Here is a 72,089-nt window from a genome sequence, read left to right as displayed (position 1 = left end):
CAAGTTCACACTTGTGGAGTAACGGTTAGCGCGTCTGGCCGCGAAACTAGGTGGCCCGGGTTCGATTTCCGGTTGGGGCAAGTTACCTGGTTGATGTTTTCCCTCAACCCAATATGAGCAAATGCTGGGTAAATTTCGGTGCTGGACCCCGGACTCATTTCACGGCATTATCACCTTCATCCCATTCAGATGCTAAATAACCTAACATGTTGATAAAGCGTTGTAAAATAACCTTCTAAAATAAAAATATAATGCCAAGCTTTCATTTAATTTCTATGGTTACGCATGTATTGTATATGTTTCTGCGTCGCGTATATGTGAAAGCACAACTCCATAAATTTATTCTTTAAAATATATTGCAACCGTCCATAAATTTTAATAAATTCTTACAAGTAGGTTACGTACCGGTATAATTATACTTGTAGCCTATATGCAAACTCCCTTTGTACAGTAATTGACATTCATATTGTTGAGTTTATAGCATATCACGTAAACGTTTCCAAGGCGACCAAAAACAAATGACGTCGATGTAAGAAATAGCTTTCATTTTTTTTTTTACATAGTGTAAGTTAAATACGGACGTTACACGTGAAAAAAAAAAAAAAAAAAAAAAAAAAACAACTTAAAAAGTGTTGTGAATTGAACACAGACGTACACAGTTTGTCCAGATTTATAAAATTTTATTATTATAGCTAAATTAAGTTTCACTTTGTCCAACTTCCTGTTTGGAGAACCAAACTGTCGAACACAATTTGGGCGAAAGTGAGAAAATTTAACAAAAGGCCTGTCTATCAAATTATTCATTATTAACGCTGAAAGTCACCCATTCAGTAGTAGCTTTTTTACACGAGATAGAAAGGGCGAATGCTTCTGCAAATTATATGAGCCTTCGGAGTATAAACACTAAATTACAGGGAATTAGATGCTAGACTTTCTTCTATGTTTCTGGAAGATTAACCTCTTTTCTTTTCCTGGTTCCATTGCAATTTGATGTGCAGTTAAGTTCCTTGACCATGTGTATCAGAAGACTAAAAATTCATAATCCTTTTCCCGTTAAATATTTCTCGAGATAGCTATGAGAAAGGTGCATGTAACCCTCGGGCTACGTTCTGTAGGGTCACACAGAGAGATCGTGATCGACTGTACACGATCGACACATGTGGACAGTCCCTCATAATTGGATGGGAACATGTCTTGTAGCCCCGCTACGATTATGATGGACAATTGGATGGCCCCGGTCAAATACGAGGTAAATTTGTTATGCTCGGTGGGAAATTCTTATAACGGGAGGTGTTTGTTAGGCGCTTTAATAGGGTTGCTTTTAAAATATGTTACGGACAGTAGTGATTATTGTATCTTAGATCAGCCTCCACGGCGTTTATGGTTGTATCATGAAACAACTCGTGTTCACGCATACTTTCTGGGGTAATCTTTAAAAAACAGTATCTTTTGTTTATAAGACGTAGTTATTAGCTTTCAGAAAGATCGACATCCTAATTTCCCACAACAAAGCCGCCTCACTCTATAAGGAAAAGCTTACTCTAAGTCAGTCATTCCCAACCTTTTGAGTGTCACGAACCTCTTGAAGCTTATACTTATGTATTATTTCATTTTGGTGGACCTCCCAAATGTTTTGCATGATTTAGGCTGGTAAAATACAAATGTAATGAATTATACAGCCTTAATAAATTGACAGAGATATTGAATTTCGGTTTTAGCTTTTGAATATAATCTGAAAATATACAGAGTGAACCGTAAATAATGTAATTAATTTCAGGGGGATATTCTGTGAGATATTTCAAACGAAAAAGTTTCATACAATTTTGCTAGTTTTTGCTTCCTTTCGAGATAAAAACTGTTTTCAATGAAACATTTCTTAGGGTGTTTTGGGAAAACCATTGATTTACTTCCCAATATGCTCAGTCAGCTTAAGATAGCATGTATTATGATAATAATTTATTGAAATAATTTTAATTTTGCCCTTAAATGAACAGATAAAATTTCTAAACAAATGTAACTTTTCCTTCTGAAAAGAAATTTCAAAATATTACATAAACTAACAATACCTACCCATATATTAATACTTTATACTGAAAGACAATTAGAACTTATTTCAAAATCTTCTGGAATAAAAGTACCGGTATGTTTTAAAGTTATGAAGATTATAGGCCTACTCTAAAAAAAATTAACACTAAAAGCAGTTTAAATGAATTCTTTACAATAGCAAAATAGGCTACACACGTCTGAATCAGAAAATAAATTAGGAAATTACAGAAAGCTATAAAAATAAATGTTAATATACATCGTGTACACACTAAGAATATACTGAAATAATAGCTTATAAATTCACAACCGTAAAGATTATAACTCCTTAAGATAAAGCTCAATAATAGAAAAACTCTCCAAGATTTTGTTTCATACCTTTCCCATAGTCATTGCTGTGTGCTTATTGAAGCTTATTGTTGCATGGCCATTGTTGTGTGAAATGTTTCGTTTCAAGCTTATTGTTGCATGAATGAAAATGTGCATTTATCAGTCTAGTTTCTTGTCAATAGAGATGTGGACGGTACAGGAAAAGGTTAAATGCGTGCTCTCGTTTATAGAATTGAATTCAGTTACGCGTGTTCAGCGGCGCATACGGAGGGACTGGAATGTGATCCTACTACATGCAAATCCATTTACGAGTGGGAGAGAACTCTACGAAATAATGGAAGCTTGATCTCAAAGACTGGGAAACATTCTGAAAAGGATGTGGCCGAAATCACTGTTGATCAGATGCATGAATCATTTGCTGGAAGCCCACGTAAATCATGTACCTTCATTTGCTGGAGAACTTTGCTATTCCGCAATTTCCGCCAGGAATCCCGTTTACAAACGCATGGCTGCCAGAATTCGGCACTAAAGAGACTTTGTCAAAGACTTGGACGAACTGGGAAAAGATCCTTAAGGAAAAGTACTGAAAATACTTTCAGATAGGCAATACAAATGCCATCAATACAGAAAAATTTGAATTCTTCTTCATAGGAGACAATATTTCTGAACATGCGGTAAGAATGAATCCTTCTAGGACAAGCATGCACAGATAAGCCGAGCATGAAGTCAAGATCCACTAAAAGACGATTTTAACAATAATTTTATTCATCATCACTACACTTTAAATATGAATCATCTCTACACCGTTTACTAAGTATTGTTACCAAAAGGTAAGATAAATCTTGTAATAATTATCCTATGTACAGGAATATTTGCAAAGTAAATAAAAAAACAATAAACGCAAATACAAGGCGGTTTCCTCATATAAAACTAGAAAGTACGACGGATTACGAGAAATGATAGAGGAAACCCACTGTGTTCTTCCCCTGTTTTCCACTGTACCGTTAATTTCAAAATTGCGTACACTCAAGTCAAAACTTTCCGATAATATATACTGTATGACTGTGGATAATTGCCGAAGAGATTAAAGAGAGATAGCAGAATCAATTTCTCTATTTAGTACTAGAAAAACTATCAGAAAACATTTTCACATTGAAATTTCCACGTTTTTTTTTTTTTTTTTTTTTTTTTTTTATTCGCACCACAGCTCTTCGCTAATTATATTCAGGATATATAAATACTCCATTAGGCATACTATAACGGTTTTATTAACAAAACTATTATGTAGACGTTTAAATGTTATATACTTATACAGTGAATAGCTCGTTTGTGAGTCATGCGTAAATTCCGGACTAATAATCACTATATACGTTAATACGTAGTGTATAACAATATAATGGTTATACAGCTAAGTCATAGTTTCATTATTTCATTAAGAAAGGTAACAAAATAACTGAGAATATTTATTGCATCCGATAGTGTGCGCTAGAATACCGCGCTAAGTATAGATAGTACAACTGGGTCTGATCGATTACCACGCTATATTTTGATCAAAGAGTACAGCCAGAGGAATATTATTATAATTATTCTGTGCTCTTTGATTTGTTATTCTGTTGTTACAAGGACCATCATCATAAAATGACAATCGATATGAACAGCTGTTAGAGAGGCGGCCATTTTTTCTCTGTATACAAAGCTTGAACAGGGAGTTTCGTGTGTATAACTACTGCAAAGCAACTCCCATGTATAGTTACACACTGCTCATACATTCATCGCTTATGCATGGTTTATTAGTAACGTTTTCTATCCCAATTCTGTATAGTTTTGTATAATAATTATACACTGTTATTAGTAATATCGTAAAACTATAGCAATACCCACAGTAATTTGTGGAAGCGAAACTTAAGTCATTTTCACCAAATATAATTAAAAAATACAAGCACGTGGAGTAAGTACTTAAGATCCATAAAAGCTTGCAATTCACTAAATTATGTAGGTTAATTAGAAGTTAGTCCTTTACTACAGAAAGTAGACGATTACAAAACAAATTGTTTGAGACCACGTCAAGAGAATGGAAGGTAACGGACTAATTAAACAACTTTATATTATAATTCTAAAGGAAAATTCTAAAGGAAAATGATGTCAAGATCGACCTTGGAAAAGATGCAACGACAAACTAATGGGGCTGGAACAGTTTTTATTCCCTAATCCAGAAAGTGAAAACGAAGAAAAATAATATAGAAAATATGGTTCATAACTCACACTAACTTCAAAACTGCATTAAGGTCCATCCATACCTGTAAGCAAAAGAATACATCATTAGTATAAAAACTAAAATCCCCAACTTTCAAAACATTATTTCATATCTTTTTCGAAATGTCCATTCTACAAAGAAAGCAACCATGGATCTCGTAATAAAACAAAATATATGTACCATATTAGGCCATTAAGAAGTGCACGGAGTAAATTGGTTTGAGTTCATAGTTACAATTTGTTTCAGTAAAAGATCTCAAGTTCGCATAGCTATTTATGTACTGAGGGAGATGAGTAGTTTTTACTAATCGAGAACAAGTTTTCCCATCTTTTCACTTACTTCCGCAGGAAATAAAATATGACTTACGTCCCGTCGTCAACAGCAACCAACAGTATCACCACAGTCTAGATATACAGTCACGAAGCTTGAGTTATTGAGGTTACTAGGAACAATAGACTTTGCCGGTACTATTTCGCATTGTCTGTGATGAGGCGATAGTAGCGATCCTAGTGGTTAGCAGTTATCTATGGATGCATATTGCCTACGTATTGAGCTTCGTGACTGTAGTATGTAGGCCTACTAGACTGTGGTATCACAGTAAAATGCATTTACTTCTCTAAAAACGAGCTAATAACAAGTGTTAACGGGAATTTGGGAAGGCAAGAAATTGACAGGGGAACCACGGTTTAAGTTAACGTTAAATAAAGTTTACATATTAAAACTAAGTAAAATATGTTTGCTGAAATGCCATATAAGCCTACATTTGCAATAAATGGTTAATTTATTACTACATTACATGAATATACCCTTACAGTGCTTTTATTCATGAACTTCACTGAATTTAGGACAGGTCGGGTGGCAATTTCAATCGACATGATGCACGTGGCCATGAATATTACGACAATATGAGTTAAATTGTTCAATCCAGTTTCTGAATATCCTCTACTGGCCCTACCAGTTTTCACCAAACATATTTAACTTTAATTGTTACTTAAAGTCTTTTTAATTGACACTTAAAGGAAAAATGCATTTCATCAACATAAATTGGGCTTTAAGCTCTTATTAAACTGCATTTAAGTTAATTGGTCATTTAAATAATTAATCCTGCATTAACGACGATAATTTACATCATGGCGAGGAGAGTGATGGCCTTGATATTTGAAGATGATTATTTCTGACCAAGACAGGCGAGGTTAATTTCTGAAAGAGAAGATTATTTTCATACAATGGAAGAGAAAGATTTCCAAATGCGGTTTAGGCTAAGTAAGAGGTCGGCGTGGAATATTTTCAATAGTAAACAGGTGATTTATCCTCCTGGTCCTGGAGTATAGTAGGCCTACACTATGCTTCATACAAGCATTTAGTTTAAAATTTGCCACTAGGTGGAATCGTTATCGATCACTTCCTTTCTGTGCTTGTCAAGCACTTGACATCTCGAGACTTACAGAAAGCACAAGAAGATCGATTTAATCATTGTAATGCGTGTATCAACTATTTATAAATGACCAGCAACTCAACGCCAAGGCACCGCAAGACATGCTTTCGAAGTAAGTACACAGTAAATGTTATATGCTTTCGAAGTAAGTACACAGTAAACGTTATATTTTAAGGGTTAAAAAATTGTGATGTAAGATCTATGTGCAGTGATCCAAAATATAGTATAATATACCTGAATTTGTATCCTAACTGTAACCTGCAGATTTTTTAAGCATTTTTCCTCATTTCAGTGACTTTTTAGAAGTGTAGAATTATATTGAACTTTAAAAATAAAACAAAAAACACAGGATTCAGAAGGATATAATTTCCAACTGAACGTTAAGTACCATATTTTATATTTAATTATGTAAATGGTACATGTATTTATTAAAGAAACCATCAAATCAATTTTCGGTTGCCTAAAATACACCGTGTTCCTCTTAGAGGGATCGAGAAATAAGTGCTAATTTAAAGTATAAATAATGGTTTTATAACATAACTTTTTGTACAACTTGATGTAAAAACTCTCCGATGGTCAGTGCAACTCGATGTGTGCGCCTCGAGCTACCCTGAAGACATCCAAAGGATACTCAACCTTCTGCCAAGTGCTGCATAACATTTGTGGAGTGATTAGCGCAGCTGCATTTATAATGTGTTGTCTCAGTTTTTCCAAAGTGTCAAACTGTACCACGTTGGTACACAACATTCGTCATAAAGCCCCAGAAAGAGGTCAATGGGCGTCAAGTCGGGTGAGCTAGGTGGCCAGGCAAGGGTTCTCATTGTTGCTGAAAAACCGTTCCTGGTGGAGTTGATCAACAACAAAAGTTTTGCACATGTTCAGATACACATTCACTTTCATTGTCGCCTCAATGAAGGAGAATGGTCCAATAACGGGATGTTCTGCTAAATGGTGCCAGACTTGTTTACACGGTAAACGTTAGTGCGCATGCGCATGAACATGCAACTGTTTTTAAACCATTGGTGCATAAACTTGGACAGTTTCTGCATCTTGTCAGGTGTAAATCAAAACAATGTTTTCATCAGATTTTAAATGGTGAGCATTCATTTCTCGATTCCTCTAAGCGGGACATGGTGTAGAGCAACTAATGTAGTGTGAGTAAAAAATTCATTATGCAGCATTATATTTGAAGGCATTGAAATAGCGCAAATCCATCGTCTTTCCATTTTGTTTGTTGTATTATATTTCCTTGCATCTGCTTTCATATTGCTTCCGATGATTTTTATATACAGTTTCGAGATTACCTCCAATAATAAATGTTTTTGAGTTTCTGGAAAATTATTACTCTTTACCTCCGTTTCTGGTGGTATTTTATTGTTGTGATGTAACAAATGAACTCACTATATAGGCCAGTGTCTACATTGACAGGGCATATGACTTTCAAAATTACGATTTTACTATGATTCAGAAGGCCGTGATAACTTAATTTGGAATTCAATACCTCTGAAGTTAAGTATTTAGGCATAATTTTCGGTAATCATTTAAAATGGAACCAACACATTAATTACCTTTGTAATAAATTACGTAAAATAGTATATTATTTTGTTTTATTGAGGAATTACCTGTCAATAAGTTTATTACGTTCAATATATTTAACTTTATTTCAATTGGTAATTATGTATGAAATTATAGGATGGGGTAGCTCATTTAAATCCAATTTTAATCCACTTTATTTATTACAGAAGAAAATAATTAAAATATGTCTTCATAAACCTATTCATTTTCTATCTCAAAATTTGTTTCTAGACTTTAATGTACATAACGTAAGACAAATTTATTATATTGTATTAATAAAATTCATACATAAAAATCGAAATAATTTTGAATTGTATTCTCATAGTTATGAAACAAAAGGTATGAATTCTTTAAGATGTTTGAACCAAAATGCAACACTGTTACAGTATTTAATCATAGTAGTAATTTAAGCCCAAGAACATATAACAAATTTATATTTAAATATCTTAATCTTGTCAATTCTAATAGTTCTATGGCCGGTTTCACCAAGCTTCTTTAAATCAGCACAAACGACTTGTCAGCAAGTCGACTACAAGGTCGACAGCTTAAAAATTGATGCCACAATTAATTCTATACAAAGCATTCTAAGCAGTTATATTAGGCCTAAATTTAGGACGGGAAATCGCCTCTTCCATAAATTGCATACTACTTTTCCACTGTAGGCCTATTTCATGCAGATTTATTAGTACCCTGTAACAATTTTGCCATGCTTGTGTGGCAGGATTCAGGAGAGGTGTCATTAAATTGGATTTTAAGGGGTATCCATTGTCTCCTAAAAGAAAATCTCTTTGCACCCTTTTCATTTAAAAGGCATCCTCCTTTGGAATGTTGTGCTATCCGTGTAGACCGTAACTTTATCTTAAACCGAGAAGAATCTGTTGGAGAGGCGTTAAGTGGGTGATTCCTATCTGTCGTATTCTAACCTATTACAATTTCAATAAACTAGCGCTGAGGTAGTTCTGAGGTAGAAGTGAAAATCGTTGAACTTATAAGGGATTTTTTTTGTGGTAATGCAGTTGATCGTATATGCAAGGCATAACAAAAACCTAAACTAATCAAACGTAACCTGTCACAGATTCGTATGTCCAAGGTGTATAAGCAGAGTACGAAGGAAACTACCTCAGCGCTAGTTTAGCCACAATTTTTCTACGCGGAGCGTTACATAGGCCTATGAAATTGTTTGAATATTGAAGGTAAAATGGGATCTTCTATTGCAGAATCTTTTGGCTATATTACTAACAGGATATACGATTGGAACATGTACACAATCTATGTTGTCTATGACAACATAAAATTTAGCTATAAGCTTATTAGGCCTATAGAAATAATGACTATTTTAATGTTGATAGTACGTATGATAATTTATTCACATATCTAGACAATACAGCTTTTGATAACCCGTTCATATCATCAATTACTATTTCAAAACTTCCCGCAACGTTATTTTAAAACGAGAAGAATCTGTTGAAGAGGCGTTAAGTGGGTGATTTCTATCTGTCGTATTCTAACCTATACAGTATACCGGTATTCAGTTGTTCTAGAATCATTCTTACTACTTATTTCCTTAATGTGTAGCTTTCGTGGAATTCTTTATCACTTAAATCTTCAAAATGATTATTCCGAGTGTTATTACAACATATAAGTTCGTCGTTATGTTGAAGTTCTAAATAATGAACTTCATCATCGAATAATTACGTCCTCCATGTTGTTGACTTCTTAACGCATCGTTACTGCTTTAACGCGACGAATAGGTCCTAATAAATTAACGATGAATTTAAAGATGCGTTAGCAATAATGATACTTGGTGAAACACAAAAACTGACTAACGTGTCATTAAATTATTTAACGAGACGTTATAATGATAACGAAGGTTGGTGAAACCGGCCACTAGTATTCAATTTAAAAAGTTATGTATGGATTTTATAAAAATTGAAAACTTTTAAATTTAAATTTATATACTATAATTGCACAGTAGACATAAGACAAATTGTATTGTATAATTATTAATTTCAATTCAGGAATCCGCCCCTGAGCACGAGTTCTACTCTTTCAGGGGCGAGCTAAAGTTTTTCTGTATATATTGCACTTTATGTTACAATTATTAGCAAAATAATAAATAAATAAATAAATAAATAAATAAATATTAATTGACTTTATTTTAAATGCATACCGATATTAGTTTGGTGAAATGCAAACAGTAATCTAACTTAACATGTTGCTGAAATCGGCACTTATTTACTGTATTTTCATTTCTCCTGTTAGAAAAGAACATTTTTAAGCAGTATTTAGCCATATGGGCTATATCCAAGCTTGTGTTTGACAGTTGCGCTTCTCTTCGGATTGTTTCCATTTCAGTAACTGAACTTCCAGCGTCGGATGCAGATCGTCGCAAAGGCCCTCGCGGAGCTCACGCGGTGGCCCAGGTCGGCTCGCGGTAGTGGCCAGGCGGGCACTGAGGACAATGCTCGCGGAGTCGGGGTCAAAGACATTGAACTCGCGCTGTGCGTGCGTGCGTGCGTGCGTGTGGGGGCGAAAACTGCGATGATGCGGTAGCAGCAACTTCCATTTTCCACTTTGTTTCTCATTTTTGCTTGCAAGGAGGAGAAGACTTTGATTTTCTTGTCGCTAGGATTTTTGCTTCATCATTCGTGAACTCTACTCTTCCATTTCTCTCTGTTGTCGAAAGTGAACAAAATCAAACCGTCAAGGATTTTTTGTCCCACTCCTGGCAGTGAATTACGACTGATGTACTGGGACCTGATGGCTCAGTTAGCGAGGGCTAGGCACGACCTCCCAAAGAGCTCTGAAGTGTGTCTGCTGACTACTGTCGCTTACCCACGAGAAGGCCCGTCCTTGTTACTGTCCACTGGAGTTTGACAGCGCACAGTACACTGTACACATGGACCTACTATTAGGTTCGTTCCAACAAGCGGTTCATGGATCAGTTCATATACGGTTCCTGTACCATCTTATGCGTATGCGCTAGTTGAGCATCTGCTATGGGATTGAAACTGAACTGGATGCCGTTGGAACGCTTTCGCGGATCGTTATGTACTAAATCCAGAGATGCTATAACTGTGATCATCTTTGCTAAGAACGGAATGCTTATTATTATCATTTCGCAGCTAATTCTAATTGCAGAAAATAGAATTTCTATCATTTTCTATTAAAAGATGACAAAAAGTATGGAAGGCAAGAATTTTGCTAATTCAATGACGTGTACTGGGGGACTCTCATCTAAAAAATAGTTCTTTTTTTTAATTATTAATTTTTTACGTTATTTATTATACTTTTAATCAATTTTTAGTAGGTTATTTTACGATGCTTTATCAACATCTTAGGTTATTTAGCGTCTGAATGAGATGGTGATAATGCCGGTGAAATGAGTCCGGGGTCCAGCACCGAAAGTTACCCAGCATTTGCTCATATTGAGTTGAGGGAAAACCCCGGAAAAAACCTCAACCAGGTAACTTGCCTCGACCGGGAATCGAACCCGGGCCACCTGGTTTCGCGCCCAGACGCGCTGACCGTTACTCCACAGATGTGGACACTTTTAATCAAAGCTGCATGTTGAAATTGTAATTAACTATTTCAATACCCAAATAATTTCCATTCCCTTTCTTTTTGGCGAAAATTAAATTAAATCTCTAGTTTTATTATTCGTCTGTACTGTCACTTTTCATCTTAACCTCATTGATGTGAACAGTCGAGCATGCCTTTCTTCAGTATCCAGGAGACGTTGGTGAGCTTATGCGCATGCGCGTCTCGCGTACTCTTCCGTACATGCCTCAATCCGCGGACTATTTCTGACCGTTCCGAACCCGTGTCAAAAGCTTGTTGGAACGCCCGACTGCAGTACATGTTTCCGGTTCAGGACTGGTTCGGATTGTGTTGGAACGCTTTTTCTGTACTGCGCATGCTCACAATGATTACGGACGGTTCCTGACTGTTGTTGGAACGAACCTATTACAACTCCAAATCTGCTACCTCTTTCCTACCTAGTTCGCCAGTGGTTGCGTCCTTGAAATCGAGACAGGATTCTTTCCAGACCGGCATAAGACTTCAGTCTCTACTTTCCTCCTGATGAAATCACTCTCGGACCCATTGGCAACTACACAATCAGAAGTTCATGGAGAACGATAACACGGGAACTGTTAGTGAGTTCATATCGAAACCTGCTTTGAAATTTCACTAGATCCATTGCTTGCCAGGATTACGATTATTATTATTATTATTATTATTATTATTATTATTATTATTATTACTCTGTTATTTAACGACGCTGTATCAACTACTAGATTATTTTAACGTCGATGGATTTGGTAAATAATAGGGAGATAGTATTTAGCGGAATGATGCTGAGAATTCGCCATGGATTACATAACATTCGCCTTACGGTTGGGGAGAACGTCGGAAAAAACTCCAAAAGATAATCAGCCCAAGCGGGAATCGAACCCACGCCAGAGCGCAGCTTCTGATAAGTAGGCAAACACGCCTATCGCCTAAGGTACACCGGTAGCATTATTATTATTATTATTATTATTATTATTATTATTACTACTACTACTATTAATTTATTAAGACCTATGGGGAGACCGATACGTAGATGGGAGGATAGTATTAAAATGGATTTGAGGGAGGTGGGCTATAATGATAAGAGACTGGATTAATCTTCCACAGGATATGAATCGATGGCGGGCTTATGTGAGGGCAGCAATCAACCTCCTGGTTCCTTATAAGCCATTTGTAAGTGAGTATTAAGCAGATATGGAGAAGAATGGAGTGTGTGAAATGGACAGACAGAATAAGAAATGAATCTGTGCTAGAAAGAGTGGCTGAAGAACGAATACTGTTGAAAGCGATCAGGAAAAGAAAAAGGAATTGGCTGGGTCACTGGCTGAGAAGAAACTGCCTACTGAAGGATGCACTGGAAGGAATGGTGAACGGAAGTAGAGTTCGGAGTACGAGAAGATATCAGATGATAGACGACATTAAGATATATGGATCATATGAGGAAACAAAGAGGAAGGCAGAAAATAGAAAATATTGGAGAAAGCTGGGTTTGCAGTGAAAGACATGCTCTTAGGCAGAAACGAAATGAAATGAAATGTATGCAAGTATGAAACCTAAAAACGAATATTGGGGAAAGATACTTTTAACCCACCTTATATTAGTGACTCTTTCCTCAATCCTAGTCATTTCTCATTATTAACATCATCGTCGTTGTCATAATCGTCATGATCATCATCACTGTCGTCATCGTGAGCATCTGCCTTCAAGGACTGAACCATTTGGACCATCCTCTGTCTCAATACCGCGCGTGTGGAGATTATGAACAAAATATAGATTAACTTATTCACTAATACAAGACATTTCTGGCCATATGATTAGCCTAACATGGTGCAAGTCATTGATAATAATGATGGTAACGATAGGATCAACTGTAACAATCATAGACGAGACATGAGGTCTGAAAGCTGTTCTAAATTCACTTCCGTTTCACATGCTAAAACAAGTGCCGTTAACCGACGACTGCACCTAAGAGCGCCAGTCTAGGAATGTATTAGCACCGTTTAGCACAGGAGAGAAGCAAGCTGCAACTGGCAACGGCTTATATTAATGTTCTGTTTCCTCTATTGTTGTTTCACTTTTTTAATTGGAGGATAACGAGGCGTGCGGCGTCCGAATGCAGAGTTATGATCTTGATCTGGAGTTCCGATGAAACGAAGAAAGTTCGATACGGGCAACAAGAAAGTGAGACCATCTATTTCTACAACTACTTTCCCGAGGGATGGGGGTCCTTCACCTTTCGTATTGAGAAGAATTTAGCTGAACCAGTTTGAAACCGATACTATTTCATGGTATCTTTTTTCTTCTCTTTTTTAGTCTTTATCATTTTCTGCTCTTCTTCTTCTTCTTCTTCTTCCATTTTCTCTTCATATTTTTCGTAATTGTCATAATTCCTATTGTTAAACATGCATATGGTCCCATGAGGCTTAAGACACAAATGCAGTGGATCTAGGTTCGATTCCCCGAAGGCAAGAGAAGATTAATTTTTCTAGCTTGGGTTGTGTTCATTTTATGCGTTCGTCTTGAGCCGTGACGATCACATGGTCATAAAGTCTCACTATTTGCGATTATTTTAACAATGGTTCATTATGCTCACGGAAATGATGGAACAGATCGAAGGACCTAAAACTACAGAATGAATCAAAAGTCTGGAACCATATAAATATCTTCTATATGCTTGATTTCCGATTACTATAGGTGTTACTATACTTGTTTTTTAAAGATGGGACATGACAGTTAAGCGGCCGAGCTTGGAACTACAGCTCTATGCTGCCAATATGGACTACCACGCTGTCAGCTGATGGAAGCTAGCAATTGACGTTAACATGGCTGACATTAAAACATTAATTGACAATTGACGCGAAGGTAAGAAAACAATATAAAAATCGACAGAGAATCAAAGACGAAACGTACCAATGCTAATATTGTGTGCACAATAAATGTCGCCAAGAGAGCTATAAGCACTTGCCACGTGGGAACGGTAAGTTTGGCAACTCAACCGTTGTTACCATAGCAACAGGCCTACCACGCTATTTGGCATTCAGTTGTTTTTCCGATCGCAACGCTCCTGTCATGTCCCATCTTAAAAAAAAAAACAGGTACAGTATTTGTAAGACCAAATGCTGTAGAAGTGACACATTCGATTCTAGCCCTCAGCTATCTTAAAGACCGCCATTTTGGATGCAATTTTGAAATAATAAATGGAAAGGGGGTCATGTACGTACTCAAAATCATATGCAATTTTCTGAAAAAAAAAAAATGGTGCAATCTGTTTTGAGATATGTCTAATCGTTTTCAAGTTATTTAAAGATAACTGTCATAATGACACAAACATTAGTTTCTGCATCTACAGATGTTTTGTAACATGGTACAGTACTAAGAAGGCTTTGGAAAAGGTATTTTTATGCAATTCTGGTAATTAACTTTTCCTGCTTTACTGGTTGGTTAACCTGTGACGGTTTCAATGCATTGTTGTGATTATTTGAAGCTTTCCTATAACAAATTTCTTGATTTTCGTGATGGCATTATCGAAAGAGGAAAGAAATTAGTATCATTCTTCATTCTGGTAGGTTAAGCCACAGGAATGTTGCAAAGTGCTGGTAAAATAATAGTTTGTTGTGGAATTTGGGGAAATCGTATTGTTGAGCCGTATTTTTTTGAAAAGAACCTGAGTGCCATTTGTTATTTGAACATGTTACAAGAAAACATCTTTCCTGATTTACTAAACAAAGGAGGTGAACTCCCATCTTCTTTTTCAACAATATGGCGCTCCACCCCTCTACGGTCTTGTTGAACGTTTTCCTGCCCAACTCCAAAAATATTTGTACTCGTAGCAGTGGAACATCGCCTTAGGAAAACCGGTCGCTTTGCACCTGTGATGAACAATGCCGGTAGACCGCGAAGTCGCAGGACTCCTGCTGCTGAAGAAAACATTCTGCGTTCCGTAGACCGTTCACCAGGTACAAGTACCACAAAACAACACCGACTGTTAGTTCCGATTTTAGCCACGTGTAATTGGTAGATTATCTTTGAAATAACGCAATGTTGCCATATCTTGATAACAATGCAGTCTCGGCTATAGGTTTATATCAAATACATTACTATAATAATACCGGACAGTAGCAGTTTTGCGAGCGAACGACGCTGGTTCTGCTACCTACCTGCCGGTGTGGAGATACTCGCGAAACAAGCTGTAATCAACTGCACTGTATATTGTTGCTGGGCTAGTTAATAGTTTTATTAATTAGTGCTGTGTTAAAATGTCAGGGTGTATGTGTGCTGTTTATAATTGTGACAATTGCAGCATTACAAATTGTTCCAAATCGTACTTTCGATTTCCGACAGTTCATAAAACGTGAGTCAACAAAATTCGTTATTAGGCCTAATGCCTTTGTCTCTGTGTTGATACAACAATAAAAATTATCTTTTTTATTTAGGCCTAATAAATGAATAGAAGTTAAAATATATTGGAAAGTTTAAGGTTTTAGCAAATTAAGTTTTATTGTCGTCTACATGCCTTTACTAATAATTGTTACAAGCAACAGAATATTATCATTTTTATTTTTGCAGTTGTCAGCAATGGGTATATATATATATATATGGTTTTTCATGAACTTGTAAAAATGTCTATGGTTAAGTACTCTTTGTCCCTTGTGGCAGCTCACGAATGGTGAAAAGATATATAAATTATAAATTCATTCCTAATGTCAGAACTGATTTTGTCTCATTAAAGGAAAGAAAAAAATATGTAAGAATTAATAATTACGGAAAGTAATATGAAGTATGCAATATTCTCATAATATGCAGCTCTGATATAAGGTAATAATTTTACATTAAATACTATTCAACACAAGTGTTTCATATATAATTCCACATTAGTAACTCACTTTTTAAACAATAGTCCGAATCCCGCTATGTTAATATTTGTATATGTGGACGTAATTCCATTCCTTTCCGCTAGATTTCAGGTCCGCGATATTTCGCACTCACGCCAATGCTACTAGTATACAGCTGTCCGGTATTATTATAGTAAGGTATTTGTTTATATGACAAAATATGTTTGTTTTGGTGTATAGAACATTCTGCAGTACTTTATAGTACATAATTATGACTAGACCTTGTATATTAAATGAGGAAAGTGAGAAAAATAATCATGAACAGAACAATATAGATTGCATTCAATTTATTTCACTCGCGATCATATACAATCCTTATAAATAAGAACCAATTCCTTAAAAATATAAATATCGCAATAACATCCAACCAATCAATGACAAACGTTTCATGCAATTGGAATGATCTTATGATTCCTCTGTCACTTTTTATAAAGAACTAATAAATTATAATTGCATGCACATGTACTGTAACAAACTTTCATCTGCGCTTTAAGATTACAGTAGTTTGTCGCAACGTTTCGCATAACCTCTGAAGTATTTCCTTCCGCGTCCAATGTCCGCATTGAGTCACGCAAGGGAATTTAAGTCATTAGTACAGACGATGTTACAAAGTACATGGACATCAATAGCCCTACTGTAGCTGTCTTCCAATGTCAGCAATGCGCATTTGCCATTTTATCAATGATTCTCTTCGATACTCTTCCTTTGTAAGTAGTTTAGAGTTATCAATATACAATACAATGGAGATATATTACTTTTATCAAGAAATGCGGTACAATGTCTATTATGTTGAATGGTCTTTAGTCCACGCTATTGTTACAGTTAAACCTAAACATATCTGCAACACCATGAAATCTGAAGCTTTCGCTGTAACGTGTTCAGAAGAATAGCTTGGATTTTACAACCTGTACTTGGACTTTATATCTCCAACGTTTCGAAACTACTTGGAGGTTCCATCATTAGAGTAAGATGGTACTACACCTAAAAATTCTTAAGTTCTATGTTATGCATAAGGTAGGGAAATGCTTATAATTCTAATCTCACTCCACTAATACTTATTCAGAAAATAATTAAAATATGCCTTAATAAACCAATTGATTACTCATCCGAGCTTTTGTTCACTAATTTTAATGTTCTGAAAATTAAACAAATTTATTACATTGCCTTATTAAACTTCATACATAAAAATCGCAATAAATTCAAACTGTATCATAAACATGGAACTAAAAGATCCGATTTTATACGATAGAGGAACCGAAGTGTTTCACAAGCACAGCTCTTAGCCATGGTACCTACTTTGGTCCAAGGTTATATAATAAAATAATTGAAAAATACCCAAATTTGGAAAATTTTAGCATCAGAAATCTCAAAAATAGCGTTAGAAATTTAATTTTTAAAGAATTTATTGTTTTAATGTGTATATGTATTTGTATCAGTTAAATTGTTGAAACTGAAATTGTATTTTTTAAAGTTAATTTATTCCTATAATTTTTTTCCTTGACCCACTTTGTGTCAAATAATTACCTTTATTTGTGTTAAGCTTATGTTTAGATAACTCCCTGACCACGAGTTTTTACTCCTTCAGAGAAGAATTAAGACTGTATTTTTGTACATGTTATTTTACTAACAATAAACAATAATAAACAATTGAAATCTTGAACGTTTCTTTCAAACATAATCGCCGTGAAAGCTTAAAATTTCATATAACTTATTAATATGAGGAGGGAAACACTAAATTTTCGTATATTTGAAATATATATTTACATTAGCTATAGTCTTTTATTAAAATCAATTCAGGTAATTTGCTGCTATGTAGCCTATTAGTTTAATATCAAATTTCGTATCTTTTTCGCCGTGACAAATTTTTTTAGATGAATAGAAGATATAAATTAATCAATGATTTATATTCTGCTACATTATCTACAATGCTGGAATAGTTTCTCGATTCCGCGATTAATAATAATAATAATAATAATAATAATAATAATAATAATAATAATGCTTGGGCTAGTAAAAGAACAGCCATTATAGGGTAAACGGTAATAATCAGAGAAAACCTTCCGCACAGTCGCTTTGATCATCATTTCTCATAAACTGTGCCCTAAGTAGAAGTTCCGTCCCCTCCTTTTTTTTTTTTTTTTTTTTTTTTTTTTTTGTAAAAAGCCTTCAGGCCAATTTATTGAACTATGGTTGGGCTACTTAGAAAGTAGAACGCGTACTATTCACACATTTCGAAGAAATTAGTGTGTAAACAGCGAAGAGAAGGAAATTTTGACGGCAAATAAAAGTGAAAAATAAGACTTTCTCAGTTTTTTTCCACCAATTTGCGTCATTTATATTTGTAGCAGTAGTAAAATAGGTTGTAATTACAGGTTCAACTAATTTGCCTTGCCCTTCAACAACGGGCGTGAGGCGCTCCTAACATTCGTCTTCTGAAGATCGTTTACTCGTAGAGAAGCTGAGGCGATGTTAGAAAGGACAAGATCGTGAACGTGTCGGAAGAAAAGTGAAAACAACAATGGCTGTTATCTGGCCTTGGGGTGCGAACACACGTCCTGCGGGCTACAAGCTGGTAACGAAAACCGCTACACCGTCTTACCTGACTGACCGCATCTCGCCAATATTTTGCACGACGATTGTAACACGACCTTACTTGATGCCTCCCGTTAGAAGCTCCACACTCCGTGCTAGAATGAGCTATGTCCGAGGAGTCTAAATTTCATGGCCAAGGAAGTTTTCGCCTGATCACAACAGGTCTGGAACAGGATCTATTTCATATCCTCTTTCTGCTCGTAAGGCATTTGTACTTAAGTCTTATTGTTCCACTGTGAACCTTAAACTGGGGTTGAATATCGAGATTTCGAGCAGACAAACCCACACGTCCAATGGCCAGCCCCTCCAAGCGTTGCCAACAGGCGGTCGTGGAATACTATGAAATGGTAGTGGAATTGTGATTGGACAGAAAATCTTCATGTCTAAAATGGACAACGGAAGAACCCCGAGAAAACCGTCTTTGTCAATTATCGTTGTAGTCGACGTCTTTGTCAATATCTTAACCGTAGTCGTCGTTTTTGTCAACATTTTCAACTGCCTGATTATTGTCACACAAAGCTTACTTTCGAAAAGTATATTTTGTTATGCAAGTTGGATTAAAATTATAGGAATGCACAGGATATAAATTCGTCTATTCGGAAAAAAAGTTACAGTTATGATACACCAAATTATAGATTAATTTATTTAATTAATAACCTTTAATTGGACTGTAGTTGCGCTAAGAAAAATCGATACTTCATTAATTTTTCCGAACTGATTTGTAAATGTACTAAGTGTTTATAAATGTTTTATTTTGACTGTAAGAGTTGAAGTCATTTGGGCTTCTCTTCCACTCAACTAGTATAACGGAAAAGTGCTACATTACTACACACAAAACAAATTCTATAATTAATATTTGAGGAGAAAAATTCGCTCCGGCGCCGGGGATCGAACCCGGGTCCTTGGTTCTACGTACTAAGCGCTCTGACCACTGAGCTACGCCGAATTCAATCCACAGTACCGGACCGAATCATCCTCCTTCAAAGTTTCCCTTTGTGGCCTGACTCCAAGTTAGGCATATATGTTGACGTATATGTCCAATGTCAACTGCCATTGGATGATTCGGTCCGGTACTGTGGATTGAATTCGGCGTAGCTCAGTGGTCAGAGCGCTTGGTACGTAGAACCAAGGACCCGGGTTCGATCCCCGGCGCCGGAGCGAATTTTTCTCCTCAAATATTAATTGTCAATATTACAGATATTATTCTGTAGGACAAATTAATAAAAAATATATAATATTCTCATAGCTGCAGTGCATATATTTGTACAGATTACTGTGCACTTAACTGCGGAATCCCGGCCAAATAAGTTACTCAGCTGAGTGCGCTCCTAGTATAACGGCAGTTGACATTGGACATATACGTCAACATATATGCCTAACTTGGAGTCTGGCCATAAAGGGAAACATTGAAGGAGGACAATTAGATCCGGTGCTGTGGATTGAATTCGGCGTAGCTCAGTGATCAGAGCGCTTGGAACGTAGAATCAAGGTTCGATCCCCGGTGCCGGAGCGAATTTTTCTCCTCAAATATTAATAATCCTATAAGTTAACATAAGACAATAATAACCGCTCTTTTTATCTTCCCAACACATCAATAAAATAATTATGTAATAATTAGGGTCGGATTTTTAGGTAGTAAAAATCAAGGATAAAAACCAAAAAATGGCTCCGATTCTAACTTCTAAATTGTTTGTCTCGTATGCAAGGATGAATATAGGTCTACATCTCAAGTGTGTTGCATATGACGCAATCGTCACTTAGTCATATGGGAAGGATAATATACCTGCATTGACATAGCGGACCAGTTGTGTGGTTATTTCTTTTTCTAAGATGACTAAGTGTTCATTCCTGTATACGTGACGCACCTAAGGCTTGTATGTTTAAGAAATTAGACCGTGTTTCTGTTGTCAAGCCAACTTTTAAAATGGTTAAATTGCGCAGTTCAAAATCCGAAATGGTTGATCCTGTTTAGAATAATACAGAGAATAATATTATTATACTTATATATTAATGTCGTGTGAAATGATGCAATTATATTTCGGATTGGGAAGTAGGTCGCGTCTGTTTGAAATTTGTACTATCTCAGCATGCACCTACGGAACTTGGAAACCACGAAAAATCAAAGTCAGGATAAAGGCTGGTCCACTATAAACCGGAAACGAAAACGACAACGAGAAAGAGAACGGAAATATTGATAAAATAAATGCATTTATATGTGAGCATTCAGAATTAACGAGAAACTTGCCGGAACCCGGGAACGGGGACGTGAAAATTAATTGTGAATGTTAATATTTAAATACATTTAATTTTATTGTGAACCAGCCTTAAGTGGTCCCTGGGATAGAACTCCCGATTACAAGGCCATTTTACTCAACAATAAAAAAATGATAAAAGCTTAACACAATTATAAGAGTAATTACATTATTTCGTGTTGTGAGGAATGATCATATTGACCACCACATCGAGGTCATTGTGATCCATCTAGAGTTTGCGCCCTGCAGTAAGGAATTCCAAAACTTGGAAAAAGCTTCCTCCATTACCGAGCATAAAAAAGTCACGACAACTGATGATATTTTAATACATCCTCGCCTTTAGATCAGTGGCTCTTAAAGAACTAAACGTGCCCCAGAGGGAAGACACGAGAAGTTAATGTTGAAAAGTGAAATATAACAAAAAAAAGAAAACACCAGATGAAAGATGAGGAGCACTGAAGTTAACAATACGAAATGATTGTCACAAAGGAAGTCGAATAACCCTTACTTTAGATATTATCCTACAAATGCCCAGGGCTCTCAACATTATTGCGATTTTTTATATATTTAATATGAACTGTAGGCTGTCATCTAAGCTGGTGTGCATCTTGTGGAGCAGTGATTCTCAACAGGGGGTCCGCGGCCCGTTGAGTGTCCGCAGAGCAGATAATGGGAGGTTGGAAGCAAACTAATTAATAATAATAATAATAATAATAATAATAATAATAATAATAATAATAAATGATAATAATGGCAACAATACGCTTTAAAATCTGTTCTATAAAATATTTAAAAATACAACTATTTTGCAATTAAATGAAGACATAATTTGTTTCTTTTTTCATGTGATACAGAATTTCAGATAACTCTGCTCTACATCCTGCCCCAGTGTTTCTCAATCTTTTTCATTAAATTACTTTAGTGCGCCCCTGGTGTACAATGTGTAACATTGTAGTGTGAAAATTTGTTCATTTGAAAACATCACAACAATCTAAATGGATTAGGATTAGGATGTTGTTAATTAATGTAGCTCTGGAGTAAATGCTGGTTCACAATAAACCGGAAACGGAAACGACAACGAGAACGGAAATAATGTTAAAATAAATGTATTTAAATGTGAGCATTCACAATAATTAATTGTGAATACCATCATTTAAAAACATTTACTTTAACAATATTTCAGTTTTCGTTCCCGGTTTATTGTGAACCAGCCTTAACGGTAATGTATTTTAAATTGATATTCATGCGAATAATTTAAAAAGTATTATACTAAAATTTATAATAATAATAATAATAATAATAATAATAATAATAATAATAATAATAATAATATTTTGCTCGCAGCCTTCCATTAAGTGATGTGATGTGATGGGTGAAACTTTGGCCTTTCTTCGAGAAAAAACATTTTCGATTTTTGCAGATAAAATAATCAAGAACCTTTAATTTATATATCGGTCAATTTTACCCATATAATCGATCTCAAAATTAAAGCTTTCGTTACGTTTCACAATTTCCACACTTCTTTTTGCTGAATTTACATTCGAGTACAGTTCTATAGACTTGCAAAAAAATTAAATGCTAAGAAGTTGACATTTTTATTGCATGTTCGGTAAAGTATAGTTAACAAAACTACAGAGCCTGTTTTGGATAAAGTAAATATTTTAAAAAGTAAAAAATAAAATATACTATCCAGACGAAGTTTCATTTTTTGAAGTGACTTTCAAGTCACATATATATATTCAAAATTCAAATTATGGCTCTGCTTTATATGCATTTCAAAGATTCTGTACAATTTTTTCAGGTCTGTAACTTGTATTTTACTGGAGTAGATACATTTCGAAAAAAAATTGTAATAACTCAAAAACAATCAAATTGACACTAATAAAACTTGGAGACGTTAATAAAGATAACAAAAGTTTGTTGCATAGAAAAAAATTGATATTTTTACTGCATGTTCTGAAAAGTATAGTTAACAAAACTACAGAACCTGTTTAGGATAAAGTAAATATTTTAAAAAGTAAAAAATAAAAAATAGAAGGATCGGATAAGAGCTGTAGACATGGATGGCTTATGGAGAAGTTTACTTATCTCTCGTACTGAAAAAGTAAAAAATGAAACCATCCTAGAAAATATGAATACCATCGTGGATCGCTTGGAGACCAGTGAGCTCTACACTTATAGAGCTTACTGCTGGAGAATCTATCTCTACAATGGTATGGTCATGTCCAGCGGATGTGACAGGAGAGATGACTCAAGAAGTTAACAAACAGGTCTGCACATGGACATAGGAAAAAAGGACGTCCAAGATTTACATGGAGAGGAGATATTAAGGAAGTTATGGAATCCAACGGACTACATGAAAATTTGTGGGAAGATAGATCAGAATTGAGAAGGGAGCCGCTAATAAGTAGAATAGCCTTTAAAAGGAAGGGAAAAAATAAAATATTGTATATTATCCCGACACAATTTCATTTTTTAAAACTGACTTTCAAGTCATAATACGTTCAAAATTCAAATTATGGCTCTGATTTATATGCATTTCAAAGATTCTGTACAATTTTTCTTTCAGGCCTGTAACTTATATGTTGCTAGAGCAGACACATTTCGAAAAATTAAAAGATTACAAAAATTTCTAGCAACTCAAAAATAATTAAATTGACACTAATGAAGCTTGGGGACGTTAATAAAGGCAACAAGAGGTAGTTGTATAGAAAAAATTAAGTCTCCATCTTTATAAAATAGAAATTTCACCTATTTCATCCCTTAACTACTCTTTGCCCTGCCACCAACAATGTTTTATTTATTTATTCATTTATTTACTTATGTCTATAACAGGGCAAAGCCCCAATTACAATAGACAGTACAGATATTTATTAAAAAAAACATAGAATTTCATATAACATGAAAAAAGAGATAAAATTGATACAAATGCAAGATACAAGTGCAATTACAAATTAAAAATAAAAAATAAAAAAAAACAAATAGCTACTATCTAAATAAAAGACACATATATAGATATAAATGAAAAATAACAAATAAAAATAAATTAAAAAGAGTTAAGTATAGATATCATAGCCAAAAATATAAAATGTAGCTATAATTGGCAAATTACAGAGTAAATATAACACTATGTTAATAAATTCAATATACAGTATTATATAGAAGGCCTAATAGGCTTAATTTATTTATTTATTTAAGAAATTCACTACTACAGAACATGTGTTCCAATTAGTAGGATATCTGATTATAACTATAACTAACATGCAACTAGAATTTAACATATGATGAAACTGTTCCGGTATATAACTGTTTCTTGTACTTATTGTACGATAACGAAAAATCTAAATCCTGTTTATTTGATAGATGATTGTAAGTTCGAAGCATTAATGAAAGTGGAGAAATTTTATGAGATTGTGTTTTTGATATCTGTAAATAAAAGAGAGATCGCTTTCTCAAATTTGATTTACCAATATTGAAACTAATTAACTGTAGAAGATCAGGGTTGTCTATTAAACCATTTATGGTTTTGAACGAATACATTTGTTGTGCTCTTATCCTGCGATACTGAGAGATGGTACATTAAATTCAACCAGCATGGATTCACAAGATTGGAATATGTTGTAACATGAATGTTTTTTCATATATAGCAGTTACTCTATATCTTGGGGGGCCGCACTGAAGTAAAGGCAAGAAAAGGGAATTTCATCATCAGAAGGGTTAAGAAACTCTGTTACACACTTACACAGCACACCGCATTTATATCGCTCTCGAATCAATCCTGTTACAATATAGGTAAGTGTTCCTGAGCGGTCGATCTAGTAATTCGATGTTGCTAAGAAACTCGAAGGTCCACCACCTTCATCAACAAAGTCCGGCATCTGACCCTGCCTAGAGACAGACCAAGTCAACTAACATCCATGCAACCCATTTCCCATACATACCCGATAAATTACTTCTAACACGGCGATGTGTAATTAAAAACCGTACAAAGCCATGTTGGCGATCCGCTACGGGTCGGAAGGTCGTGGATTCTATCTCAAGCTGGAGCAAGAAATTGCCAAAGTAAAAGAGAAAGAGAGAGAGAGCATGAGAGAGAGAAGGTAGGACAGATACTTAATCTGCCCAAATCCTGAATAAACTGCGATTGAAGACAAAGCCGTGAATTTAGAATGAATGAATATTCATTTATGAGAAATATATCAATCTAAACAGATTTTGTGTATTGGCGAACTCTATGCTTTCAAATTCCTTCAGACATCTATATATAATTTGAAGTGGTAATGGAAATTACGGGAAAACGGTTGAACGGATTTTTATAAATTACCCCTCATTTTGAAGCTTGGAACCCAAAGTTTTTCAGAAAAATAGTAGTTTTCAGTGAAATATCAATTTTCCTACATTATTTTCCTATTTTCCAGAATCCATCTTTCTTCAGTTTTGAGAACTAGCCTATTTGCATTTCAGCACGGCCGTGATTTCAGGATAAAACAAAACACACACTGCAATAAACAATAGCTATTACACGAAGGCCATGACCTGCAGGATTACTGACATATTTAGAGTTCAAATTCAATTGGTTATTAAAAACTTCAAGACTCACTAAAAGTAATTTACAGATCTGATTCTGTGGTGTGTAATTTTCTGAATACAGCTGTGTATTGGATATTAAAATCTACAAAACTTGACATTATTACCATTAGCAATGAAATTTCATTATAGTTAATGCCATGATATGACTACTTTTCATTAATTATACATACTAATGCTATATTGATGATATGAAAGTGAAATGTTTTGGGGTTATGTAAGTAGATATAGAGAGTATGTTAAATCAGATCTTCATTTCTATAATTTACTGAGTGGCGGCTGTTATATATAATATGAAACTACAAAACTTACGTAAGATAATAATATTGTTATTAAAAATCAAATATTTTTATAGTTATTAATCAAGTGGGGTTGGGTCTTTTTCATATACTTAATGGCGGTGTGGTGTAGATACTTATATGCGTCATTCTCTTCGGTATTGGCTCGAGAGAGCGCAAAAATTACAGTTCCTAAGGAAAGGCCAAAAGGCATTATTTACTGATAAAATAAGAGGCCTACAAAAATTTAGTCTCTCTCGACCATTTCAGCAAGATCTCTTAGAAGGATAAAATGATTTTACCCTCTACATTTCCAGCTCTACATGCAGCAGCTATACCAAGATGCTATGTCTATTGTTCGAAAGCATAGCAAACCTGACTTTTACAATCCACAATGACCTGAAACAGCTATTGCTTTACTTCCACATGAAAAACCCACTGATCACCCTGAAATTGTTACTTGCGTTTTCGCGTTGAAACTCAAGATACATAGGATATAAAGGTTCAAGAAAAAGTATTTGGCATAAAAACCATTCAGAGGGGGTATGTTTCATTATTATGGAAGCAAATAACTTTCAAAATGTCTGGTATTCTTCATTGAAAATAAATCTGAAAAATTTTTATTTGAAAGTCTATTGAACTTAGTTTGCAGCATTTGTTGCACAAGCCACTAGTTTCTTATAAATTTAACAAAGACCGTTATGAACAATATCTAAGTACGGACAAACTTAATCTTACATGTAGCTTTCCATTGTCTATAATCACCTTTGTTCCAGCGACGGTCCGCCTTTCTGCAACCTTGCGCAACAGGTGAGTGTAGCAGGTTACAAGATTGACGTGGGTGTGTTACAACGTCATATTTGAATTCGAGTTTTGATAAAAAAAAATCTTTTTGAATAGTAGTTGATAATTACATGCGATTTCATGTAGTAATAAGTTTTATATTAATACTGATCGAAAACAATAGCACAGCCTTCAAAACATTAACCTGCCTGTCTCAGGTAACTTTCTAGCACACCCACACATTCAGAACGTTTCAATTTGCTTCCGTCACGAATGCCTACGGCCGTTTCACCGCAGGCAGATCTATCATTTGCACGTCAATTATTTTATGTCTAGTTTTTAGGCTGGTTTTTGCAAGAACAATCTCTTGGATCCGTTATGTTCACGTTTACGACTCTCCTCATACGTAGTCTATAAAATGAAATTGTCGTCATTGAAGTGCATCCAAATGTAAATAATAATTATAAATACGGTATGTTACAAATTCAAATTATGAAGAAAACAATGAAGGATTTACTCAGAAGTATCTGGATTGAACTTATTTCTTTTCAAATTCTTGATGAAAATGTACAAATATACCGTATTTTTCCGTCCTTCAAAGTAAGCCTAAGAACACACTAGTATCTTATACATCGAAGGTTCTTATAATAATATTTAGGGCTCAATTCCATGTTATGTTATTATACAACTCATTCATTCATTCATTCATTCATTGTATTCTGCCCAAGGGCAAGTCCTTCACTGAAAACCCAGCATCCTCCAATCTTTTTTATTTTCCGCCTTCATTTTATTCTCCCCATATGATCCATTTCTGTGGTGTTTGTTCAGAACATGATAACTCCAAAAATGGCCTTTTAGCTGAAGGCGCAGCCCTATATAAAACAGTTTTCTTTCGTTTGGTATAGCCGTGATATCTCCATATAATCTTATATTATTTTTATTCACATTTGTATGTAAACTAGAATTATAACTTGTATAGGAAAAGTGAAAATAAAAATGCTTGTACATCAAAACAGGTTTTCTGGAGTTATCATGTTTTGACCAACCACCACAGAAATTTGTTTATTAGACTGAATTACGTTACTCATTACGTAGGTTCCCATTTTCCGATTACGATGGTGTATGGGTACATGTTCCACAAAATAACCTAATTTTACGTGAAATTTCTTCCCACAGGGTGACTCGAACGAGCGCGTATTTCGCATCTGCAGTGAAAAACATGACGCCTTATATCACGCGACTACGGCGCAGGAATATTTATATAGATTATGGGAAACAAATAATCGGATATAATAAAGAAGGATACGTCTGACCTCGAATAAGTCAATTTATTAATATTTTTATAGGCTAATACTAATAAGTAGTTGTATTTCTGGTGGTGTGGAAGAGAAGACCTGATGACCCTAACTAGAAATAAATAAATAAATAAATAAATAAATAAATAAATAAATAAATAAATAAATAAATAAATAATTCAATAAAAAATAAATAATTAAATAAATAAATCATCATCATCATCCTGTCAAGTAGGCCTACTAGTCCCAAAAGAACTGTTACGGCCTGAAAAAGCGATTTTTTTGCCATCTTTTCATAGGTCGACCAAGTGACCGTTTCCCATTTGGACGATACTTCATTATTGCCTTAGGGATCCTGGATAAAACCATTCTTGATACGAGTGCCTTCCAGTTTAACTGGGTCAGACAAGGTTATGGCCTCTCTCCTTTGCTTTTTAACGTTTATATGAATGCCATAGTGAAAGATTTTAGAGAAACAAAACACGGATATATCACTATTAACAGAAATTTAAAATTAGATGTAATAACGTTTGCAGATGATCTTGTTTTACTAGCAACATCTGAAGATGATTTGCAATGGTTAGTACACAATTTAAATTTAATCGCTCAAAAATATTCAATGGAAATATCCATTAACAAAACAAAAATAATGGCCTTTTGTGGTAAATACCCAATACCAAGCAAAATTTGTTTAAATAACACAATTTTGGAAAGAGTTAATGAGTTTAATTATTTAGGATATAAACTTTCTTTTGTTGAAAATTTCGATTTAGCAGAGAAAATTGTAAAATTCAACAAATCAATGGGCATCATTAATAGAGTTTTAAAACCTTCATTAGTACAAAAATCAACTCGTACTCGTCTTTATCAAATAATAAATAAATAGTTAAATAAAAAATTAATAATTAAATAAAAAATGAATAAATAAAAAATAAATAATTAAATAAAAATAAATAGGCTAATAGCATAAAAATGAATAATTAAAAATAAATAATTAAATAAAAAATAAACAATTAGATAAATAATATATAAATAAATAATAATTAAATAATAAATAATTAAATAAATAAAAGATAAATAAAAATAAATAAATAAAAATAATTAAAAAATAAATATAAATAAATAAAAAATAATTAAAAAATAAATAAAAATAAATAAATAATATGCCTTGAAGAGCTAATTTCTTTCGCACGTTGTCCACTGTTTTGTGACGGTAATATCAGCAATATAACAGTCTCAAGTAGCAGACTTCACTGGTTTTTGGTCAGCATGTCGCCAATTAAAATGAAACAGATCAAACTCAAAACAAGGTAGGCTTATAGGTACTCGTACACCTGTCTTGTTTCTACTTCACCAGCAAGAATAAAAGTCAGAATTAGCTCGATTTATAGAGAGGAACACTACCGCTTGAGTCAACACCGGAGAACTATATAATAATAATAATAATAATAATAATAATAATTGACAATTTTTTGAGCTAGCTGATCAAATTGGCCGAGCTTGTCATGAAGTGGCCTTTACCTCTGAAGATAATGCGTCCGACACACTGCATCAACAAGAATGTACGGTACTCATAGTGTGGGAATCTGACCAACAGACCTCGGGGATGAAGTATCAGGAAAGTGAGACCATGTAATGCGTGGCTTTGGGAACAGAGACTCGGTGCCAAAGTGGCATATGGCTCACAGATTCCTCGAAATTGAAACAAAGACCACAGCAACAGGAGAAGAGTGAATCTAATCTAGTCCTGTAGACTCGAGAATTTCAATCATGGCCTCTAACAATAAGAGACGAAGACAACTGTCATCATATGAAAGCTCGAGCTTTAAGTATTTTGTCCTAAAACTGTACAGATTATTGGCATCCAATTGATTTCCACTTCTTTTCGGTTCTAATAAAATTATTGTATTATATATAATAATAATAATAATAATAATAATAATAATAATAATAATAATAATGTGACGCTACAGCCCTTTAGGATCCCAGACCGACCAGGCGACTGCTGGTCTCACGGTCACATGCCGAAGCAGAGGTGGACGATCATCCAACCAGAATGGAGATATCGTGTGTTTAGCACGATGATCCTCCTCAACCGTTATAGCTGGTTTTCGTAACTGGATTTAGCTATCACGACGCTTGGAAGGCACCGGTCCCATACACTGCACTGGACGAAATTTTTTCATGAAAAAATTTCTTCCCCCATGAAGACTCGAACCAGAGCGCTTTCTATTCTTCATAGACAATTTTCAGTCTTCAACTAACCATTTCTTGTGATTTGTTTAATTTACAAGTGTATTAATTTATGTAAAATCTGCTAACGTGCTTTTCAAATTTTATGGGTCCCCGGCTCTTTCTAGCGCCATATAAATTTCCTCAACTACCGTGTGTGAAGAAAAAAAAAAAATTCACAATTCGTGCCTAAGCGGAATTTTTCATTTATTTTGTGTATCTCTTTCAGCGGACGTTCTTTGTAATGGCTGGCCAAATGTTTTGAAAACAGCTGTCCTAATATGCAAATCTTTTAATACTGAAGTATGACGGAAAATTGTTCAACTTGGTCAATTTCTTTCTTTCATTGTTAACATATTACAACAGCCCTTTTGGCGTATTATAAAAGCCCTGAAATTTGGATCAATTTCATCCTTCTCATTAACACACTAATTACTGATGGACTACTCAACATTCACAACTTTCCTTTACAGAAAGATGAAGCTGACATTGTTCTGAGTAAAAGGAAAATCTAAAAATTATTCTATCTTTATTCATTCAAGAGCAATGTCAAAAGTAATCGAGTACCACATCAAAGTATTTTCAAGGAACAAAACTAACTTTTCTTTTAATACATTTAGGCCAGCGTTTCTCAAACTTTTTTGAAGTGGGGACCGCTTTTTAAGTCAGAACAGTTCCGCGGGCCACCTTACTCTTGTTACCTTCGAAAGCAAATGTATCATTTTTGTAGCATATTTTAATACCAGTACACTTATATTTTAAAATAGTATTAATTAATTATAATACTTTTGTAATTATATTTCTTGTAGCCAGTCACAAGTAACTTATAACAAATTCTGTGCTTTGTTGATTCATCGCTTGCCTGTTAGCAGTTAGTTGTTTGAGATCCTTCTTAAGTGGTACACGCTAATAGTTGTCCATGTCTCTGTTAAATAGTGCCCATTATACATAATGGAAAACTGGCTTCGATTCGGATCTTTGAAAAGAAAGGAACATGATGATACGTTTCATTTAGGCAGTGCTAATAGTTCAGAAGCTGTGTGTGAAGAAATATATTAATTATAGTGTCATTAAAGAAATACCTAGTCCTAGTGGTAGCTATTCAAAGAAGAAATACTTTCGTAAATACGACAAGAGTTATTTGGAACTTGGATTTACTTGGTGTGGCAATGAGAGTGAACCAAAACCTTGGTGCGTGTTTTGTTACGAAGTGCTTTAAACGAGTGTATGAAACTCGCGAAATTGAAACAGCACTTAGAGACGAAACACGCAAGTGTAAAAAAAAACCTGTTGATTTTAAAATAGGCGGAGTCTAAAATTTCTTATATCGTCATCTGGAAAAACAAATAAAAAAATTAATGCAGAAACATGCCCGATTTTCAACAAGTAAAAGTGCAATTTGGCACGTTCTATTATTGGTGCACGACGTACAGTACGTGCCCATTTCAATGTGCAGATTGGGTGTCGGCAAAACTAATAACAAAGTCATCAGTACATAAATTTTATTTCAGTAGGTTATTTTACGACGCTTTATCAACAGCTTAGGTTATTTAGCGTCTGAATGAGATGAAGTTGATAATGCCGGTGAAATGAGTCCGGGGTCCAGCACCGAAAGTTACCCAGCATTGGCTCATATTGGGTTGAGGGAAAACCCCGGAAAAAACCTCAACCAGGTAACTTGCCCCGACCGGGAATCGAACCCGGGCCACCTGGTTTCGCGGCCAGACGTGCTAACCGTTACTCCACAGGTGTGGACATCAGTACATGAAAAGGTTCGGTACTTTGGCCCTCTGTTATGAATTTGGGTGGCCCCTGGCTGGGTTACAGGCTCGGCGCCAGATGTGTAGAGAAAAGATGGCGAGAAACGCCACGTTTATAGTGCTTTAAATCCCTCTTTTGTTGCTGAGAGTAGAGTGGTAGGTGGGTAGACGGGTAGAGTAAGAAATTTCATAAAATATTAGTACTGGGAGAAAAAATGAAAGGCGATTGCCATGTGTCATTTCCAAACTCTGAGATTTTCAGCTATAGTATGATACGCAATTCCTTGGAATTTTATTTTTTCTTCTGTCTCTTTTGAAGGACCACAAGGGCAGAACTCGAGGACCACAGGTGGTCCGCGGACCATAGTTTGAGAAACGCTGATTTAGGCTATATGTTCATGTTTTTTTTTTTTTAACTTTGTTCAATATTAATCCTCAAAGACCATAAAATGTACTTCTACAATCGCAGTTTTAAACGATTCCGGTACATTTTTCCCAATCTGTAATTCTGTTACAATTTATCCCAAAAATATTTTTCCCAAACTGCAATTTCCCAAAACTAAAGTTCCCAATTATTCTTAAACTTTTCCCAAAAGTAATTTGCATTTGCATTCCCAAAAAATTCAAACAACATATAATTTTCCGAAATTGTTTACTTAGAAACGAAAGATGATCAGTTACAAACAGAAGTTGTGGCCAATGGATCTCAGGTAATGCTATCTTCTTTGTACTGGAAAAGTTGTCACAAGCTAGTGTCATCTTATAACAGTTTGGGAATTCTCCTAAATCTTCTAAATTATTTGGTTCTGTAGACAGTTCCCTTCTCCTAACACGGCATAAAGATTTATTCAGGTTTTCTCGATCTGTAGCTGGCTTAAAATTCCCGATTCAACTCTTCGAAGTTCTGTACGAGGAATTTGTACTGGGTGTTCAGTTGCAGCTCTTTTCATTCGTTGCGCCACCAATTCTGCATTGACCTTTTCATGATTTGGAGCATGAGAACCAATACTTTCTTTCGATATGGTAATTTGTTCTCCAACCCTTTGTGTAATTGCAGTAGCTCTGCATTCCTGTCTTCGAGAACAATACCACTAATCTTTGTCATTTTTGTGTCTCTTCTATAGTATACTGTATGTGTCCATTAAGTAATAATTTCTTTACTCCTGCAGGTGAAATTATAAACTGTGCCAAAATTACTCTGGAATCTCGTCTTACACTGCACCTAAATAGCATTACCATGAATACTCACTACAATATGTAACTTACTTGGAAAAAACGGATAATTTAATAGTGGGAATATCAGATTGGGAAAATTGCCCTTTGTACAAATGTTTTGGGAGAAATGGTCATTGTGATAATGCATAACTGGGACTATCAGATTGGGAAAAATGGTTTGGGGAAACTGTCCGTAAAATGGTTTTAAACATTTTCAAACTGAGCCTTTGGTACATTTTAAACTCTGTTCCAAATTAGCCCGACTTTTTCACTGTAGGCCTATATTAGCCCAACTTGACTCTACTAATCAATAGAAAATGTAATGCAATATTTAAGTATAATCATATTTCCAAGCCATATCAAAGTAAGAGACAGCGAAAATGTACTTAAATAAAATGGAGCCATGGTTAAAGAATACATTTTGCATAACACGGTAAATACCTATGAGCAAAACATTTGTGAAACAGCTCTGGCATGTTTGCACAAGGAAATGCGGTAGCTGATACGTACAATGGAAGCCCGTTTTTAAAGGGAAGTGGGTGTCCACCTCTCGTAAGAATAATGATTTTCGAAAGTGAGAGTGTTTTAATATCCTCTGTTCCGCAGAGGCGGAACTATTTGCTTGCCCCGGGGCATGAGCCGTGAGCCCACAACTGCACATTATAATGCAGAGACAAATGATTAATTTCAGTTGTGATTTTAAATATTTTACCAATTACTATATTCGCTGTGTGAGATAGTACAAATTTATGGGTCGGCAATAACAGACTTCTTGGTCGCACGGAATGACTTCCAAACCGCAGAATAATTTTCTTCCTGTCTGGCTAATTTAAGTGCGTGTATACGCTGATGTAAGCGAGATATCTTGATACAGCTCCTACTTGTACATTTATACGCATTGGCAAACTAAAATTTAACGAGGAGTAAAAGGATCATATCGAACGTATTTTTGGTAACAACAGAGGAAAAGAACTTATTCTATTAATTGGGCAACGAAGTAAAGATGTGTAATTTATTTTCATCACCGTCGTTATAGTGGAAGAAACCGCAATGAACACGGTAATTTCCTTCACCTCTACCTCTTCACCAAGCTGTCATTCACCACAATTACTACCACTACAGTATTACCATTGCCACATCCCTTATCATCAACCTTATCAATATTACTGCTACCAAAACCTCCACTATCATGATTTTCAATACTACCACCGACACCCTCATTTTCACCAACACTACCTCTCAACGTCTTCCTCACTTCCATCTCTATTACCTCCATCACCACTGACATTTACTCATAGCCGATACTTTAGCACCACCACCACCACCACCACCACCAAACTAACCCCACCGTCATCTTTCTCATTACTGCTACTACTATCATCATCGGTGTCGTCATTCACAACTGCCAATATCATTACTAGACATCGCAAGTTAAGGCACTAAAAATGGTATTTTAGACGCCTAAAAAGGATCTAAAAACAACAGAAATAGGGCAATAAAAGACACTGAAATTATATTGAATCACCCATAATTCATAAAGTAAACATCCATAAGACCATAAGTAACTTAAAGTACACTGGAAAAGTAGTTTCGTTATTCTATAGACTTGTTTCACTTGTACTTATTCATCCACAACTTCACGTCCATAATTTGAGTTACAATAAACAACAACCAACTTTTTCAAGATTAACGCACAAACTTCTGTCACGTTTATTGGACATAATCAGTGTGATGATGATTAATGTAACAATAATGAGACGTCGGTAGAACCGCGAAGTCCTACCTGCAAACACAGTCTTTTTCACCACAAATTATAGTTGGAATCACCTGGATTCAAAAACGGATTATCAGCGTGGAAATCCAACGCTTCATGTATTCGACTAATAACTGATGTTTGTTGTTGTTCAGTCAATTGTACGAAAACAGGTTTGAAACAAGTGACACCAATAAGGCATCACTCATGAGGCAACTAAGCCAGGAATTAATGGGGAAGGTCAGTGCTGGAGTCAGGTAGCAGTGCTGGGTAAGGACAAGGTCGATTCCGGAGTAAGCGAAACAACAACACTGCATTGCAACAGGGTGTCCCATATCTATGGCTACTATAAGAACTGCAATTTCCTTAGTTTCGAACGGAGAAATAAATGCAGTACTGTTGAGTGAGTAGTCATATAAAGAAAAAGGCAGAAAAGGTACATATAAAAGCAAGAAAAGGGGAAAAAAGTACATAGTAAATAAAAAGGCGTAAACGGCAAAAAGGCAAAAAAAGACAAGATCAGACTTCATCAGAATGCTTCATTTCTCATGATTCGTGCACATTTACTGAATGCCTTTAAATATGAACATTCAAATAAAATAGGCATTTTCCTAAACATCCGATGTCTAATCATTACCATCATGACAGTCTTGTTTCGCCGTCCTCACCACCACCACCACCACCACCACCACCACCACCACCACCACCACCACCACCCAACCCCACTGTTATCCTTATTCAGTGGCGTGCCGTACAGGGAAGACAAGGGCAGCATTGCTTCCCCTGTTCATAAAGCGAAAAAGAAGAAATTTATTGCAGAAATCATATTTTAATATCGATAACTATTAATTCCCTGATCTTAAAATGTCACAAAATTCTTTCATTGAGCGCCTGTCCTGGTCGAGGCGGATTCGTTATTCATATTCTATATGAGAAGAAATTACTGGAAACCATTCAGTTAATGAAGACTTCTATGCCCAGATGTCGCGGTCTAAGGCATCCTGCCTAGGACTCGCGTTACGGAATGCGCGCTGGTTCGCGTCCTCGTGGGAGAAGAAATTTTCTCATGAAATTTCGGCCAGTGTATGGGACCGGTGCCCACCCAGCATCGTGATGCACTTGGGGAGCTACGATAGGTAGCGAAATCCGGTCGCGAATGCCAGCTATAACGGCTGGGGGGATCATCGTGCTAACCACACGATACCTCCATTCTGTTTGGATGATCGTCCACTTCTGCTTCGGCATATGGGCGTGAGGCCAGCAGCCATCTGGTCGGTCTAGGCCCTTCACGGGCTGTAGCTCCACGGATTATTATTATTATTATTATCATTATCATTATCATTATCATTATCATTATTATTATTATTATTATTATTATTATTATCTATGCCCAGGTCATCGATGATTTTTCTGCTAAAGAGAGGAGAATTGCTTTGGACTTCAGTTCAGTTGGCTGATATCAGTTTTGTACTATAAATATGAACATTTGTATGGTTTCCTCCCTCACATAAAATTGCATCCCACTCCGCTGTCACCATCTCCATTACTGCTACCATCGGTGTCTTCATTCACCATTACCATCGTGACAGTCTTGTCTCATCGTCCTTACCACTACTACCACCATCAGCAAACCAACTCCGCCATCATCCTTATTACTGCTACCACCAACACTACCATCGGTGCCATTCTCCACTGCTGTTCTCCAACCAGGAGATCAACCGTGAAAGGAATGTGCTTACTATTGCCTCATCTATTGGAACGAAGTAGATAAATAACATTACCGTTATAACGCCAGTTTAAAAACCATGCGCTCTCCTGCATATGTTATTTCCTGTATGAAGAGATTAAAAGACCAGGAGATTAACTGTGATCTAATTTTGTAACTAGGGTAGTATCAATATATCTGTATCAATGTTATGGTTTGTGCTGTGAGAGCTAGCCAATAGAGATAAGAGTACCCACGTGTGTGACCTTATGACATCTTATGACATCAACATTCATTCACAGCATTATCCCCCTTCGTCTCATCCGCCAGAGACTTTCTCGTGGTTGGAGCACAGTATCAATACCATTACCATCATGACAGTTTTGTCTCATCGTCCTTACCACCAACTTCACCATCATCGTATTCATGACTGCTACCATCACCATCGGTGTCGTCATTCACCATTATCATTACCATCATGACTGTCTTGTCTCGTAGTCATCACCACTATTACTACCATCCAACACACTGCCATCAATGTCATTACTGCTACCACCACTACCACCACCACCACCACCACCACCACAACCGTCGTAGTCTTCCTTACCTCCACGTCACTCCTCTCGTCACCAAAAACTGACTTGAACAACAAAGAGAACAATCAAATTTCAAATTGCATTTTATTAAATGTACAATTAAGGAAGACTGTGATTTTTGGGAATGAACTATCTTCCACAAAATAATAAAACCACATCATTTCTACAGTTGATGTTAACGACATAGACAAGGAAGTTAGTCTTATTAAATGAATAACTGGAGATGCAATACGTACTAAATGAAATATTCTTCTTAAACCCAGTACCAAACTCGCACTTCAACAGGTGTCTTGAACAAAAAGGCGGTGGAAAAAACGTTTGTTTTACTGAATGAGCAATTAAGAAGATAAAAGTCTATAATTTTGAGATAATAAGTACGAAGCCTACGCAAAAAACTCTGGTTAACTAATGAACGTAATTGCTTTAAAGCCAACAATAATTATTTACATAATTACTACGCGTTTTAAAACATTACTACAAGACACGACAATCTGGTTGGGATAATTAAATATGGTGCCAGCAAGGAAATATAAATAGCAGCGAATAAAAAAGGGTTTCTAAACATAATGTAAACGTAGTGAATATTGAAGTAATTGACGTATTTTTGCATTACAGATATCCTATCAGAATCATTTATTACCATTCATTACCAATCTGTAAATAGGCCTATATATTTGTAACTGGGTTGCTTATTTAATACCTGTAAATGGGGCATTGTATTCTCCACCTAACACAATTAGGAACATTAAATCAAGACGTTTGAGATGGGCAGGGCATGTAGCACATATGGGTGAATCCAGAAATGCATATAGAGTGTTAACTGGGAGGCCTGAGGGAAAAGACCTTTGGGAGGCCGAGACGTAGATGGAAGAATAACATTAAAACGGATTTGAGGGAGGTGGGATATGATGATAGGGACTGGATTAATGTTACTCAGGATAGAGATCGATGGCGGGCTTATGTGAAGGAGGCAATGAACCTCCGGGTTAGTAAGCAATGCTTTAAAACAAACAATAATTGTTGCAAAGAATTATTTTTTCAAAAAATATTTATAACAATGTATTCTCAGGTGAACCTATTTTGTAAAGAGTACATTTCCAGTTCATTTCGTTCAATTTATTTTGTAAGTACTTTATTTTCAATAATAATAGGCCTACATATCGTATTTAATTTGATTTACCTGTAATTATATTGTTTTAATCTGTTCGAAGGCAACATGGATAAGCAGATCGAAAATATATACCAAAGCTATATTTCTGGGAACCCTAAGAATACAGTACTGAAAACGTGTCGGCCTATTTTCCAGAAAATTTCAAAATCGATCTTTCATAGCAAAACAATACACGGTACTTTTCATACGACGGGAAAGAGTAATTTCATATTTACAGTCATTTTTCTTAGAAGTTCTGAAGGAAAAAAATTATAAAACCACAAATGGATGAATGACAGCTATGGTATGAACGCAACAGTTGCTAGGCGAGGTGTCGCTATGGTCGAGAAACAAAAGAGTTGAGTGCATAGTGACACAGTGGCTTGGCACTGAGACTGCAATTACTACAGCTCTTGTTTTGTTTACATTCCCACAAGTTCACCGCATAGAAGCTTCCTGCCTTGATAATCAACAATTCCGCTGAATCAGGAGAACACACATTTCGCGTATGTGACCCTCTTCAAGGCCACTCCACACTGAAAGGTCAAGAGTGCACCCGGAAGACAAACATGTGTACCAGCACTTAAGAGTATCCGCTATTACTGAGGTGTCTAGCACTTCTTGAAAACAACTTCGGCGAAGGATAAGATATCCTAGGGATCCTATTTTCCGGTGAATAAAAATCTTGAATTTCGATTAAAAATCTGGTTCATTTCGGTGTTATTTTTCACAAGAACATAAATTCGGTGTTATTTCACATTTTAACGATTTCACATTTTGACTGTCGTCGTGCAAAATACATTACTGAATATTCCTATAAAGACTGCAGGTCTGTATCATCAAGGGCAGTGATGTCAAAGCAAGCGCATTTTTCTGACCTTGACGTCGTGCGCGGGCATCAAGCGTTAAGTATGGAAAGAGAAAGGGTTGTGTATATGAATAAGCAGCCTGTTGGATTAAGAAAACAGCAGTGCACAAACTTCAGATGGAACGTGAAATTTTTTGTCGTTATTTTATATGGCTTCTTTCTGTTTGATATTATCTATATTGTCTGTAAAACAAAAGTACTAATACCAATTTCTTAATATTGCAGTTGTGTTTTAAATGTTAATAACATAATAAAGGGTTAAGAAAGAATATTCACATAAATTCCATAGTAGTACAACTATACTTACTAAAAGGATGAAACACATCATTCATAAAGAAAGTGATATTCCAAAGAAAGAGATTCAGTATGACATGATAAGTTGAAATTGATATTGATGCTACCTTTAGCCTTATAGAAGTAATCAATAAACCAATCAAAACAATATTACAGTACAAAGCAAAGTTACCTAGGTGCTGTATATGTTTTAAGTGTAACTAATATTCCATAACAAAACTCTTATCGCATTATGCTTTTAAGGTGACATTGGTGAGCAACTTCCTATCATCAGAATATTAAATTATTTTCTCGAAATGTGCTGAAGCTATAGAGCTGACATTTTTACAACACATGGGCACGTATCTTTTGCTTATGATGTAAAAGCAGTTGCTTTGTTAATTCATTTCCTTACAAACAATTTCCATGCAAATATTTTCAACATTTTCAATACACTATCTTCAGTAATACGTATTTACGGTATATTAGATTTACCAAAACATTCTGTAAAGCTACTAAATAAATAGGCCTATATCTGAAAATTTCACTTTTCTATAAAAAAAAGTTGAGAAAATATTTCTTTTGAATAAAAAAAATAAAACTTGTAAAAAGTGAGCATTAAAATTAAAACTTACATTCTTATAATGCACTTATACTTCTCAGAAAAATCTAAAAATTAACATGGATACAGTTTTAATAAGTTCTCTTCCCTTTATCCATTGAATCAGTGCTGGCCATCCCTGAATATTGCTCGACCAAGCCGCGTATACTACCTCTTTCGTCTCTCTTTCCTTTCCGCTGTAAAGCGCTCAGGCTCTCCTGAGCTCTAAAGCGCGCGATTGCTCCTATGGGCATCAATTGACATGCCTGATCAAGGGAATCCTAAGACAGTTGAATAGCCGCCCACGACAAGGTTGTAATCAGCAAATAGAAATTCTTTAAAGAATGGGGGAATACAAATTGTACTGTAGGCCTACATACTTTTAATTTTTTAGAGCAAGGTTGACAATCAGACATATCTGCTGATTTTAATACGAGCACAAGCATTACACATAGCGCATCATTAACAACCATTATTCACGAAGAAATCAACTTTTTTTAGTAGATTATTTTACGACTTGGCTTTATCAACATCTTAGGTTATTTAGCGTCTGAATGAGATGAAGGTGATAATGCCGGTGAAATGAGTCCGGGGTCCAGCACCGAAAGTTACCCAGCATTTGCTCATATTGGGTTGAGGGAAAACCCCGGAAAAAACCTTAACCAGGTAACTTGCCCCAACCGAGAATCGAACCCGGGCCACCTGGTTTCGCAGCCAGCCGCGCTAACCGTTAGTCCACAGGTGTGGACTACTGTAAAGATACCGATCGAACTCTGGAGGTGATGACGATGTGGTACTGTAGGTAGAGGGGACAGTGATACTGTGGCTGTAATAGTGGTATTGATAGTTTAGCAGGAATTATGACATTATGGCATCAATATTGGTGTAGTGGCAACTGTGTTGATTGTGATATTATAGGTAAAGATAAAACTGAGCTAATTTTAAAATACAATACAATATGGTATAATAAACTGGGGTGGAGTACATCATCTGTACTTAATCCATTAATTTATTACACAGAAGATTAATAAGAATTTGTCTGACCAAAAATATGGATTACCCAACAAATTTAATTTATACAGATTTTAAAGTTTTAACTATTGACGAAATTTATAAATATAGTTTACTAACTTACTACCACCGAAATCAAATAAAACAGAAATCTAATCGACATGGATATCGTACTAGAAGACAAAAGTCTACTTTCCCACGAATTGAGCCTAAACGTCATACAAGTGCAGCTCTTAAACATGGTGCTAGTTTAGACCAAGACTTTATAATGAAATTACAAACCATTTTCCAATTTTGAAATATTTTAAAATTGAAGCTTTTAAAAAATAAATTTATAAAATTATTCATGATATATAAGTTAATATTAACAAATGTATTTTTTTACCTTTTATTTCTGTCGACTACATTCATGTTTTTACTGAATATCACTGGCTTCTGTCTGATTGTGAATTTATATTAAATGTAATCTTTTTGTCTTTTTCTCCTTCTTCTTCTTCTTCGTCTTCTTCTTTTTGCTCTTGTGTGTTATTTATTGGTTTGAATTAAGTTACTTACTGTATTTAGTAAACTGTCCTTGCAAATTTTATGTTATATCATTGGCTAACAAGCAAACGTTCTCATGGGGGCAGATAAAAAAGTTAATTTTTTTTTTCTTTCACCATGTTAACAATTTCAAAAGAAGTGCTTATACAAATTTTGGTCACTCGACCGTAATTACGAGGCCTTCCAGAAAGTGATTTTCCCTGGGGCCGTTTATAGAAAAAAGCACAATTGCATGGAAATATTTATTGAAACAGATACAGCAATTATTGCGCTATTTGTCAACATATTCCTCACTAGAACTGAGACATTTGTTGTACTATGGAATCAATTTCTGTGTCGTAGAAGTCAGCCGCCTCAGATCGGAACCAGCGTTTGACTGCGTCTGCACCTCTCTCTGTCGATCCCATGAAATGAGAAATGTCTCAATTCCGGTGGAAAATATGTTGAAAAAACCCAACGATTGCTGTGTCTGTTCCAATAAATTTGTCCAATGAAGTTGTGTTTTTTTTCTGTCAACGGCTCCTGGCGAACTTATTTTTTACGGCCCTCGTAATTGCGGTCGAGTGGCTAAAATTTGTATAAGCACTTTCTTTGACATTATTAACATGGTGGAAGAAGAATATTTAACTTTTTTATCTGCCCCCATCAGAACGTTTGCTTGTAAGACCACACCGTACACGAGCCTGGCTCTTACGGTAGTGGCTAGAAACATTTTTATTTTATAAATTTAATTTGTACTCACAAGCTAGCTAGCTAGCTAGTTAAATAAATTCATCATAAAAAGTGACAGTGGTGATGCAAATATGTATATTACAGCCAAATAAAACAAACTATGTAAACCATCACCGTAGTTAGAAGTTGGCACAGCACTATCAGCATAAAATTAATTCCAGGACATGGTAAATTGGCTGCTATTCAACTGTTCTAGTAGCATTCTGGCGTTCAATTAAGTAAATAATGAAAGGTGTGGTTTTCAACTGTCTTCCTACTATTGTTGTGTGCCCCGCTAACGGAATGCTAAGGTAAAGGAGACTGTTACAACATTTTTCCATGCACTAGTCGTGAATGCATTACAAAATCCACGGATTTGCATGATTTTCTCCGCATTGTTTCAGCAGGAATGTGAAGACGACCCGGCAGGTCATGCGCATGTCCCCAACTGCCTATTTCCTGATGCTGTTCATATTTTCAGCGTTTTGTCTGTTTACACGTGTTCAGGTAAACACGATGGAATGCTAACGGTGTTGCCTTCCTTAAACAATACCATCAATTTCAAGAACACGAATAAAGCGTGTCCGATACAACAATCGACGTCTATTCTATCTGCGATTGCTTCATCCCAGCGGCATACAAAGGAGATTCCATCACATTCAACGGTTTTATTTATAGCTCTGTCCCGAGACAACTTGTCGGGAATTGAAAATTCTGCTCACTAATACATAACACAACAACAAGAATAATAATAATAATAATAATAATAATAATAATAATAATAATAATAATAATAATAATAATATGCAACACGTACACAGGAACGATTTCCTTTAAGGAAAAATTCCAGCGTTCTAACCGGGAATCGAACCCAGGACTTCAGGAACTGAAGCAAGGAACTCCGACGATTACTAGACAATAAGCCTGATCGTTGTAAAAATATCACTAACAATAATTTATGGGAATGGGTCGACACAAATAATTACAGAATTGTTATCCGCATGGACCTGCAATAAATATTGATCTAGTTAGTAATACATTATCGGATTACATTATCTCCAATTGTAATCACGCGTAGATTTGATTTGCATTCATGAATAAATCATATTCGAATGCAGACAACAAAACAGACAGGGAGCATAATGTGGATTACTGAAAAATATAACAGAAATTTCACATAGTTGTGGTAAACAGGACTGAATATTTGCTGTGACATCACATCACATTCCCTCACAGATTCCTCAGGGAAAAGAGAAGTAAAATGCTTTATATGAATACATATATATATATATATATATATATATATATATATATATTAGTTAATTTTAATTTCCCTCTAATTAAAAGTCACACAAAATATTTTGAAATAAATGTAAACTAATGTAGTGCAAGTACTCCTTTCGCATATTTATTTTAAGTTTTCTTTAGCAACTTCTCAACAACTCACACTTCGCAAATATATCATACAAAATTCTTCTTTACAATCTAGGCCTACATGTTCCTTTATCTTATTACCTTATTGCTGGTAAATGAGAGAGATGTATACCAATAGCAGTCCAACTTTAATTACGGATTGAATCATTCCTACTGAAATATTTATTTATTATATTATGCTCACATCGCAAAAACATACTTCGTCCACCGCTGAGGAGAAACGGTTAGCGCGTCTGGCCGTAAAAGGAGCGGACCTGGTTTCAAATCCCAGTTGAGACAAGTTACCTGGTTGAGATTTGCTCGTTAACTTTCGGCGTTGGACCATGGACTCATTTCCCCATCATAACTGCACTTCCCCGTTTTTCTTTCCTACTATATTTCGGGTTTGCTCCGATGTAGGGTAGACTCTGGGCCGCCCCCGAACCTGGACCCCTTGAACATGTTGTCATTTGTTGTTCGTGGTAGTGCTATGTACCGTGGGCTCTCCACTGAGCTCGTAGGACCGGGAATGAGAGATCGCGATGAAATCTACGCGGAAAGGTAAAGGGATTCATGTAGGCTGTAGGAGCGGCGCGCATAGGACCTTAGGATATTCACACCATTCCATCCCGGGTAGAACAGGCCCACACGAGCGGCCTGCGTGCGAGGACAATCCCAGTCCGTGCCCTCCCCTGAAGGGAGACTAATAGATAGATAGACCTAGTTCTACATTTTGTATAAGAGGAACTACCCCTTTATACCAGGTGCATTTAGACAAAGTTACGGGGCGAATTTAGACAACATTGATAACTTCTCTCATATCCTACAGATTTCTATGAAACTTGTACACAAGTAATATACCATATGCTACCTGCAACTTCTGTACGAAGCTTCTGTTAGATGAAATGGCATGGAATTTCGGGAACGAGGGCAAGGGCGCCCATAGTGAAAGCAATTGCTACCACTGAGATTTTCATTTTTTACGCGTTTTTTATTTTTCTCTACCTGCTCGACTATGTGTTTTCTCAAACCCTCCGTAAAAAATTCAACTATGCTTTAAACCAGGGGTCGTCAGCACAGAGCACCCTGGGGATAGCATCTCTTACCCGCGGAAAACACAGTGCACCATGGTGCACTCGCAGCTGCTAGCGGGTATGCTCTCTACCTCTTCCTGCTGCACGACGGTGCACACGGGACGGCACCGCTTACTCTTTGCAAATTTCAGCGAGTGCTGACGACCACTGCTTTAAACTATGAATGCGTGCACAAGGTAACGTAGATTTCAGAACGGCTATATTTCGTGTCAAATTTTCTCTTTCCTCGTCCAACCATTTCCTCTAATTTTCTAACCATCTTGCTACCACTGAGATTGGATCCTGCGGGTGTCCTTGAGCGAGGGACACTACGACCCAAAACTGCGACCTTTCAAGATATATTGCGCTAATCCTTGAGCTAGGCGCATTCTCAAACCCACATCGGTTGACTACACTAAGGTTCGCTGTGTACCCAGGTTTCGAGTAGGCAACCTCACTCGTCCCTAGGCCAATCCCCTCCGTGCGTCGCCAGACGGCGTTCGAGGAATGCTATGGAATGGTGGCGGAATGATTTAGAGCCTAATATGGGGAAACAGGAAAATCCCGAGAAAAAACCCCAACTACGATCTTTCCAATAAAAAATCCAAAATTTCATGGATTTTTAATGAAAAATCCAAAATCCCATGGATTTTTCAATGAAAAATCATAGGCCTTATCGGGACTCGAGTCCGGACAGCCAACTTGACAAGCTGAAGATCTGACCATGCAGCACCGCAGGGGCTTCTGTAAGGGATAATTTATTAATTTGATGTAAATGCACCTCCCTATAGGAGTAGTTCCTCTTATACAAACGTAATCAGAGCTTGTTAACAAGATCTGTAATACTTGAACAAAGTTTCATAAAAATCTGTTAGAAGAGAAGTTATTAATAATTTTGTCCAGCTACGTTTTCTTTTTGACCCACTATGCTCCTTCTAAAATAATGCTTCAACACTGCCCGAAATTTCTTCCGATTTCGACTCCCGATTCCACCATCCGTAATTTTATTTTTTCCGACTTCGACTGTGACCTCGTCCGAAACTGTTCCCGACCCCGAATCTACCCACAAATGCTCTCGATCCCAAATCTACCCAGAAATTCTTACATCACCGTGATTCCCATTCCAAAGCCCTGATTTCAGTTTACTATAGATGATATCGAGAGATGGAGTTCATGAGGTTGTCTACCCGAAAGAAATATTTCATCCGTAGTTTAGATTAAGTATTTAAGTTATGTATACTTCTCTTTCGTAGTATTTTTATTTAACTTTCATCTAAATACATAAGCTCGAAATATGGCATTCCATCGGCACTAGATTGATATAGGACCATTTTGTTGCGTGCATTTTCATGTCCCTACAAGACCTGGAAGCGTATTAATTTCACAAATATTTACGAGCTGTAGAATTCCGTTGGAACTGGCTTCGTGTAAAGAAATATTTCTATAAGAAGCAGACCTGAACCAGCTGCAGGAGCTACATCCCTCAATTCGTTGTTGCATTCCAAAGAGATCACATGAACATGTCCGAGTGAAAGGAAAACCCCTTGGGGAGACTAGAGCGCGCTAATGAAACAAAAAATCATTACATGTAAGAAGAAAATTCCCTCCTCCGAGCTGTATGGATGCACTCTTGCAATGGAGTTGTAACCAGGCTCCTGTTCGGAATTCTTGTAGCATCGCACTTAAATCCTTGTCATTATTTAAAGCTGCATTCCTTGCGGCTAAGAAGTACGTACAGGTAACTAAATTCTCACCATCCAACTTATTATAGCTTGCATATCTTGTTGCATGTCAATTCCTTACACTAAATTGCAGTTCATGTTGTACTCAGATTTCCTTTCATGTTTCTATTAAAATTAATATTTATGGCCAATAGAAACAAATTTCTGTAGGATATAAATTTATTGATATGAAAGAATTCAATATGTATGTACAAACCAGAATAAGTCGGTTTATAAGTTTATGTAGTTCTTACAAGGTATCTTAGCTACTTGTAGATATATCAGGGAAAGAGGGAGTTTGTCAGATCCGTTACTAGCAGCACCGAGGGAAAGGAAACAATGGTTAACAAGAGCTGATTAATACTGGTGGTGGTAGTAGTAGTAGTAGTAGTAGTAGTAGTAGTAGTAGTAGGCCTAGTAGTAGCAATAGCAGTAGTAGTAGCAACAGTAACAGTAGCAACAACAGTAGCAGTAGTAATAGCAACTAGCAGTAGTACCAACAATAGTAGCAGTAATACCAACAGTAGTAACAGTAGCAGTAGCAACAACAGTAGTAGTAGTAGTAGCAACTAGCAGTAGTACCAACAATAGTAGCAGTAATATCAGTAGTAGGCTTAATAGTAACAGTAGCAACAGTAGTAACAGTAGCAGTAGTAGCAACAGTAGTAACAGTAGCAGTAGTAGCAACAGTAGTAACAGTAGCAGTAGTAGTAGTAACAGTAGTAACAGTAGCAGTAGTAGCAACAGTAGTAATAGTAGCAGTAGTTACAATAGCAGTAGAAGCAACAGTAGTAACAGTAGCAGTAGTAGTAACAGTAGCAGTAGTAGCAACAGTAGTAACAGTAGTAGTAGTAGCAGCAACAGTAGTAACAGTAGCAGTAGTAGCAACAGTAGTAACAGTAGCAGTAGTAGTAACAGTAGCAGTAGTAGCAACAGTAGTAACAGTAGTAACAGTAGCAGTAGTAGCAACAGTAGTAACAGTAGCAGTAGTAGTAACAGTAGCAGTAGTAGTAATAGTAGTAGCAACAGTAGTAATAGTAGCAGTAGAAGCAACAGCAGTGACAGTAGCAGTAGTAGCAATAGTAGTAACAGTAGCAGTAGTGTCAGTTCAGTAGTAGTAACAGTAGCAGTAGTGTCAGTTCAGTAGTAGTAACAGTAGCAGTAGTGTCAGTTCAGTAGTAGTAACAGTAGCAGTAGTGTCAGTTCAGTAGTAGTAACAGTAGCAGTAGTAGTAGCAACAGTAGTAGTAGTAGCAGTAGTAGTAGTATGGGTGGAAGTAATGTAACTACAGACTTCAACAGATTATTTCTTGGATAGAGCACAACAAAAATTCTAATACCATATTAGTCATAAATGAATACTATTCTCAACAGTAATCTCACTAGAGGTTTTGATTTATCTAGAGAAAATCAAAGCTAGAGTGGGATTTAATTGACTATTACACGATTAGAGGAAACTACATAAAGATAAGAAGAAATAAAGTACTCTAATACAATAAAACATTAATTGACTTATTAAAATAGGTAGTAAACTGTCTTGGAAATGTATTATTGTACCATCTCATCATTACAAATATTCCACTAGATGGCAGTAGTGTGTTATTATCTGTTCTCTTGTTACCAGTGTGCCAACTATACAATCTTCATTGAACTCTACAGACGATTACTAGTCAAGAAGGTTTTGTTGATTCAGTTTCACTTTTATTAAAACAGTTGCATTCCACTTTAGTGCTACAACATAACCTAAATAACATACACAAGATAAATGATAGAAAAGTTTTAATTAAGGGTGATGAAATAAACATGAATCATTTTAAGAGGTACAATTATTGAAAGTACAATGTTGGCAAACAAAGAAACAGATGCTAGGAAGGTGATAAAAAAACAAATGCTAGGGAGATGATAAAAATTGTAGGATAAGCAGCCATGATCGGTTGAAAGACGTCGTTCTGTACCGTTTTATTGGTCAAAAGTAGTATGACGTAGTAAAAGTATAATAGTAAAAAAGATAATTTTTCCTTGAATGTTAACACTATTTTACTTTACAAATACTATCCGTACAATGATTTTTATCCTTGTCATTTTAGAAACTGTTAAGGAATAATTTATTCCTCTACAGTTGTTTCATTAAATGAACGGTTTTCTTGCATATCTATTCAGACCGAGTTCGTGTGAGTATTCGTAGGTGAGTCGGCGATGCGCTCTTGCCGAACTACGCAGATTTTCAGTATTTTCTACTGAACCATGTACTTAATTACAAAACGAATAATTATTTCAGAGTAATCTATAGCCACCTTCAACCTGCACAGTTACACCACATCCATTCTGTATTATATTTTATCTAAGGCGGGTACTCGACTGTTCGTCATTCACCCAACTGCATAAACCAATTTACCGAAGTAGTCGTTGCCCAGGATGCGCCATAAAAAACTGCTATAGCGATGATGAAGATTTGTTGGGATGCCACAGGAGAAACGGAGCCCCCAAAGAAAACCCCTGTGTTACCTGGAACGTGCTTGTCCAACACAAGTCATAAATCGGAAGTACGCCGGGAATCAAATCCTGAGCCATAGGATTACGGATTCAAGTATCACATCTTAAAATACTTTTTTTTTCTTTTTTGTAATAAAGAATCAGTCTATTGCTACGATCTGACCTCCACTGTGTCGCAGAAATGAAAAAAAAAAAAAAACAGTCACAACTGAATCGCGATTTTTTGTTCGGAGCGTCTGGTCACCGCGATGCAGTCCAATCACTGTTATGAACTGTGCAATTAAGTGGCTCGTATTACGCCTTTATGAATTATTACTAAAACGTGCATTGTGACTTTTACTGCTGGGGGCGGAGTGCCCAGGGTTAGTTACATGGTCGCTAATTTATAAAGCCAAGATAATGAAAAATTCAATCTAAGTAAATTGCTGTGGTGCTGATGGATTCTTCCTACATGGAAACTGGAATTCGTCTTCTGTCCTTTTCTCACGATGTGTTTCTTTCTGTCCATTTTCATTATATAATATTGTAACACTTTCTGTTTCAAATTGCCAGAAACCAAATACCCTAGTGAGATTTTTCTGATGTCACTGTGGCAAAAAAACACTACATATACATACATACTTACATTCTTATGGCGTTATGGCTTTTGAAGAATCCGGAGGTTCATTATTGTCCTCACATAAGCCCGCCATCGGTCCCTATCCTGAGCAAGATTAATCCAGTCTCTATCATCATATCCCACCTCCCTCAAATCCATTTTAATATTATCCTCCCATCTACGTCTCGGCCTCCCAAGGTCTTTTTCTCTCCGGCCTCCAACTAACTCTATATGCATTTCTGGATCCGCCCCTCGCACGTGCTACATGCCCTGCCCATCTCAAAAGTCTAGAATTAATGTTCCAAATTATGTCAAGTGAATTAAACATTGCGTGCCGTTCTGCTTTGTGTAACTTTCTCCATTCTCCTGTAACTTCATCCCTCTTCATTCATTTCATTTACTGTTCTGTCCAAGGGCAGGTCTTTCACTGCAAACTCAGCTTCCTCCAGTCTTTCCTATTTTCTGCCTTCCTCTTTGTTTCCTCATATGATCCATATGTCCTAATGTCGTCTATCATCTGATATCTTCTTCTACCCCGAACTCTTCTCCCGTTCACCATTCCTACCAGTGTATCCTTTAGTAGACAGTAGTACATCTATCTTATGTAGTTACATTAATGGAAGCAGCTGTAAAATAAAATTCCCAATTCCAAGTACTTCTAAAGCTAAAAAGAACCTGCCGGCTTCATCAGAATTGTTCCATCCTTTTCATTCATCATATTTTGAAGGGGAAGAAGAACGTGGCTTAATTTTCATCCATGAAATCTTCAACAATAACAAATACATTCAAACTGCTCACGCGAACTTCATTTACCGGCCTTCTAGAGTCCTCACTGATCCGCATTACTATTCAGTGCCTTTTAATCTGCCTCTGCTAATCATGTTTCTACTTCGAAACGTTGCAATTCTTCACTCTGCCATTTAAAGCCCGTAACTGTTAAAGCCTGCTCGTTAATCATTTCGAGGGTGGCTTCATTAATCCTCCCAACAAGCTTCGAGAAAGCCTTTAAATCCGATTAAACCTCTCCCCTCCCTTCATCTTAATAAGATCCTCATTCTATTACGTAAATTGATGCCTTCTGCGAGAATTAACACGAGCCTGCCTCCTGGCTTAGAAATGAATTTAAAGTTACAGGATTATCTTATTTATTCGTAATAAATCAAATAACTGAAGAAGATGTAAAATCTTTTGCAAGGATTTTCTAACTTATCTTTTCCTGTCTTTACATCTTCCTATACAAGTTGGAAGTAATACAGGGACATCATTTTATTTTTACTTCAATTTTTATTGTATCTGAGTTTTTTAATGTACTTCACTCCCACCCCTTCTAATGAAGTTCAACCGTCCTCCACACAGATCCAAGACGGCATATACAGTCATAGTAGCCTTACGGTTATAGTAAACAATACGTTCCAAAAATATTTTCGCGTTTTCCAGTGACGAAAGAGCTTTCAATATTGAATCATTTTCGCACAGGTACTGTCGTCCATTTGCCTAAGTCGTATCCCGGTTTCCCCCACCAGCTTTTATTCGCCAGCTAGTGGCTGGGCTGTCTTAGCTCTTTTCTGAGAACATTAATTTCTGTTAGGAATTGGACGTCTACGTAATATTATACAACTGTTTAAAATAACTTAAATAAAAGGGCCTCGTTAAGTAATTAACTGTCACGTGATTTCCTCCCTTTCTACGACCCTACGACATAACCACACGTGATTTCCTTCCTTTCTATGAACCTACGACATAACCACTTGGACGGACAGTAGATAGCATATCTGAGTAATTTTATCTTTTCGGATCGGGCAGAAGTGAAGATTGAACTTACAGTACGTAAGGTACTCTTTTATAGAGTAGGTACAGAATTATTTCAACATGAGTTACTAGTACGAAGGCCGAAACTGGTAATGGGATTAGGGACAATACTCTATAGTGCGACAATATGCACATTAGAACAAGCGTGTATCGAAATGAACGGCCACCATTTTAAAACATGTGTTTAAATATCCATATTAAGATTATTTTTCAACTTAACTTAATTCTCTATATTGTACGCTAATGTACTGTAGACAGTATAATAGGTATAAACTGCATAATAAATACGTCCACATGGACAGCTCAGTTCGTGAGTAAAAATACTCATTGTTAATACTGTATTGTATTTTGATTAAACAAAAACCTATGAAAATGATCAAACTCAAAAGCGCGATGTTTCCTAGTTTACGTAAATGGATGAACTACTTTTCTTCCCTCCTATACCTAGTAAAGTGATTTGTTTGTATATCACGCCAGTATCATCGAACTCCAGTCGTGGAAGGGGGTAGGCTACCCCGGGTAGCAAACGGCGTTGATCCAAAGGTATAGGCAAGTTAATATTAAAAATGTTAGTAAAAATAAAATGATGTCCCTGTATTTGTTACTTAAAAATAATAACATAAGTAAATTTTCTTTAATAATATCACACTACATGCAATTGTATTGGTACAATTTGTTTCTTTTCCTACATTTCAGATTTCACAAAATGTTAACCACATAGATTTACTTAGAGGTACCTAGTAGAAGGCGCTCTTACCAGATAGATATTATGGTCTCGGGACATATTTTAATTTTCTTTTTCTTCTTCCGTCCTATTTTGCCGCTAGGCTTTTGGTTCACCTCGGTACACCCAGACTCTCCAGCGACTTAGGGTTACCATATGCCAGCATTTATGCGGACATGTCCGCTTTTTGACAATAAAAACAGCCGTCCGCATACATTTTTTAAAATATTCTAATTTGTTCGCACTTTGCATATAGAAATCTTATTTATTCATTTATGTATGAAGGACGATATTCAGCATTCTTTGTATTAAATGTTGATAACTTCGCGCGAATGGGAATTTTATGCCACTGAAAATGAAGAATATGTTATAGATAATGGAAAATGATGGTTATGCGTTTGAAGTGAAAAAGTTTTGGCACAATGTAGAAACACTGTATGTAGGGTGTCTACACTACTTGAATATGTGAATGAAAGCATTAATGAATTTTCCTGTTTCAAATGGCTTCATATTACAGAAACAGAACTCTCGTGGGAAAGTATTTACAAATGTATACTTTTTTGATGGAGCGAGGTATCCAAATTGATGATAGTGAATATTTTGATCAATTTTGCAATTTGAAGAAATTTGTGACTTCTTATGATGGGAAAGCAGAGTCAAGCCTAGAATAATAATATGACCATAATAATAATAATAATAATAATAATAATAATAATAATAATAATAATAATAATAATAATAATAATAATAATAATAATAATAATGATTTTAAAAATTGGATAAAAATTGCAAAATTTTCTCCCAAGTGCAGAGAATACCTTAATACTTACGGAGGCTTTATTCTCAGGTCACAGATATCGCTTTCCAGAATGAACACGCTACTTCCTATCTGATATTACAATAAATCTTTATGGGAGAAAGTCTGTTACAATTTACGAATGTGTTCAAAAAATTGTTCACCATAAAGTTTGTTATGGCTTAACAACAGATTTACCACTTTGTCATTCTACGTACAAACACAGGTCGGATGGTGCATCGTATTAAAGTAATTGCTCATAATAACGTCCCACTTTCATTTGAAATGATAATTATATTCAATGCAACTATCATTGCACTTGAAGTATCGTCTGTCAGACTAGCTCGTCATTGTAACTTTCATACTCATACAAAGGGGAAATCAGGTATGATGCTGGCAATGAGGCACTTAGTATATTTCAGGTGATAAATTTATATTGGCTTTGTTTCTAATTGTAAAAAGCTAACCGTACAGGAGTGCAATAATCAAAGGCAGCCCCAAGGGCCTTGCCTATAGCGGTGGTTTGACCGATTGCAAATTGGACATCAGAGCTACCAACCTCTTAAAGACGACGTTTCCTCTCCGGCTTCTAAGATAATCAGATTTTCGTCAAACTTGCTACAGTCCTGAGTGGGCTAGTGGTTGCCACTGGCTTTGAAGTTCAAACTAGGTCGAGGGCCTAACCATTTCCTTCGGAAGGGAAATGAAGATCCCTGTTCTATGCCTCAGATCTTCGGCAAGCGAAATAATTCCGTCACTAGATAACATGGATCAAGACACAATTAAAAGCGGGCATTTTTCTCTTCGTCTGAGTTTGGAGTTCATGGGACTGCAAGAGAGTATGGACACCATTTCTATAGGGACATTATGACATACGGAAAACGCAGAAATGGGTTCATAATATTAGGTTCCCTATGCCTTGTGCACGCGCACGCACACGCACACGCACATACCTACACACAATATGGAGGAGATACCTACTTGTTTCGGACTCTCCCGAAATGTAATTAAAATTATATATACATCTTGATTACACTACTTTCAACACTATAACAACTCCAACATAATAAGAAAGACAAAACGTAATCACAAAAAACATAAGAATACAACACAAACACAAGAACACAAAAAATACATCATACTAACATACGAAAACAAAAACACACACAAGATTGCAACCTCATTCAAGAAATTAAATTACAACATCGCATACAGAACAAATAATACTCTACAAAAACATCTCAACACACAAACAACACAAACAAACAAAAACAACCACACAGGCGTATACAATCTAAAATGCAACACCTGCAACAACTTCTACATAGGACAGACAGGCAGATCATTTCAAACACGTTATAAAGAACACATCACAGCCATAACAAAATTACAAAAACACTTCCACATATGCAGAACACATCACAAATGCTTACCACACCTACAGAGACATCAACACAGACATGGAAATTCTACACATCTAATCAAAAAGCCAGAAACTAAACACACTTGAACAATACGAAATATACAGACAATAAAAACACATCCAAATGAAATACTCAACACACAACTCAATTTCAGAACACACACACACACACACACACACTCTCTCTCTCTCTCTCTCTCTGACTCCACATTACTCTACACAAACACACCCTCACAGGAAACACAAACAAAAGGCGCCAAGACCAACAACAACCAGTTCTGAAGATGACCAATAGCAGGCTGAAACATGTTAACGAGGTAATATGATATTTAACGCAAGAAAGTCAATAATACGTTTTCCTAAAATATATATTGATTGCACACTTTTAACACTTTGTATCACTTAAAAATTCAGCTATAATAACAACTTTCTACTGTTAAAATGAAAACTAAGTGACAAATTACCTTGTTGACTGGTTTCGACTTCATGTTAGTCATCCTTAGGACTAGTGAGGTCCTTCTTCCGGTTTTTTCAGTTGTTTTGCTAGGGTGTGCGTTCTGAGGATAACTAACACGAAGTCGAAACTAGTCAAGTAGGTATTTTACCACTCACTTTTCATTTTAACAATAGAAAATTGTTATTCTAAACTCTGAAGTAAAATTATATTCTAGAATCAAGGTTTATTCTAAATGGTCTAATATAGGCCTGTCATGATTTGGTCGAAGGTCGGACATTTGTATACATTCAACATAGACCTACGTCTCCTGAGCTAAAAGACATGTTCTTTATTTAACGCCCCTTCAGACTATTCAATACTGAGTCTAGATTGTAAATTAGATGTTCTTTTATAAACGAATAATCAAATCGTGTTTAAAAGAATAGAAGAGAAATTTGAGAAATCACTACCGGTATACATTTAACGTATCCATAGAAGACAATTGTCATCTTTCATTTCAAGTCATCATTGCGTATTGTTGATTTCAAATAAAGACCCATTATTTCGACTGTCTAGTTTACATTAGACCTAGGTACAACATTAGAAAAAATGAATTGATTTTGAGGAACGTAAATTCGATTTCGGTTGTCATGGAAATGCTTACGTCATATCCGATAAAATGAGAATGTGTACGAGTCCATTACTATACACAAGGGGAGTCCGCATATGTACATAATCTTCTTGCAAAAGTTTATTATAATCCATCGGAAGTTGCAATATATGAAATACATTTAAACACATAATGTTATTCAGTTGTGCTTTGACATGGACGCGTGGACAATACATGCGTAACTGTAGAAAGTTAATACAAGCTTGACATTTGTCACATAGAGATAGATAAATAAACATGTTGTTCTTTATATTTTCGACGATCTTTATGATAGTCTAATATTTTAATAATGTATATTTATATATATTTCTTCAATTTGGGAAAGAATGAAATCGGAAAAAATCAAATTTGTTAAATAATCAATTGACTTGTTTAAGCAAATTTCAATTATCCTCTTTTGAAGCAATATCAGCCGAGGAAATGTAAATTTTGTTACTCCTCCCCATCTTATTACACCATACTCAGTGGATATTAATTTCATCATTTGTGTTTTTTTTAATATTGGTGTCGGCGGATATTGTTGGAGATTGATTTGCACTCTTGGCTGAGATTAATGGAAATTTTGGAAAATACAATTATTTTGGAATTGGAGTACTGACTCAGTCAGTATGAATATTACTTTCCTAATAATTCACATTAAAAATTCGTTGGATTCTGGTAAAGGTGCGGTATGGCCAATACACAATATTTGTTGAATTGAGACCGTATTTAACACATATTAATTAAAAAAAACTTGCAGCCCTCAAATTAACACTTTCAAATTATATTAGTGAAATGTTGAATTCTCCATCTTTTGAGTTCACTGATGTAATCAGAACACCTGGAATACCATAATGTAGCCTACTTGGATATATAACAAATTCAAGCGAAAAAACTCACAATATGAAATTCGGTACAAAACAACGCTATAGTAGACTAATATTTCGCTATTAGAACTCTATTTCACGATTTGTCGCGATTGTTTTATCAGCATATTATTAATCAGAATCACTTAATTCGTAAAGATTAGTAAAAATCTATTATATATCTATTGTGTCGTGATTTTCGCGACCCGGCCCTGACCATACTCAATACTGGATGACAGACTGAACCAAACTTAAATAAACTAATCGCAGAATATTTGTAGGGATATAAGAGCGAAGAATTAAAAATTTATAAATTGCTTTACGAAGTCCGTTACATAGGGAATATAGTAATATGCGTTACAAGAGAAGTATGTTGAAGTTTTCATGTTCGAGGAAAAGTTTGAAAAAGCGAAACGTAGTTGAGCTTTTTTAATTTCCGAGAATTGAAAGAAAACATACCGCTCGTGTATCGTACATTATTTTGTGCGAAGATCGTTTATTACATACCTGAAAGAGGAATTTATAATTAGTTGCAATGAAATCTCCATCTTGGTTTCTATTCAATGACGGCAAATTTGCAAAACAAAAATATCTATCTTCAACATTGTTGCTTTAAAATGTTTTCTGTGTTTACTATACTCCAGCAGGCCGTGAAATACGTCTGTCTTTTTTTCCCACCAGTCTATAAATGCGAACTTAAAACAAACGGTAAGGTTATGTAATGATCTAGAGTTTACTTAATATTTGCAAATATTTAAAAACAATAATTAACAGTGCAATATAGGTGAAATTGCAGTGGTAAGTTTCCAATTTATAATTATTACTATATTGAACGTCTCTAAAAATAATATGTTAACCCTCAACTGGTATCGGTTTTTAAGTGTACATTACAAAATCAAGCAATATGGGTCTATATTGTCCCATAGATACCAGTTGAGGGTTAAAAGCCTAAAGCAGTAAAATTAATATGCCACTTAAGCGGTAAGAAGAGGGAAATTGTTATGTGTGTTAGGTTGGGATTACTGAATGTGGTATTTTAGACTTTCCGCGGATTGGTTTTGTGCGGAAACCAAGCAAATACGCACGATCTCGCACAAAATATGTTTATACGTATTTGAACTTCACACAATGGTAAAGTAAAATACAAACCTTTACATTAAACTTTCAGAACAGGGGAAATTTAATATGAAATATAGTAAAGACTTTCTTTCCAACTTGGGGCAGTATGACAAGACCCAGGATCATCGCATCTCTCCGTTATTACCTTACGGGTTGGCAGCAGTTGTGCATGTTGAAGGGAAAAGTGAATATCCTGTAACGGTGTCTCCCGCCTGCATCAATCTTCTCTACCCTTCCATCTTCGGCTTCTTTATTCACGCAGTAAAAGAAGCAAGTTCAGACTCGCAGAGCCCCGAAGTTCTGTAAATGTTATCTACTTTCAAACATCTTCGTTTTCGAAAACTTCATCTTGGTTACAAAAGGAACAGGACAAAAGGAAGAGAGAGAATCGTCTCAAACAAGATTTCTGAAATCAGCTTAAGGAGTTCCTCCGTCAACAACAGAACTGCCAGTGTAAAAGACAAACAATGAGTAACAATGGCTCATTAAATCTGAAGTTATCTAGTAAAGAAATGGCTTAAAAAGGATGCTCGAAGTTTCTTGAGATAGACTCATCTCTATCAACTGGAACGAAGACTTGACATTAGACTTCCAAAATGTTTATGGAAGCACTTTACTTATTTTCAAAGTGTTTACCAACAATCCAAAATTCAAAATTAAGAGGTAAAGTAGACCGCCTCTTGGTCTTGAGATAGCGTTCGATTTCCGGTCGTGAAGTCACAGGATTTTAATTCGGACATCTTCACGGGGACTGGTTGTCTGTCCATTGTCCAACTGTGTGTGGTGTCAAGCAATGGCCCCCGGGGGGCGGATGTAAGTTCCTACACACATCAAAGTTCCTATCAAAGGTAATGTGTAAGTTCCTACATAGCCAGAAGAAAGTAGAACCTGCACGGTAAATTTTTGTTGAACAAGTTGGTAACATGATTCCCCGTTGGTCTGAGAGAACAGATTTCAACAACAAACAATTGAACAAAAAAAAAAACAGTTGGTAAATAGGTTAAATGACTGTTGGTCTAATTGATCTGATCCAGTGTTGCCAACTGGACGGAAATTCCGTCAAAATTGACGGATTTTCAACGTAGCGGACGGGAAAAAAATGGCTTCGACGGGTACCGGATTTCCCGGCGGAAATTACGATTTACATTGACTTTTGACATTTTTAGCTGCTGTCATTTTTAATAGTTTTATTTTTGGAAGATTTTACTTCTTATTTGAACAGCCCTGCCTATTCCGTACTATGTTTAAGAATCTCCTGTTTCAGATTTCCTCGTAATCAAGTTAGATGTTAACGAATTATTTTAATCAGAATTGGTAAGTTGTGTTAAAATTTGCTTTATATATACTGTAGGGTATTTTTTTTTTAATTTTGACTGATTCTGACGGATTTCCAGGTGTTATACTGATGAGGATACAATTTATATGTTGACAACACTGATCTGATCATCAGAGTCTAGCAAGACAACACAGCGGTCACCATGGATATATGATTTATATGAGAAAAAAATAAAGAATTACTTTTATTGAACAATTTTCAATTATTTCGATATCATATAGCTATCCAAGTATAATATTTATACGTGGCGCTTTGTATATAAAACATGGCGAGCTGAAGTTTATAGAAAAGGTGAAACATTAAAAACATGTGATTTGAAAAAGTGTGAGTTTAACAATAACGACAATGAAAGAGCACAATCAATCGACAAATAGTAAGCAATGCATGCAAACGAAAATCTGTGGAAAATTTATGTGAACAACCTTAAAAAATCTTACGGTTGAAGGTTAGCAAATACGAAAATAAAAATTAAATTACAACGGTGGACACTGCACGCCTTAGACGTAGTGCACAAATTGGATTTCAGCCCAGAAGTTACAAAATAAACTGAAATACATCCAAAGAAAATGTATAGAGACTACAGTATTCAGAGAGCCGAAGATCCCGTTTTCATTATGTAAAAGCAGTTTCATATAAGAACAGAATTCCTCATTGAAAGGCGATGTTGACAGAAGTGGACGAATGCAAATGCATGAAATCACCTCATGACAAAATTTGTAACTACACAAAACAGATTATTTTGTCGGCAATTTCCAGCCTGCATAAAGTGGAAGGGAAAATTTTGTATTCTGATTTTTTTGTCGAGAAGGAACTTACACATCACTTTTTAGGGAAATTCTGTCCTGTGTAGCAATTTACACATCCAAGAAGGGTTATACACTGACCTTGTAGGAACTTACGAACTCAGCCCCCGGGTACCCTGACCCAGTACATGGGGGAGTCCTGCAGTGTGTGCGTGTGTTCAGTAGAGTTGTGGGTCTAGGTACAATAAGCCTCAGACTGCGGTGCCGAAATTAGTATTAAAAAGAGGTAAAGTAAAGCATTTTATCACGTTTAACGAACCTTTTAAACTGCAGAAACTGTCTAGATAGGAATAGGAATGCTTTATACGTATTACAGAATAAAAATTGAAGAATAGAAAGGTACGACCGAAACATTTAAAAAGAATTGAAAGTGACCTTAATCCCAGGTGCAAATAATAACAGGATAAATATTAAATTTAAATCACCTCATGTCACTATTATTATTACAACAACAACAACAACAACAACAACAACAACAACAAAGGGCTTTTAAGGAACCCGGAGGTTCATTGCCGCCCTCACATAAGCCCGCCTTCGATCCCTATCCCGTGCAAGATTAATCCAGTCACTATCATCATATCCCACCTCCCTAAAATCCATTATAATATTATCCTCCCATCTACGTCTCAGCTTCCCCAAAGGTCTTTTTCCCTCCGGCCTCCCAACTAACACTCTATATGAATTTCTGGATTCCCCCATACGTACTACATGCCCTGCCCATCTCAAACGTCTGGATTTAATAAAATGCATGCAGTTCTGCATTGTGTAACTTTCTCCATTCTCCTCTAACTTCATCCCTTTCAACCCCAAATATTTTCCTAAGAACCTTATTCTCAAACACCCTTAATCTCTGTTCCTGTCTCAAAGTGAGAGTTCACTATTATTATTATTATTATTATTATTATTATTATTATTATTATTATTATTATTATTATTTTCTCCTAACTTTCCACAGACTCTGACGTCACTAGTATCAATAGCCCAAGGTGAAGTTCAGTGTATATTTATTATGTCTGCTTGCTGACGATGACCTGCAAGTTTTGCTGACGAACATTATCGTGAACGTGTTGTTATTGATGACGAGACATTCAAGTGCCTCCTAAAGAGTACCTGGAATTTCATCTGTTGCTGATATCTGCAAAATTATGTAGTTTCAATTGCTGAATCAGTATATTTTCAATTTGTTACATTAGAAGCACTTCTTTCACGATGAGGATGATGATGATCTATTTATTTATTTAAATCCACCACCAACAGGAGCAGGCTTCCAATTACAGGTGGCTTACATAATACACAAAATACATAATAAGAAAAAAAAACAAAACAAACAACACAAACGAAAGAAAGAAAATACATAACGGTAATAGATGCTAGAATATAATATTTCAGTTAATATAGTGGCAAATTTCAATATAATGATGCAAAATTATTTAAAAACTAGAGTAAAACGTTATGATATACTTCTTCATAATTTAAATGTCTAAGGAAATACAATTCTTTTTAATACTGTATGAAATTTTTCAACAGCTAAACTGAAATCCTATTGAGAATTACAGTTAAAAGACTGAGAGTTGTAAGTATTACACATAACAAACAATGGAGAGTTCTTGAAGAAAACAGTTCTAGTATTGGGAATATCAAAAGGTTGCCTATGACGTAATTCTGTTTTTTTACATTGAACTGAAGGAATTTAAGAAAATCACAGTTATTCAATATACCGTTAACAGTCTTATAGAGTAAAATTTGACTATTTATTAGGCCTAATCGTCGAGATTTTAAAGTTTTACAATTAAATTTAAAAAGTAACTGTTTAGCCTACATGAAATTTGCTTGTCATAAGACGACACGTAATGTTTTTTTAAAAATGTAAATAACGTAAAAATCTTTTCTGTATCCTTTCTATTTGCATCTAATGGGACTGGAACTGAGGTGACCATATTACAGACGCATACTCTAGCTTACTCCTCACTAGAGTTTTATATAGAATATCAATAGTATTATTATTGATAGTATATAGTATATAGCTCGATTTTCTTGGGAATTTATGCTGTGAGTCGCCGTGCACTCTGACTATGAGATCAATCACTACTGGTCTGTCACCTCGCGCCACAGTTCAGTTGTCGTGTGACTCCTGACGCACGTCATTCAAATACGTTATTAGAGATCGGAACAACCCTGTATTACTATAGACCTACTTTCTAATAGCGAGATACATAAAAAGATTTAATTAGAATAGTACTGGCAATATCATAATTAGGAATATAAAATCCGGACGTTTGAGGTGGCAGGGCATGTAGCACGTATGAGTGAATCCAGAAATTCATATAGAGTGTTAGTTGGGAGGCCGGAGGGAAAAGGATCTTTGGGGAGGCCGAGACGTAGATGGGAGGATAATATTAAAGTGAATTTGAGGGAGGTGAGATATGATGATACCGACTGGATTAATTTGGCACAGGATAGGGACCGATGGCGGGCTTATGTGAGGGCGGAAATGAACCTCCGGATTCCTTAAAAGCCGTAAGTGAGTACTGGAAATATTTTTTCTCATTTCGTCAATAAGCTAGTAACGTCAGTGGAAGAGAAGGTTTAAATTCTTTTAAAACTTTTCGTTCCACAGAGCAACTTATAGTCGATGCTGCTTGAATAGTCGATTCAGCTGCAGATGTAAGCAAGCAATCGAAGAGCGTATTGTGCTTATTGACTACGGAGAAGGAGCCCCTTATTGGATTCTGAGTTGTTTAATTTACTTGAAGAATGTAAACACGGAAGAGTAATTCCAGGTCCTCATGAAAACTTCCATTGAACTAGGCCAAGTTGATTCAAGTTCAAACCGATACTGCAGATTACTTAACGATAACTTCCGACAAACTTTTTATCAGTAAAACTCATTCTTCGCTCTAACTGTACATGAACATACAAGAATTAACTGTTCATCCAAGAACGATTTCATCAGCTGTTTATAAAAAACACCAAATAAGATTCTAAAACAAGTCTTTGCTGTCTAAAGTCTAACAGGCATAGAACACACCTTAAAGCTCTACTCTATGAGTACAACATTTGTATTATACTTAGCAAAGGGAAAGTACTGTGATATTGAAAAAAATAAAAATTTAATATTTTTAAGCAAGTTTGAAACATCCCGAAAAGATAAGTTTGACACGTCGTCTTAATGTTCGCTTCCCTGTACCTCTATCTGTAACAGTAAAGCATTTTATTTCTGTACAGAGTTAGTTTTTTCATTTGCAAATAAATTCATCAGACAAATATGTAGGCCTATGGGAAGAGTCATAATTATTTTTAATCGATAATAATGATGGCTTGTTTGGACCTCTTAGGCTCGGTTCTGTAAATATCGCTAATTGGCGTTCACTTTTAATTAAAGATCAGGAAAGAAACATGCCTATGTTGTTTTTTATTTCATTTTTATGTTATAAACAGAAGAGGAAATGATACTAGAAACGAAGCTGTGTTGGAAAGAGTGGGTGAAGATAGAATGATGAAACTGATCAGGAAGAGAAAAAGGAATTAGCTGTGTCACAGGGTGAGAAGAAACTGCCTTCTGAAGGATGCACTAGAAGGAATGGTGAACGGGAGAAGAGTTCGGGACAGAAGACGATATCAGATGATATAACATATATGGATCATATGCGGAGTCTAAGAGGAAGGCAGAAAATAGGAAGGGTTGGAGAATGCTGGGTTGGCAGTGAAAGACCTGCCGTTGGGCAGAGCATTATGAATGAATGGATGAATGAAGCAACTAATAATTTTGTACTGTCTACTGTAATTGGTGCTTTTCCCTGTTATACAAAAATAGACAAATAAATAAAAATATATAAATATATGTAAATACATATACAAATATATGCAATACATATATATATATGTAAATAAGTAAATAAAATATTTATGTTAGAATGTGTGAACTTAGTTTGTAGCTGTCCAAGATGTCAGAAATATGAGGATATGTGAGAAAAGCGCGAAATGTGAGGGAAAATAGTGTTTATAGGCATGTGATTTTTCAATATATTGTACGATATATTTGAAAAAAAATCATGGAGAAACATGAAAGAAGAGAATGAATTCTGAAATTAATATATATAAAGAGAGAGAGAGATAGGGAGGGAGAGAGGGAGAGAGAGAGGAAGGGGGCAGACAAAAATAAAGATGAATGAAATACATTACATGCACACCTAGTTCTTACAAACGGGAGAAAAGTCTACACTTTCACACCGAAAATGGAAGTCAGACCTGTTGAATTTGTAGCCGAAAAGGCCACAATTTGAACCAAAATGGAAAACTTCGTCATATATATTTTATTCCTGAAATGATGTGGGATTTAAATTGTACTAAAATCATAGTTCTTGACCTGTGGTAATGGTCAGTTTGTTAGAGATGTTATGCAACTCCTTCCGTCTCAAGTGTTGAGAAAGAAAGATTAAAATCGTGCATTCCAATTATCTCGGATGCTTTCAAAGGGGGCGGACTGGGAAGCAGATAAACAATTCAACTAATAATTTCCTGCGAGTTTCTCTGATTTCCTATGAACTATCTTAAACAGGGAAAAAAACCGTAACAAATTCATAATAAAAGCAACTAAAATGAGCATGTTTTATAGGTGGTTGAAGCTTGTTATTTGCCTGTCACTAATAACTTGGTAAGAGCCAGGCTAAAAGCACAGTCTAGTATATACAGTCTCGAAGCTTGAGTTGTTCAGGTACTAGGAACAATAGACTGTGCCGGTACTATTTCGCTTTGTCTGTGATGAGGCGTTATAGCGATCCTAGTGGATAGCAACTATCTATGGATGCATATTCCCTACTATTGGGCTTCGTGACATCATCGCTATCCCGACAAGAACAACAAGCGGATTCATAATTGATCCAACTACAAGGATGAAAACGTGCGAAAATCAACCTACTGAGGTACATCAGGAAAAATGCGACATATACGACCCCACTATACCATATTATAAGGAAAAATATCATCTAACATCGATCGAAGTTATTGGATTACTGATTGGGGCTAGAGGGACCATCACAAAAAGATTCGCGCATTTTTGCAAGCAATTTGGTCTAGGACAAACTCTTGTCATTGAAGTATCTCTGTCTGCAGTAAAGGGATCTATAAAAATCCTAAGAAACCATCTCTACGCGTAAATAGATTGATCTTTTCCTATGGCGATCTGCTCACTTAAGTTGCAACTAGTGCTAAATAGACGACTGTGATCACTTGATAGCAAATGGATACCGTACTAGGATATTTTATGTTTCTTCTGGAATTAATGATCTTTTGTTTAGTCGTTTTCAATTATTTATAATTGTGTTATTTCTTTTTCTTTTCCTTCTCCATTGTTTTTTTTCTTTATAATTGTGTACCTACCATTCACTCAAAAAAAAAAAAAAAAACAACAATTTTTTGGTAAGCTTTGTCTTCTAGGCAGCTTTCACTTGGAGGAAGCTGAATAAAATTCAAAATAAACTAGACTGTGCTAGAAGAAATGTCTGCTCTACCACTAATCAACCCTTAAATTGGCAAAACTTCATTTCTCACACTAGTTTATTAAACCGTGTCGGACTGTAAAAAAAACAACTATCGCAATGTCCATATTTTATGTACAATATTAGAGTATTATGAAATATTGGTTAAATTTAATTTTCCTACCAATTTTTTGTTCTATTGTTCTATTTAAATTCTGTGTTGTTTGGGTAAAGGGAGATAAGTCATAAAAATGAGTGTGGAGATAAATTAAAATTAAACTTCGGATCATTATTGCAAATAATTTTCTACACAAATAAAACGCATAACTGCAAGTATTCTTTTGATTTTTGCACACTCACTTATAGAATTTAATTTGTGTGTTCAACTGGGGAACAAAATTCAATCTGAGCAAAAATATGACTTATCTCCCTTTACCCCGAACACCACAGAATTATAGTATATAGCCTATTAACCTGTTGTATTCTATAGGATATTTTGTGAATTTAAGGGTTAAGGATCACTTTAACTTTCAAAATGAATATTTGCTTACAATACCACCAAATTAATACACATACCATATCTGTGATTTCAGATTTTAATTTTTTTATGGTGATTGAGTTTTGAAGAACATTGAATAATAAATTATATTTAAGTAAATATGCTGATGTAAAAATATCTAAAACAATTATTCTTCAAACATAGACTTTTACAGCAGAGACAAGAGCTGATATGCCTACAGAAAAGGCTCAGAAACAAACGAAATGAACATCTTGAGAAAGATAATGGGAAAATATAAGAGAGAGAGGTTGAGAAATGAAGACAACTTAAAATACAGAATATTGGTGACTGGGTGGAGAGAAGATGATTTAAATGGAACCAACATGTGTCTCACATGGCATTGGACAGAGATGGAGTTGTGTTTGTAGCACGTTATAATCCCCTGGCGGAAGTTACAGTGGGGTTAATATAAAGTTATCTTCTAAAAAGCTAATATGGCCGCCTTTTCGTTGTTGCCAACTGTTACCAGGTATCACCAAATCAGACAAAATCACAATGCTATGTACTGAAACAATAGGCCTAATACTAGTAATTATTATTTATTTATTTATTTATTTAGGCTATTATTGATTGATTGCTCTTATATTAAAATATATTTGGTCTGACAACATGAAATTCTTTGGTTTCACTAATCAATTTGTTATTCAGGAATTCTAACCTAAAAATTAATTTTATTTCACCACATCAAATAATTTAATGACAAAAGTAAAAATCAATTTCAAACTTTCTATTTATTTTTAATTGGTTATTTTACAACGTTTCATCAACTGCTATGATTATCTAGCGAAAGTATAGGGTCCAGCGCCGAAAGTTACCCAGCATTTGCTCTTAATGGGTTGAGGGAAAATCCTGGAAAAAACCTCAACCAGGTAACTTGTCCCAATCAGGATTTAAACCCGGACCCGCTCGTTCACGGTCAGGCATGCTAACCGTTATTCCACAACGGTGGATCATTTCAAGCTAAATGATATTAACTTATAATAGAAAAATAATTCAACTAAGAAAACTACCACCTATAATAGCCATAAAAGTAAACCTAATACAACTTTAATTACAGCTTTTTAATTCTCGGTACCAACTCCGAGAACCGAATACCACTTTAAAATGTATGCTGTTAATAAATAAAATAGTAGTCACTAATAAATATTACTATTATTAACTAGCTACAGTCAAATTTAAAAAAAACACAGTCACTACCTTAATAACTTTTCTTTCATGAACGTTGGCAGCGCCTCCAAAGACAAACTATGCTGTCAACGTTGCAGTTATAAAGTAATTGCCTGTTGTAATATTTTTCAGTACCGAAAATCGAAACAAGCTTGGGGAAAAAAAAAAAAAAAATTCAATCTTACATTTAGAAAATCACTAGGCCTATAATCCAGTAGCGTATGTAGTAAGAGTGGTGATGTTTATTTAGGTTTCATCCTTTCGGCATAACGTAAGACGACCCAGACTATAGCAGGAAAGCTGGAAGACCGAGAAAGAGATGGAAGGCCTCCGATCTCTGGAAACATGAAAACAGGAAGAAGAAGAAGAAGAAGAAGAAGAAGAAGAAGAAGAAGAAGAAGAAGAAGACGGTTCGTGTCATTATGCCCAAACCTCTTACAGCACGTTAAAATGATATTTAGTTTGTACGCCTATTGATTTTTTACTTCCTTGTATCTAGCATTAGTCCTAATTAGGTATTTCAGTTTATCTACCTTACTTATTTTTATTGATTTGATCTACAGTAGAACTTTGATTATCCGTCTCTTGGCTGACCAATCGTCGTATTATCTGACGGTGCTTGAATTGATGTTTCACTACAAACTGCAGTAGAAACAGAGGAAACCCTCGTAAGAGTTTTGGAGTAAAAAAAAAATGACACTTCATTTCCAGACACTGATTTACCTCGGAAAATTAGAAAGGAGTTGAGAAAAAATAACTGCTGGTAGTAAAGTTCAGAGAAAAATGACAGACTTCTTTAAAAGAGCACAGAAATACGGTAAGAACAAGAACGGATTATCTGTATTTTTCGATTAACCGTTACTCCCCTTTGTTCCATTACGACGGATGATCGAGGTTCTACCACAGTCTAGTATATACAGTCACGAAGCTCAATATGTAATTAATATGCATCCATAGGTAGTTGCTAACCACTAGGATCGCTACTATCGCCTCATTACAGACAATGCGAAATAGTACCTGTACAGTCTATTGTTCCTAGCAACCTCACAACTCAAGCTTCGTGACTGTATATACTAGACTGTGGTTCTACTGTACTTCAACATTTGTTTCCATTTACTTTTATATTTACTGAATAATTACATTTGTAATAACTTTAGGTTAATCTAACTTATTTATTGGCAAAAAATTTGACTTTCAGTGTATATAAATTGTGAAATTATTATAAATTCCCAAATTCGAAAACAATCAAAATTCAGAAGGTGTGATCGACTGGAAAAAAATACTCTGATATTTCCTAGAATATACTGGACAAAATAATGGCTAACGGTAATCGTAACAGAGTCCTATACTATTCGAAATGAATACAATACACTTATTTGTATACTCGACTATCTCGAAGTCACTGTCCTTGAGAGTTTGCGAACCAACACGGAAATTATCCATTTATATAACCTGCATCGGGGTTCGACTTCGGTACAAGTTATAAGGCTTCTAAATGTGGATATTCGGAATCTTGAAAACCCGTTACTTCTCAAGTTGCAACATGTCGCTGTCCGAACGATTTTCAAGCACACTTCGTCGAGTCTGTTATAGGTCGATGACCAAAGTGGTTATAGGAACAATGAATGTCATCGCAACCCACCCCCCTGTGTCCAGCTTGTTGAGACGTGTTGGCAGATCTTCCTCGAGATCTCATACCAAAGGTCGGATTACATCAAAGCCATTTGCCACACTTCACTTCATCCCAACCCTCCTCCGAAGTGGACAGCAACCTTCAGTGCATCCAGCAATGCAAGAAATGAGCGGTTCTACAGTGGAGCGAGCTATAACCAATATTGATTTCTACTATACATAGTCAGTAGACGTTTTTCTGGTGGGCGCGGACCCCACTCAAAATTCTAAACATAAAACATAAGACTCAGAACATTCTTATATCTCTTCACCAGTTGCAGCAAAATTTGTGGGCCATTTCTCTTTCACGGTGAATTTGAAAATCTCGTTAAATAAAATGCTACTCACACCTTCAAGATGAATTTATTATACAGCACCATCCACACCATGATTGTCAATGCCTTAGAAACCGAGATTTAGAGCCCTACAAAATAAAATATTATTACTTCAAATAAATATTCAAACAGACACATAAATGCTGTCAGCAATGAAAATTAACATCGTGTCACTGGGCCTTATATCCTGCTGTGACAGATAATAAGGCCCACAATAAAGAATATAAGTATTGAACACAATTTGAGCATACAAAGTCTTCAGTTTATTCCTCAGTGAGACCTACACATTCATCGTGCACCCAACATTCACAAGACATACACATGTATATCTACAACAATTCTCTTCGCAGACAGAACACATCCGCGTCCCCTGGATGTTTACAAATCCTGAAGTTGATGGTTCATCCAATGCTCTTTCTGCATTAGGATTTGTCAGTCTTTCGTTTGTTTCATTTCTTGCAAAAAAGATTGTACATCAGAGTTTGAACTTTATAGTTCAGGGACTTCTTGTGGACGTTTCCACGTATGTATTTCATGGGCCTTATTTCCTGCTCTGTTACTTCTAGCCAATTTTAATTTATGGAGTGCTCATATGCTCATTAGCGAAAGTTTTACGGTAGCCCCAAACTTCTTAATGTTTACACAATTACGAGCATTTAATATTATATTAATAATACACAGTAAAACGATTAAATATCAACTTAAATTTTGCAAAATGTTACAATGAAAGCAGTAATAATCACACATAACTTGTTGCCACCAGTCAGCTACAAACAAGAACGAGAATCTAATTCTTTATACCTCACTCGAATGCAAGAAGAAATAGGTCTTAAGAGCTGTTGCTCTCTTTTGTAAAAGTGTATAGCTAATGGCAAAACTAGGTAGTGAGCCTTATAACATGCTGGGCCTTAATACCCCCAGGTACCTTAATATATATACATTGATATTGACATATGATATTGCAGGATGGTTCTCAGTTATGACGAGTTTATTTAGAAGCATCTTTATATGTTTCATCTACTCCTGTTTCACTGAGCAATATAACTATTCTTGTCGGGGCTTGAGAAACGACTATTTTTTACCTATCTTCAAAATTGCGTGGAAACATCCTGACATCCCTGTATGTGTGCATTTGCAGGACACTTTGTTTGCACTTATCTCAATAGATTTAATCTTCAAGATATTAAAATCAAGTTTCGATTTAATAATAATAATGGTTTATTTAGTAATAATAATAATAATAATAATAATAATAATAATAATAATAATAATAATAATAATAATAATAATGGTTTATTTTAACTGGCAGAGTTAAGGCCATTCGGCCTTCTCTTCCACTCAACCAGTATGATAGAAAATTACTACAATGCTATGAATATAGCATAATTAATACAATACAATACAATTCAAAGCAATACAATACTACAATACAAGACAATATAATAGATAATTAATATAATACAATGACAATTCTTTTCATCTTCACAACACCAATAAAATAATTATGTAATAATAATAATAACAATAATAATAATAATAATAATAATAATAATAGTAATTATAGTCATACCTAAATTAAATTAAATTATTAAACTCGATCACAATTATAACTTCAATTTGACTGCGCCCGTAAGAAATCGTTTAGCCTTTTCTTGAAAGTGTGTTCCTAGCTGAGGTTTTCCATTTGTAGAGACACCAGACCCTGCCAAGAAGATGTACAGTGCCAGAATTTCCAAAAATATATGCTGTAAGCAACCATGTTTCTGCATCATATCGCGTGACGTCCAGAGCAAGCGGATTGGTCAAAACGGATACACGACACATTGGAAATAAATACACATTGGAGTTATATCACTTTGCAAATAAACGTAATTTTCAGATAGGCCTATCTATTAACATGGGATATAAGACGTGTTGAGATTATAAAACCTTTGCCATAAAATAAGAGAACCTGTAAACTATTTTATGGAAGCAAAAAATTGAAGATTATTAATTTTGGATTTATATCATTTAGGAAATAAGCTCTTCAATTTCGATGCGTTTGGCAACCACAGACATACAATACTGACAAGAACTAAACGATAGTAAAAACGGCCTACTGGTATACCCAAAGATCCTACACACGAGATATGACCACAGATGTTATTTAAAGCGTGTATAAATGAATTTAACAAAAGAAAACACTTTACTCGTTACTATGCAATAGTAGCCACATTTGTTTCTCGATCGATAAGTACTATGGAAATTTTTCTTTCTCATACTAGACCTGTACAGTATTGCGTGCTAAGAATCACGATACTGAACTCTTTTGTTTCAAGAGCACATTGCTAACAAACAGATTTTTATTTAACTTCTCATACAATTCTACAGTTAATTATTTTTATTTTGTCTCTATCTAATCGATCACTCTGTATTTTATATCGATGTTTGATCGTAACTGTTAAGAATGTTACTTCCTGTCGCTTCCAACCGAAGCTTCTGATCAATATACGGTATGTGCATTGCATGCGTGTTGAAAACAGACGTCGCTGGAGAATATGAGGCAGTACTTTCGACATGAGTGTGCAAATCATTGACTAGCCACTTTACGAAATGACTCTAGAAGTCTAAACGACCTTGTGTCTTGTTTTGTCCAACTTTTTACACAGACACAACTAAAAGCTTCCGGTACTCGACACAATTAGTTACAACGCATGACAAAGTAGTACGATAATGTGAAATGCTAGAAAAACTTCCAAGGAAAGGCTTCAACTCAGGCACATTGTAAAATAGTATATTAATAATAATAATAATAATAATAATAATAATAATAATAATAATAATTTAATACAATTTGACCCTATTCAGGTGAAGAATCACACAAGAAATGATTGCAACGATTCTACAAAAGGCAACACAAAAATGCATATTTTTGGAATGGATGTTTCCTATATAACCGATGTTCAACACTAGTATGGACAATATACAAAATGAACCTTAAGTAATGTCTTTAATTTCACGGCGTTATTCTTTCAGATATTTCAAACAAGAAATTTTAAAACAATTTTACTCGTTTTTGCTTCCTTTCGAGATAGAACTTGTTTCATATGAAACATTTCACAGCGTGTTTTGGGGAAGCCATTGATTGAATTCCCAATATGCTCAGTCAATTTAAGAGAGCACTGTATTATGATGACTATTACACTTTTACGACGTCACACTACTTTTGACCAGTAAAATGGTACGAAAGGACGTCTTTCAACCAATCATGGCTCCTTATCGCATAATTTTATCGCGTCCCTAGCATTTGTTTAATTTTATCACTACCCTAGCATT

Source organism: Periplaneta americana, chromosome 1 (assembly GCF_040183065.1).
Source record: "Periplaneta americana isolate PAMFEO1 chromosome 1, P.americana_PAMFEO1_priV1, whole genome shotgun sequence".
In the NCBI taxonomy this organism is placed as follows: Eukaryota; Metazoa; Arthropoda; class Insecta; order Blattodea; family Blattidae; genus Periplaneta; species Periplaneta americana.
The sequence above is the reverse complement of the archived record's forward strand: the minus strand, read 5'-3'. Positions refer to the sequence as shown.